Here is a 72,089-nt window from a genome sequence, read left to right as displayed (position 1 = left end):
GAAATGTTAAGCTAATTCAGTCTATTTAATATATTAAATTATATAGGAAGCATTGTCAAGTAACAAATGATGCTTAACCTTCTTTAAGTTACATTTTTATAAACATGTTACTAATACAAGTGTTTCATAAATTGTATAAAGTTCCTAGAAATTTGTTAATATCTTTACTATTCATATGTCCTTGTATAATGGTATCAGTCATAATTTCAGTTATTATAAATTGTTGTATGTCATAAATATCAAAAATAGATCTGACTATTCAGAAACTTAGGGCTTATAAAGAAGCAAGGGGTGTGGCTCTGATTTGGGCTGTGACAGTAAAACTATTACAATAATTAGATAGCTACGATTTGAGTAAATACGTGGTCTTGATATTGAAATTGGAATTTCGGATAACAGGAAAGATCTGTATAACTAGAAACATCAAAACCGTTCTTTCTCAGAGAAACTACAAGGACTAATCTCTCCTTTAGAGACTGTTTTCTTTACCCATCGGCCCACCTGGGATGACTGTCAACAGCTTCTCCAGGTCCTTTTTGCCTCGGAGGAACAAGAATGGATTCTCTGAGAGGCTGTCAAGATGGTGCATGACCCAAATGGGCAGCCTACTACAGACCCAGCTAGTATTCAACATGTGTTCCCAAATACCCGTCTGCCTTAGGACCCCAACACCGAACAAGGTAAGGAGGCTCTTGATCGGCAGCTTCTGATAAAACCTTGCTCTTGTCAGTTGGTTAGCCCCAGATATTAAGAAAAAAAGTAACAAAGGATAGAAAGGTTTAAAGACAAGAATTTGACTGAGCTAGTTGAGGTAGCCCTGTTCATCTTCAGCAACCGGGATAAAGTTAATATCACCCAGACTTTAAGATGATGGAAGAGACTCGTTGCATATCTCTCCAAAAGACTGGACTATGTTGCAGCAGGGTGGCCTAATCGCTTGCGGGCCATTGCGGCCATGGCCATCCTCACCAAAAAGCACTGAAACTGACTTTAGGACAGACTCTCCAGATTATAGCCCCCCATGTGGTGGAAACCATGCTCCGCAGCCCCCCTGATCATTGGATTTCCAATGCACAAATCACCTAATATCAGGTTCTTCTCCTTAACCCCACGCAAGTACAATTCATGAAAACTTCTGCTCTTAACCAAGCCACCCTTTTGCCTGATGATGACCCTCCACAGCCATTACATGATTGTCTCAAGTTCTTGGATAGCATCACCAGCCTCAGACCAGACCTGACTGACGTCCCGTGGCCACAACTGGATGCCACACTGTACACCGATGGGAGCAGCTTCTTCTCAGAGAGAGTCAGGTATGCTGTGGTGGCAGTAGTTACCAGAGGAACTGTCATCTGAGCTCAGGCCCTGAGCCACAGAACATCAGCTCAGCGAGCCGAACTCATTGCTGTGATCCAAGCGCTCCGATGGGGTAAGGAAAAGATGCTCAACATCTATACAGATAGCAGGTATGCCTTTGCTATTGCACCCATTCATGGGACATTATGTAAAGAGAAAAGATTACTCACCTCGTGGGGAAAGGAAATTAGGAGCAGAAAAGAGATCCTAGTTCTTCTTGAAGCTATCTGGCTGCCTGAGAAAGTAGCCACCATACACTGCACAGGTCACCAGAAAACCGAGTCTGAGATAGCCCGGGGCAACTCCTTTGCCGACTGGACAGCAAAGAAAGCCACCCGAAAACCAGTGAGGCCACTTGACATTCTGCCTGCCTTACTGCCCAGGGTGTTAGCAGACACCCCTATCTTCTACACTCCAGGAGAAGTTAAACTATGCAACAAGCTGAGAAAGAAAAAAAGAAGAATCTGCTGGGTGGGTTAGGCTCCAGGATGGTTACATTGTAGTACCTGAGGCCTTGAGCTGAGACCTCATAACCCAAGTTCACCATAGCACCCACTTGGAAGAGACCAAGTTGATTAAACTGTTGGAAAGAGACTATTACATTCCGGGGCTGCAACGAATTGTCAAGCAGGTAGCAGCCCAGTGGCACATCTGTGCACAAGTGAATCCAGGACCCTCAAAGGGAGTACAACACGGGACAAGACTTTGTGGACAGGCACCGGGAGAACATTAGGAGTTAGATTTCACTGAGGTCAGCCCAGGTACCTTTGGATTCAAGTACTTGCTTGTGTTCATTAAAACCTCTTCGGGATAGACTGAAGCCTTCCCCACCAAGCAGGAAATAGCTCAGGTAGTAGCAAAGAAATTAGTCTCAGAAATAGTACCTTGATTTGGCCTGCCCATAACACCAGGGTCCAACAATGACCCTGTGTTCATCACCCAGACTAGTCAATCTTTAGCCAGGGTTCCAAGAATTAATTAAAAGTTACATTGCATTTACAAGGCTCAGAGGTCAGGACAGGTAGAGAGGGTAAATAAGACCCTGAAAGAAACTTCAATCGAGTTCAAATTAGAAACTGGCAAAAACTGGGTAAGCCTCTTTCCCTCCCCTCTGTTAAGGGCATGATGCACCTTTTACTGTAAAGAGATGACACCTTATAAAATCATGTTTCACAGAATCCATAACTTCTCCCTTCTTAAGTCCTTACAGGCTCTCCACCTAGTACGGTGAAAAACTCATCAGTTAGTCTCCACAACCAGCGTCCCAACTCAGCCTCACCCAGCCACAACCTGCCTCACCTGAGTCCCACTGAGAAAGACCCTTCCAAGTTTTAAATGTCTTTTTTAAATGTAAATATTTAGATAAAGTTTTTGTTTGTTTTGATATATTCATTTACTGCATCAACCGTAGTTTGAGAATTTACCTTTTGAACAGCTTAGTTTCAGAATCTATAAAATGAAATAAGAATCTTGTATATTAATTCACACATGTAAGACTAATGTGTTCATAAAACATAGATCTTGCTTGCATTGTATAGCTTTAGGTAAAACCTGCTGTTCTTATGCTAACCATTCAGACATTACTAGAGGCTTTAGTCAGACAATGGCTCAGTGACAGAGAAGAACAGCACCGGAGGACAGGATCTTGGTATGAGAACTTGTTTAACTGGTCCCCGTGGTTGACTACTCTACTTTCTTCTATTGCAGGACTCCTAATATTAGCATTTCTGGGGTTATTATTTGGACCTTGTATAATTAATTGGTTAACTACGTATGTCAAAAAAAAAAAAAAAAAGGTTGCAGGCAGTGAAACTCATGGTTCTCAAAGCTCACTGCCCACCACTCCAGGTTGATGATTCAATGATTTGAATTCCCTTTGAAAATCAGTGGGGTTTCAAATGTCTATGATTGCTTGTTTTGTAAGAGTGAAAAATTCTCCAGTAAATTAGTCACTAAGGCAAGACAGGGAGTAGTGATATCTTTAAGAGTCAGCTCACCGCCCCTCCCCCACCCCCGCCCCACCCCCTAAAGCAAACAACATCACCACCAGGATGCAGATAACAGAACTGGCTACCAGGCCCTGTTTGCTATAAGATTTAAGAGTCCCCCAGAAACAACATTTTTGCACCAGACGATAACAGCCAACTTCTGCTTCTATAATCTGCTTAATGTATAACTAGGGTGTAGTTCTAGGAGATGTCCTGTGCAAAGACATACTAATTTCTAACTTCTGCTTCTGTAAACCTGCTTCCTTTTTTGATGTGGTTTTAGGCTTTATAAGCTACCTCCTCTGAAAGCTTGGGGCTGATTCTCTAGTGGGAGAGTCAGTCACTGGCTGGCTAATAAAGGCTCATAATTAATCTCGATTGGCTCCATGGGTCTCAGATTTGAACACACCACAACAGTTTATTTCATTATTTCATTCTGTTGTTTTGTAGTCAGTAAGAGAAAGAAGTAAACTTGAACCACAGATTATTCACTCTGTATTTTGCAGCTTCCTGACTTTCTTCTCTGAGGAAGTCAGAGGCCAGCAGAACCAGAGTGAGTGAAGAAAACCATCTCATTTTCTAGGAAAAGCAAAAAGAGCAGTTGAGGAAAGATGTGCATTTTCTCAAAGACAGACGATTTTTAAGAGAGAAGGACCAAGTTGAGTATGTGAGTGACATAAGCGGCATGAAATTTGGCTGGCTGAATCAAGTCCATATTTGTTGACAGGTCTGCTCCATGACAGGCCTAGAGCAATTAGAAGATGGAGTCTCTGAGAAACATTCCAGAACAGATATTTGGAATGCTAGGGCATCTGGGTACTTTAAACATTCTGCGATGTGACGGCTTGTGTATCAGGAATGAGTTCATGACTAAAGATATTTTGAGTAATTGCCAAGTTGATGGAATTGTCAGAGAGCCAGGAATTAACATTCTTTGAATCATAAGACCCAGCACTTGCGTTTGCTCAGATCAAAAGGCTATGTTTTTCTCTGACTTTTTAAAATGTTAAATGTAAAATCTAGGAATATATAAGAATGTATTTAAAATTCCTGCAGTCATGGCAAAATCACTAAAAAAAAGTGAATTGATTTGGTATCTTAGAATTAAGACACCCATGAGAAAAACTGAGCTCTATATGGGATCTGGCATCAATCAATAAATATGTATTGATTATCTATAATGTTTCCAGCGATCACTAAAATGAGCATTGGAAATAATATTTACATAGAAGACATGATCTCTAAACTCAAGCAGCATAAACTCTAGGTAGGGAGGCAAGACTCACACGTTTGAATCATGACCAGATTGATAAAATAGAACAATATTTTAATGTTAAATTGTGTAGTATAAATTGTCAATTTCATAGACATTCAAAGAAGGGGATGCTCAATGCGTTAGGTCCTGATTCAGGGCCTTTGGACTACTTCAGAGTGACTAGAGATGGGAAATTATTCCAAGTGGAGAAAAGGAATATTAAGAAAGGCTTGGAGAATGAGAATGATCTAGATGAGTAGAAATGAGATACAGGTTGAAATTTTGGTCTTTAAGTATTTTTAGTCCTAAAAGAAAACTAAACAAGAATGTGATGACCAGCGAAACTCAAAATCTGCATTTGATGAGTTCTATTGACACTCATTGGAGAGTTTGCATGCTTCTGCAGTAGGGAATCTCTAGAAGCATGACAAAGAAATTCAGCCTAATTAGGCAGGAAGGAACAAGAGTTTGAAATAAATATTTAGGAAAAGCTGATCTGTGTAATCCTGTGAAGTGTGTACTAGAAAAGGGAGGCTGGGGTCAAAGAAACCACAAGAAATCAGTATCAGTATGGGTTGCCTAGTGTGGACTGTGAAGGAGCAATGCAAGGGCAGAAAGAAGAAGTGAAGGGCACTAAGCCTTGTGAAAAAAGCAGAATCTGATTACTTGCTAGTCCCAGGGGATCCAGAGGCAGAGTAAGGCAAGGCTAATTTAAAGTTTTTAAAATTAAGGACAAACGTTTTTGTTAATAGGAAGTTGCAGGGCAGGAAGATGGTGAATATGGCCTTATGTATTTAAGGAAATTCATTTTAAAAGACATAGTAAGTCATTGAACATGTTGAATTATAGCTTGGGTAGCAGTTCAAAGTGGTCCAGGTTTGCCATTACCTGCTTGCAAATATAGAAAAAGAAATAGAACTCTTCTCTTGAGACTGAAGTCCTTTATTTTGCATAAAGTCCTTACTATGTCTATTTTCCAGCACATGCCCAAATACATCTATCACCTACTTTTCTTCCGGAATTGAACCTTAAAAAAACGTATTAACGATTAGATAAGTAGAGAAGATAGAACAGGATATATCAAGCACAATGGCTGACATTAATAAAGATCTAAAAGTCACAAAATAAGGAGGATAAATGTAGAATAAGAATAGAAAAAGACTAGAAATCCAGCTCAATATTATTATTTCCTCTCATGACGTCTTCTCTGACCATCTCAGTTTAAGAAGTTGGCTTATTGTTGCTCTGAGCTATTTCACTCAAATGGCATTTATGACTTATTTCTTAATTTTTTATGTGTAAACATTTAATTTCTATTTTTAGATAATGTTTTAGTCAACAAGAGTAAGTCTAAACCATTCTTGTGCTTCAAAGAAATGTATGCTAATAAAATATTTCTTGGTTTGGTTTAAAATATTTTAATGGTTTGGTTTTCTCATTTTTATTTTGTGAAGTGACATTAAAAATGTGAATAGGAAGCAATCCTACTTCTTTCATGAACCCATTAACATGCAAAGAAAGGCTTAGGGTGTGCAGTGGATATTTGTCATTATTTTGGCTCTCCATCTTATGTTTGAGAGATTCCTGTTTTATGAAGCTGAACTTACCACCTGCCATAGAAAGTGCAGAGGCAGAATTACCATTTCTCATTCTACCTTGCAATTAGGATATGAGTATGCAATTGGACACCTATGCAGTCTTTTAGTTCTGGATCTACTAACTGGAGCAACATTGTAGAAATTGGTGGCAGCAGCCACTTTCAATTTCCAGGAGCAAAAGTGGTGTGTGAGGTCTGTCTGTGATCAAGGTAGAAGACAGTGCAAACTGCAGCTTTCTATGTTTAGAGAAAGCAACAACAGGAGACCCTAGACTGTCTCGATGGTCAACTTTGGCTCTGATCCCAGCCCCTAGCTGTCCTTTTAGTGGCCAGTTTTTGAATGTGTTCTGTTTTTCCAGTGTTTCCGGGAACCACATAATATTCTTTCAGTAAAATTTTCCAGTCAGTTTCCCCATGAAACTAAGAATTAGGAATTCTCCATTTACAAGTATTTTCTGCAAGGTATATTCTTATCCTCCATTTGGGATCCATCAGACTTCACTCTCTCCAACAAGAGAAGTATAGCTGAATTTGTGATCTAGGCACATGCTCACACTGGTCAAGCTTTTGACCTGCATCCACTTCCCTTTAAGAAGACATAAATCAATCCTGCTTTCTCTCACCCTTGGGAATGGAGCAAGCTACCACAGTCCTTTGTAACAACAACAAGCTTAATGCCAAGGTGGTCATGACATCCTAGGTTTGCTCAGGGCAGATTTAACTGCAAACCCATTACCAGGACAGGATCACAATGAAACACCCACCATATGACACAGAAATGAGGAGAGCTGTGTGTAAAAAGGGAGGAGGGCTTCCCTCTGCCCCTAAAGAACATTTGATTATTCACTTGTTTGTTCTTTCTTTTGATAAATATTTGTTGGATACTTGCCTACAAGGGAAAGAGACAGACACGTTCCTGGATTTAATGAGTATGTGGCTTGACTAGGAAGATTGGGGAGCAGTCAAATGAGTACCATACAATAGGATCATTGATGTCATGCACCTAAGAACAAAGTGAAGTCGAAAGGGACAGAGGACCAGAGTTTATCTATAGAGTTAATCCATGCTTCCAAATAAGAGGCTACTGCTTTGTCTTGTAGGATGAACATTCTGGCCATTGGGAAAAGTATGTAGAATGATGCTGAAGTATGAGGTGAGTACATGTGTCAATGATTCACTGTGGTCAGAATGTAGGTCATCTTGGAGGAAGAGGTAGTAGATGAGAATTTGGATTTTATCCTGGAGATTAAGGAAGCACACCACATTTAGTAGATCTTATGTTATTTATAATAAGGACACATGAGTTGCAGAGCTGTTCTAAGTTTTCTTGTAGCCCAATCACATTTTCAGAAAAGCCAAACCTTTGTCCCTCTTATTGGTGTTTGTTTTTCCTGTAGACATGCTTATACTTATCCATCCATCCTATAAAACCTCCCTTGGGCTCAGCGTCATTGGGATATCCGTTGACTGTCTCATTGGGGTTGATAAAAATGTAGTTACCAAGTTGTCACTACATTTTTCATAAGTCCTGCATTCACGGAAGACATTCAAGGCTTGCAGATCACTGATTTCATTGTGAAGAACTGGGACTCTTTCTTTTCATGTATTGGGAGGATGGGTGAGAAACTGTGTGGTGGTGGTGACTGAGTGGGCAAAGGAAGATAAGAAAATATGGCAGAGGTAGGGAAGGTACAGAGGCATTTGCTAAAAATAGGGATATTGTGCAAGTGAACGTAATATTTTTAAAGGGCATTTTTCATGACAATCCAGGGGAAGAAAGTCTCTAAAGTTTATTTGGAAAAAGTGAAACAGCTAAATTTACTTACAAACCTAGTACATCTTCCAGCTAAGACTGGACAGTGATGAAGGAAGTACAGAGTAAGAAAGTATAGCAAAGGAAGACAGAAACGGAAAGGGGAGAGAGAAAATGACACAGAGATAGGAAAAGACATATATGTTTACTGAATGATCAATATTTTTTAAACTAAGTGACTCCCTATACCTTATTATCATGTAACTCTCACTCGACCTTCTTTACAAACTTGCTTCAATGATACTGTTAGTTGTCCCTAAGCATAATCAGACTTTAAAAGCACCAGAGGACCAGAAAACCTATTTTACTTATGGAAAGATAAACAAGAAAGCTTTTAAGAAAAAAGAAAACTACTTCACATAAATAAATATACATTTGCATAAATATATATTCATTTAGTCCCTCTACCCCTAAAATTTAAAGGTTATTCCAGACCTTAGAATATCACATTCAAAGTCATAAATGGGAGAAAGACCATGAAAGAACAGGAAGAAGTACCAGCCAGCTCTTCATGGCTGAAGCACAAGGTAGTGGCAAGGTGTGTCTTATTGTCTCAAACCTAATACTCTGCAGGAAAATCCTATTTGGTCAGAGGTCAGGTCTTCCTGAAGGGATCAAAGCAGCTAGGTCACATGATAAAATTTCTATTTTAGAATGATCATCCCATCAAGGGAGCTGAGCATGCTGGAGGAAATTGATCATGAAGATACAGAGGTCATTTATGGGTGATAGATAATTGGGCCTTAATGAAGGTAACAATAATGGAGTAGATTTAGGTGTAGTGACCAAAAAGAGGTCAGGTGGGGAGAGTAAGAGTGATGGGAGGGGTGGTGACTAAAAAAGAAAAGTTGTCCAGGGTGCTTACCAGGATAACTAGGCAAACTATACCACCAATTATCAAAATGGGAAAGATATAGCGACGTAAAGCTTGGCAGGAGAAGAAATGATAAATTTCTTCCTGGACAGAAAAATTTTAAGTATCCTATGTCACCTAGGTAGCATACATTTTGAAACCAAACATATTTGGGTAACAGTTGAAATCTTGTATATTTAATTAAGCCACACAGAGAGAACCTAGGAGGATTCAAGACTAAAAGTATAATTCTATTAGATGCTATACTTTAGATCCATTAAGGAAAGAAGAATCTATGCAAGATCCTAAAAAGAAGAAGTTAAGAGAGCTAATAAGAGAATCCAAGGAGAGAGAAAGACATCCCATACATAAAATAGGAAAACATTTCATGAATGAAGTGGTGAGATGGGTCAGTTGCTGTGAGAAGTCAAGTAAGATAAGGACCATAAAAATATCCTTTAGATGTGACAGATACTCTTTAGTAAACACAAATTACTCTGATAAATACAGAAGTGAATGGTAGAGAGTCTGTTAGTGGAAAGATAAAAGGGAGATAGCAAGAGCAATCTGTTCTATCAAGAAGAAGAGAGAGTGCCTGCAAGAGGGAGACAAAGTGAACTTTTCACATGTAGGAGAGACCAGCCCATGTTTATTAGCTGATAATAAACTAAGAGGAAGGACTGATAGAAGATTGGTCAGATTTAAGATATGAGAGGAAAATATATTGAAATAACTAATAGGTTAAGGCAGTAGAAGAGATAGGACAGATAAAGGGAGAGTTTGATTGAGAAGTAGAGTAATTTCTTCCTTGAGGCAGTGAGAAGTGTTGAAAGAGGAAATTGATTTGCCTAGAATTTGTGGGGTCATAATACTGAGGGTGTCCATGTCCTAGAAACAGGTTGGATATTTGAGGACACTGGAAAGGTGATGTAGGGATGAAAGAGGAAGCTGGTCATGAAAGAGGATTGCTGAGAAGGACTGCAGACCCTACTGTTGGGTAGTCCTGAAGCAGCAGTAACATCAATCTGCGTGGGGCTGTGAATTCCTAAGGCAACAGCTTCCTTATGAGAGCAGTGAAGCCAGGTATTTGGGCTCTTCCAGGTTGGGAGAAATTCTTTCTGTATCCAAGAACTCTGAAATTAGGGCATCTGGTACAGTTACTTATACAAACATAGTGAGAGCTCACTATCTATTTGTAGGGAGGAGATTTAAATGCATGGAAAAAACATGAGGTACGAGTGCATAACCTGGAAGTAGACACTGACGTAGTGTTTAGAATGCTTTTTCCCTGTGTTAGCCCCCATAGCCAAATTTACACTTGAGAGACAGACAGAGACAGAGAGAAAGAGAGGACAGAAAAAGAGAGAGAATTAGGTCCCCAAACAACCCACTAAATAATTTTAACAGAGGGTCTTGTTTTTCGATTTCATTGCCTTTCTTAAAGTAAACAGATCACTTTAAGGATGTGTTAGATAGACAACTAAGGAGGTGGACAACTGTCATCTCAATTATCTTGAGGGACAGGGTTCTGGAAAACTGATGATTCATACTTGGCTTAGTAAATCAGTGAGCTTGGGAGCCTGGCAGTAAAGTCTCAGGGCAGTGATGTGTCTTTGTGTGTGTGGGCACATGCATGTAAAACAGCCAGCAAGTAAGTTTCTCTGAGACATATCCCTTTCATCGGCTTAAGAGATTCTTCAGGAATCAATTAAGCACTGTATATTTTCTGCCGGAGATGAAAATCTGGCAAGTTATGCTTTCTAAGTTTCTTTAAGGAAAAAAAAAGTCTAGACCTAGTATTCCATTTGTTGGTTTTCATTCACATAAGATTTTCCTTTTGAGGTAAACACCCTCTGTATTGGGTATTGGGCATAATGAGCCCACCCTCCCCCCCTCCGCTCCAATATTTTTCATTGTCAGCATGGCTTTAGCAAGTCTGAAGAAGTTCCTGGCCATAAATATCCACAAGAATGTAGGGTCAACTTAGTGATTAGTAGTGGCTGTTTTTTTCTCTTAAGGACAATCTCTTATAGAATTCTGATATGGCCCATGACTAGGTTTCTTAAAGTTGTATTAAAGTTTTACAGATATCCTGCTTATTTATAAGTTATACACCTTCTCATTAGACTCTCTCATTACCGGCCTTAAAATATGACAGCAAAACCTGATTCCATCACATCTGAGTTTGAGAAATGGAAGAATTCTTTGTGGTCTCTCAGACTTACAATCAGGAGGGAAAATGGAACTTTGAAATCTCCTAGACTAATGACTCTCCATCATAGTGACAATACTCACTGTTGAGTCAGACTGAAAGAGCAAACCAAGAATCCATTTTTAAAAGATAAACATAGTTAAATATAAATAAATTTAAATGGTGCAAAAGGAATCATAAACAAAGTTAAAATACAAACTATAAACTATAAACTATTTTCAACACATATGGCAGATAATTTATGCCTATAATATACAAATAACTCATACAAACAAAGCAAGAGTGGGCAAAAAATTATGAATAGACTCTTTATAAATAGCAAATCCAAAGACCAGTAAGTGTATGAAAGATACTTCACTTCATTGAGGGTCAGAAAAATGGAAATTAGAATAACAATAAAATATCATTTCTTACCTAGAAAATTGGCAAATATGAAAAAGAGTGGGAACTCATTCTACACTGGGGTGTGGGTGGAGAAAGGAGTCCATTCACACATTGCTGGTGGATAGGAGGACAATTTGGAAATAGCATGTATTATTTGACCCAATAATATCAACCTTGGGAATTTAGTCCATAGAAACTAAAGTAGATATTAAAAATATTAGTACAAAGACATTAATTGTCTGTAGCATTATTGGTAGTGCAAAAAACTGCTAAAGAGTGCTCAAAAACAGGAGAATAGATAAATAATTTTGGAAGTATTCATATCATAGGACATTTTCAAGACATTAAATAGAGTGAATCAGTAAATACAAATTGATTTGGCAGCTTTCCCTGCATTAAGTGGGGGGAAAAAATGAGAAGCCAGGAAGTGTGCATAATACAAACCCAATTTGAAAAATAAATACAAAACCATTATTTATATATGTATATACAATGCATGTCCTTTTGTATATAATTACATAAAAATAGAGATAGATTTATAAAAGTGTGTATGAGGTTTATAACACAGATTTCACTCAGGTGGAATGAGGAGAAGTGAGAAATATTAATATCAATGATAGTAAAATCACTTTTCTGGTATGATTTAGTTTATGTAAAACTATTTATATGTGAGGGATATATGTGTAGCAATGTATGAAAGGGTGGCTACTGAATGTTAATGGGATATAGGTGAGATTTCAGGCCATTTTCATTTCCTTATTTTTTTTCATACTTTCTATATTTTATTTTAATAAATATCATGGGAAAATGCATCTTCCTGGGCCCATGCCAGCCCAATGAGGCAGAGTGTCTGAAGGTGAGGCCCAGTTATTCAAGTTCTCTGAAGGATTCTTATGTACCTTAAAATAATTTGGTAGCCAAAAAGTCAACACAAGCTTTTAACCATCATGGAGCATCCTTCAATGCATCCCTGGCAGACTGTCTTTTAGCCTTCTGCTTAAACATTTTCAGGGGTGAGATACTCACTACCTCTAAGGGTAGCCTTTTTTTCAAATCAGGTCTTATTATAGAACTTTTTCCTCGTGATGAGCTGAAATGTTTCTCATGACCCTCTGAAGTGATACTATCATAGTAGTCAGGTGTTTGGGACAGCTATCATTGTTAGCTTACATTGTCTTCCACTAGTGATAATCTTATCCAAAACATGAAGATTTGAAGATTTGGGGGGAAAATAAATGTGATGAGTAACCATATTATTTTTTATCCAGACTTAGATACATATGAGAGTGTATGGGACACTGGGACCAACAGATAGATATAAAGGCAAACTGAGAGGTCTGGTCACTTGATGACAAGTTGAGTTTGCTCTGTGTGTACTATACAGGTATATGTCTGGTCATGTGTCTATCATGTTCCCTGCTTCTAGCAGCTGCCTGTGGGTACCTACAAAATGCCATCCCACTGAAGAGTATAACAATCAAAGAAGGAGAAATTAGTCACTTTAACATTAACACTTTAAATGTTCAGTAAATTCAGTTGTACTAAGTTGCCCTTGATGTTTCTTCAAGTGGTTATGATCTTCCAGGATACTACCACTTTGAAAAATATTTCCATTACTGTCATCTTTTTTTATATTTGCATTACTTTCTATTTTAAGGTCAAGGGCTATTTTTCTAATGACCTATGAGAATTAGTTACAACCTCAGGCATCTGTAACATAGGCTCCATTGTCAGTGATAATAAGTCTGGAGCAGAGAACTCCAGAAAATAAACCACAACCACAAGTTTATGAGTATATTGGCAGCTCTGGAAAACTTTGTGAGATCATGGTACACAAAGTAAGGATTATTTATGTAAAGCCTTTACCAAAGTTTGAGTTTTACATCATAGTAGGGAGTTGAGAAACACACATATACCAAATATTTAATTTATTCTTTATCAGTTAGGGTGCAAATGCCTCTGAACTCTATCTCACTTGTTATCTCAGGAATCAAGCTATACATCATTATATAGTGAGAACCAAGTGATGAGTGACAATAAGATTAAAAAAGATGTTTAGAACCTATTGGGACATTGACATCATTGCTTGGTTGTTTCCATTTTAAAATTTAGTCAGATTCTAAAAGACAGCCAGTCACCAGCAACAAACAAGGTTTTTGTTTATACTTGCAAGAAGCTTCTGAGCAGAGGAGTGCCATTTATAGTCTCTGGATGTCCATTTTATGATATAAATTAATGGTATTCTTTGGCTGAGAGCAGTGAATTCCTCTCCACAGAGTCACTTTTCCATAGTGATACAGTCATATTCAACACATCTTCAATCCTAGGCTGGCAAGAAATTAAGCAAAGAACATAAAAATTCAGAGACTCAAATAACCTCCTTCAGAGCCTCAGCCCCACTACTCACAATGAGATGTGATAAATATGGCAAATGTGAAACTAGTATTGCTTTTGCAGACATACTTCTTTGAGGATAATTAATGCCAGGCGATGAATGTGACAAAATGACTTTGGGGCTTGCAAGGTTGTCTCTTTCCTTTTCATGTCTCTGGAGTCTTAGTTTGGGTTTACTGTGACCGCTGTCTTGCATTCTCTGGTATAATACTCAAAGTCAGTGATTGGACAGTCATGTTCCAATATGCTGGTCCCTCCCTTTTAATTTCAGCTTTACCTACTAGTATCATATTTTCCTAATAATAGCCTCTCCCAATGTGTGCACCCAGCCCTGGAACTCCAGTATCCCTCCCCTTCACCATGGCATTCTCAACTGAAGCATCCAAGAAGAATTTTATATCAGATACAACTGGTGCTGCAGTATTGTGAGTATAACCACAATGTTGAAGCAAATTTCTGCTCATTCTCCTTTGGTCTTTTACGGTAACTTTCAGGCATCTTCTAGCCATTTGTGTGGAGGACTTAGAATGTACATGAGTATTGTTCTTTCCTATCCATCAGTCTTTTTTTCTTTCTCTACCATACCCCATATATTACTCTCTTAATTTTAATTACAACTTTTAAAAGTTGGTTGACTAAGGAATCTAAACTTTGACTTGTTTCAGATCATATGTTTGACAACAATTTGCTACAGAGAATTGGATTGTATAGGAAAAAGTGAACTGAATTCTTTGAACTTTGGAATTACTTAACTAAAGATATTTGTTTGGAATCCTACTATATATTTCAAAAGGCATGCCTACCTCCAGCCTGTTTTTTTTGACACCCAATATACTTTCAGTGTGCGAGGAATACAGACTAATTATAATAGGGGAGCAAATCAATAGAATAACCAGTAATACATTCTAAATCAAAAAAAAGTGATTTTTTTTTAAAAGTGATTTAAAAAATAAATTAGCTATTTAGGTATTCACACCAGTAGTCTTTTCTGTTGCTGAAAAATTGAGAATTAACTCTGACTGGTAAATCTTTACCCACTATAATAAATATTTTTACCCTGTTTAACTGGCAACCAAATGAACTTGACTAAATATAAGTGACTGTGACCCTGGGACATTTAGCATCATGGTTAATGTATCTGACATGTGTTTAATGTGGACAGGAATCTCTGTTTGAAAGTCTTCATACTGAAAAACTCTGTCTTAAATTCTTAGAGACATTTATCTCTAATTCTCCATTTACCTTTTAATTTTAGCAATACTTGGTCAAATTTTCAATTATACTCAGTGAAAAAAGGTTCTGGGACTTTTCCAAAAAGGGGGAGAGGAGAAACTATTAATTTAATCATTCATTTTCTTATTTATTCAGGATAAATTTATTGAGTAGTTATCATGTTTCAGAATCTTAGGTGCTTAAGACACATAAATACAAGAACTGGTCCTTGTCCTGGAAAAGCTCACCATAGTTTGCCTCATGTTCTCAAATTCTCTTTTATGAACCCAAACAGGAAAAGACCCACCACTTTTGATAGTTCTTTTCCCCTGTATTAAAAGGAAGCTTTGTCTTTAAATCTTGTCCATGACAGGTAAGTGTGGGAAAATTACAGGTTTGTGGTGATATGTCAAGTTCAAGAGTAAAGCAATGGCTTATAAATATGCTCATCTGCTCTATGTATCCATGGTTCCTTGAACCTCTTTCTCCCTCACTTTCTCCATGGGTATTTCAAAACTTTCTGTCTGATAGAACTCTTTTAACATGTTGCCCAAACTAAAATCCACCAAAGTCTGTTTCAGACTCTATTTCTTTCCTTCTCTGTTCGATGGGGCTCTCCTTTGTCTTAGCCAATGCCATTTATTCCACCTGAATGCTATCAATAACTTTTATTCTGTCCTGTATACTCAGCTGTTCTTCCTAACTGATTATTTATATTGGCATGAAACATGCTCATAATTTCCCCATACTAACTATTTAATTAATTAATTCTCCCTTATCTATAAATGAGGGTAACATTTCCTCATCATCAACTCATTCCACAACTCATTGTAATATGGCTTTAGCCATTTTATTTATTTAGTCAATTTATTTATTTAAAAATTTTTTCAAAGTAATTTCTGACTCCACTTTAAATGTCAAGTTACACTATAAAGCACTACCTATTCCTTTAGAATTTATAAGGCATCGATTTAATGACTTCTAGTTTGCGCTGTGACTGCTGACAAGTCTGACATCATTCTGATCTCTGATTATTTGTGTGTGGCCTGATTTTTCTTATCTTTTTCATTTTTTCCCCTTGCACTGGAAAGTTTAAGTACTTCCCTTAATCCCCAGTATTTGAACTTTCCCAAAAGGTCTTAGTGTGGTTCTGTTTTCAATCATTTTGGGGGGGCACATTCTGGTTTTCTAAATTTAGAAACTCATATTTGGTTTCCAGGAATTTTTCTTATGTTATTTTTTAACAATTTTTTCTCTATTTTTCTATATTCTCTTTTTGAACTCTTATTATTCACATGATGTAACTATGACCTCTGTATTAATCAGCATTCTCCAGAGAATCAAAACAAATAAAATAATAGGATATATATGTATATGTACACACACACACACACATATGCGCGCACACGCACACACACACACACACAATAGGGAATTGGCTTAAATGATTATGGAAGCTGAGAAATCCTAAGATTTGCAGTTGGCAAGCTAGAGACCCCAGAGAGCTGATAGTGTAGTTCTAGTCTAAGTCCAAAGGCCTCAGAACCAAGAAAGCAGATAGTGTAAGTTCTATTCCAAAAGCCAACAGGCTCAAGATCCAAGAGCCAATGCTTCAGTTGGAATACGAAGGCAAGAAAATCCCAATGTCCCAGCTCAAGGTAGTCAGGCAGGAGGCGTTCCCTCTTGACTCAGCGTTTTTTGTTCTCTTTAGGTCTTTAATTGGTTGAATGAAGCTCAATAGAGACTGACTTGCTTTACTTAGGACTACAGATTCAAATATTAATTTCATCCAGAAACACCCTCACAGTCACATCCAAAATGACATTTGACCAAATGTCTGGGCATCTGTGGCCCAGTCAACTTGAAACATAAAGTTAATCATCACAGACTATATTTTCCCCTTACAATCCTACTTCCTATCTCTATCTTTTTGTTTTACTTTCTCAAATATTTTTTCAATTTTATCTTCTATACTTCCTCTAAATGCTTTGATGTCTGTCATCATATTTTGAAGTTTGAAGAGCTATTTCTTGTTTTATGAAACTTTTTCTCCTTTAAAAAAGAAAAAAAACAATAGAAAAGGTTTTCTTGTTCCATAGATCCAATATCTTCTGTGATATTATTTTATTTCAAAGTTTTCTTTTATTACTTGTCAACAAATTCTACTCATTTACCTCCTGCTACCTTATAAAGCTATGCATAAGTTCTCTCTATCTCCACTGCAAACACCCTAGTCCAAGCCACCATTTTCCCATTTTCTATCATAAGGACCCCTGTGACTGATTACCACCTTATTGACCTTTTGAACAGCAAGCAGAGTGATCTGTCGCAGTGTGAATATGATCATCTCATAGTCCTGCTTCAAATCCCCAGATTCCTCTTAAGGCCATACGATGCTTCTCCAGCACCTTCTTATACCACTGTCTATACCTGCACTGACCTATCCATATATAAAAATAATTGTTTCTTAGATTTCTCCATGTAAGAAATTTTTTTACGTACTCCTTTTTTTTCTGGAAATTTCTTTCCACACACATATACATATACTTCATATACTTTGCCAGATATTTAAATTTTACTAGTCTTTTAGATTTTGACTTATTTGTTCTTCCATAGAAACATTTTTTAACGCTCCATTCTAAATGAGGTTCCTTTTTTATACATACTCATAGGACCATATTTTTTCTCTGAGACATTTATTTCAGTTTATTATTCTGAATTAATTAACATGCTTAGTTTTCCCCAGGAGGTATAAGCCTTTTGAAGACAGGGGTCATGTCCATTTTAGCTTACTATTATATCCCCACACTCAATAAATGAATGAATAGGTCTCTCATAGACTCTCTTACTCAGTATCTATTGTCACATTTTTTTAGTAACAGAAACTCAGTTTTATTTGGATAGGCAATGTGGCCAGATATATGAAAACTTTCCAGAGTCTGTTGCAGCTAGAGTGCCCACATAACACAGGTTTGACCAATGAGATATAAGCTAGAGTCTAATAAAAGTCCTGGGAAAGTTTTTGCTCTTTTGAAAAAGGTTACTCATTTCTTCTTTGTTTACTCTTTTTTTCTACTGTAGCACAGATATAAAGCTGGATGTAGAGTTGTTATTGTATAAACATGGGGCAACAAGCATAAGGATGATAATTGCATGCTAAGGAGGAGGTAGAAAAATGATAGAAGAATTGAAAATCTTGATAACATCACAGAGTCACAGAACCAGCTCTGGAAGGCCAACGCCAGACTTCTTATTATGTAAGGAAACTAGCACCTATTTTGTCAAATCACTCTCATTAAGTTTCTATGCCACAGAGCTGAACCTAATCTCTATCTAGAAAGATATCAGAGTTTATGGTATGTCATACTCATATTTAAATTCATTTATGAAGTTTCTTGTAAATATGTAAACTTTTACTATTTTGAAAAATATTAGAGAGTAAGGACCTGAATCATATCGGAATTGGCTAAATACTAAGTAAATGTTAGTGCAAGTGGGGGTGGTTCAGTTGCTGGGGTCAACACTGGCTCTTCTGTCAGGAGGCCTTTGCTACTGACTACGGTATGCATAATGGTTTGGAGCAACCTTGCCTGGCATTAGAGTTCCCATCCCTGTAACACTGACCTCATTATTCCATCAAAACGTTTGTTTAAATAATCACCCATACTTATTCCCTCGGGGGATATTTATTGGACAGTAGCTATGTGACAGTCACACTGCTAAAATCACAGTTGTGATTATGGAAATCATATCTCTGCTCTTCAGATTCTTTGCATCCATCCTTAGTCATCAATGTTAAAATTAATTTACCAGTTTGCTGGAAGGGCTGTTAATATTTATTAAAACTGTAATTTAAACAAAATCTGCCTGTTTTTCATAGAGTGTCTCCATAAAAAAATATGGTACCCAAAGGCAGGCTAGATTCTTCATATTAGTCAGGATACAATAACTGCTATAATGACTTAATAACTTCAAATATAAATGTTTAACTCAATAAAAGGTTTAGTTTTTGCTCAAATCATATCCAATTGTTTGTTCAAAGATTGACCTTTTACATGGTCATTTAGAGCCCCAAGTGACTTCCATTGCATAGTTCCATGATCTCAGTAGTACTCAGATTCCTTATCTAGATACTCCGCATCTGATTGGTCAGTGATGATGAACTCAAGAGTGTGGAAGATTATATAAAATAACATATAATGAGACTTGGAAGTCTTGTACATCACTTTGCCAGTACTCCAGTTTATTCCACTTTGATGCAAGGTGGACTAAGGAATGAAGTGCACCTGTGAGAGCAAGAGAAAAAGAAAACAGTTTGGCAAAAATGTAGGGAAGACCTAGCCATTTAGGTTATTGATTCATAATTGAATTATCAGCAACATTCTATGTACAAGAATTCATGAGACTTATCGACATTTAAATTCATTTCAACATATCTTTTTGAGGTAATATTGTATCTAGTATTGTGGGAAGTTCTATGCAGATATAAAGATCAATAAATTTCTCTCAAAGCACTCTTTTTCTCTTTCAATATTAGTTGTTCAGTCATAGGCATTTAATTGTCTTTGTTATGCCCATAAACTGTGCTAGCTTCTGGGGATATAAAAATAAACAGCATAAGTCATGCTCTCGAGTAAATCACAGCCTGTTTGGAGGTAGGTGGCTTATCAATTAGCTAACAAAAGTGTAAGATAAGCTCAAAGACAGAGCCTAGAGAAAAGTATCACAGGAGGAGAGAGGTACAGAAAAAAGAAATACCGGGAAAGGAAGAATAGGCAATAGGGAAAAGCTCCTAGAGGAAATGATCAGTGACCTATTGTCATGATTAGATGGATGGATTCTAAATTCATTCACTGGGGTTTGAACTATGGTTCCACAATTTACTAATCATGTCATCTTAGGCAAATTAATTAACTTTGTGCTAAATTTTCTTTCAACAAAATCCTAATAATAATAGTTTTTAGCTCAAAGATTGTGAAGTTTAAATAAGATGTGTATAGAACACTAATCGGCACCCAGTAAGCATTCCTTAAATGTTCCTTCTCCTTCTCTTTGTTGTTTTTGTTGTTGCTGTTGTTGTTGTTCTCCTCCTCCTCCTCATCATCATCATCTTCATCATCATTTCATCACTGGTTATTGAAATGAACCTGGGGAAACATAGTAGAAAATCCCATTCCAGCTTTAAGAAACAGCACGAGAGAAAGCAGGATAATATGAGAGCACTCTAAAGAAACTGCAGGTTTGAAGGTTTGGAGTGTGTGATGAGGTTAGTAGAATGGTCAGCTAGGACAAGAATGCATGAAAAAAGACCCCAGGAACCTAAGGAATTCAACAGCCTACAGTGGCCTCTATTTTAACAAGGATATGACATGATTAGATTTCCATTTAGAAAGGTAATTTTGCTGGAAATGTAAAGATGGATTAAGGGGTGAGAAAAAAGACAGGGATAACAACTGGAAGATTGTTTTAAATATATAATTGCCAAGTAATAAGATATTAATGCTAGCAAAAGAGGCTGACTTAAGAATTGTTACAAAAATAGAATCAAGAAGTCTTGAGATTCACTGGCTGTGGAAATGAAAGGCTCCAGATTTGGGTCATAAGGTCACAGGGTGAAGGTCATCATTGACTAATGGTTAGGAACGTATCTTTGTGTGTGTGTGTGTGTGTGTGTGTGTGTGTGTGTGTTTAAATTGTGTTTATTTTTATTGTTTTGAGAGGCAATTAGATCAGTTTGGGTTATTTTAAATTTCAATATCTTGTGCAACATTGATTTGGTGATACCACATAGGGAGGTGAACCTATAACCCTAGAAAGAAATGAGAGAGAGAGAGAGAGAGAGAGAGAGAGAGAGAGAGAGAGAGAGAGAGAGAGAGAGAGAGAGAGCAGAGAAAGAAAGAGAAAAATGAGTTGGAAATAAAGATTGGGGAGACGTGAGTGGGTAGATAGGAGTTGAAGTCATGGGTGAGCATGAAGGAGGTACTTCCAAGAGAACAGTAGACCAAAGATGAAACTTTAAGGGATTCAGTTTTCAGAGTTTGTCAGAGTGTGGCCCTCAGCATCAAAATGTGGTGACTATCATGAAAATCAACTGAAGTGCTTTTTTGAAAAGCACGGTCCTGGGTAAACTTCCAAAATGGTGGTGATGTGTGTACTTTTTCTAGTTATAACTCTGATTATATATATAATGCTTAGGTTCAGATCTATCCAGTAAGAGTCTGAGGGAGATAGGGGGAATACTTGTGTTTTACAAGTATTCAGCTGATTCTGAAGTGCACAAATGATTGAAACCCCTTAAGAAGAGGATTTAAATCTACAGAGGAGTTTAGGAAAAGGTGGCTTGAAGGATGATGGGAAAACTAGAAGAGTAAGTCACTTAACAAGACCTTTATCAAGGGAGTGGTTAGAAGAATGACATGTCACGATAATGATGACCAAGGCTAAGAATGAAAACGTTTCCTTGGAGTTAGCAAGCAGAAGATTCACAATGGCATTAGCAATGCAGAGTCAGCTGAGTAGAGGAAGCTTAGTGGGTGAGGGAGCAGAGAAAACATTTAATGTTCTGACAATTTTAAGAAGCATGGTGGACAGAACAGGGAAAGATAAGATAAGAAAGCAAGATAGCTAGAGAGAATAAAAGGATTGAGATCAACGATGTTTGTTATTCTTCAATGAAAAAAGGCGAAGAATGAAGAATTTAAGGACTGTCCCCAAGAAGTTTTAAGCTTTAGAATGATGAGCATGCCAATGGAGGATTAGGTTGCATGGAAAGAGCAGCTTTTTTCATGAAGACAAGAAAAGTGGGAAGGATGATTGTCTATAAAAAATTGCGGGAGGTGATGGGGCAAGAAAACGAGTAATTTCCTCTAGTCTTCTGAAACCTATATAGAAAGTGGTTAGTGTCAGGGACTTGAAGAAGAAAAGAAATTGAAAATGTGCAGCAATTATTGTTAATCGTTTATATTTAAAGACATCATTTATATTCCTTGTTGCTCAGACAGCAAGCTAGAAGACCTGAGTAGTGTCTATGGAGGAAAAGAAAAAGGTTGCATATGACTCATTCCTACAATCATGTCTTTCTTATTGATAAGTCTCCATTTTTATTAGTGACTTGTGGTCCAAAGTGAAATGGGAAATGATAGAGAGCTATATTAAAAGCCTTCATTGGTGGTAGCCACTGAAATGCCATGATGCTAGCTATTTTTTTATTTATCTCTGGACCCTGAATTGGTTAACAGAGCTTCCAAAAGTGCCCTGCTTTTAACTTGGGAATAGTTTTTAACTCTAGGCAACTCTGAAGTGAGGCTAAGTTCATGGAACATGTTGATTTTCATACCACTTCAAATGAAACCTAAATCAGCTGTCAGATATTTACAGGCAATTTTCCTCATTACACAGAACTCTCTGAGTTTATTATACTTGGGCGATTCTTACATTTATTTGCACATAAGCATGTTAGTATGGGGGGAAGGCTCCCTGAGCTATGCCAGGGATATGTCAAGTCACTCCAATATTACTCAAGATTAGATGGGATAAAAAGTTGGGTTCTTCCCCAGAGCTTGTCATCACTCTTGCTCAGGTGCCTCAGCTTACTATTTCCCCCACACACTTCCCTTTAGATATCCCATACCAAAAAGACAGAATTCTGCCTGTGCTATTTAAAAACCTCCCTGAGGTCAAGACTGACTGATGAAGCATTTTTCAAGGGACTCTGAAAATTTCTGTGTTCAGGTAATAGGAATGCAAAATGAAATGAACCAAAAAAAAAGACATTTCTCTATCCAAACATGGGTGGCCAGTGATACCAGACAGATGACTAACAATCACAGAGAGAATGGGTCCTTTAAAGAACTGTGCAAGTCCTTCTGAAGGTCTTGAGAAATGAGTTAAATGAAAACAAAAGATGAAAATGTTTGCAACAGCTCATCTTTTATTTTATGAATTGTGAAATCAGTTAGCAAAAGGGAGGGTATGTTTACAAACCCATTTTGGCTTGAATTCATGCCTTTCAAGAGCAAAATTAATACATTCGAAGACAATTTGAGTACAGGATACAAGAAAACATGATGCAGTGAAAAATATTTCCCAGTTTTACAGCCAGAGAGATGAGGGTTAATTTTTTGGCTCCGGCACCCACTAGCTACATGACTTTGAACAAGTTTTTGACATAAATCTCAGCCTCTTTTATTTATTAGAAATTCACATAATCAACTCACAGATAAGTGTAAAGATTACTAGAAAATATAAGCATCATGAGTAAAAATGGACTAGTACTGTGGCTGGCTTAATATAGTCAACTCAACAAGTGACATGAGAATGGCAGTCACACATATTATAGTGGATAAGAACGCAGGCTCTGGGCTTACTCAGCCTGTTCCCAAAGGCCAGTGTGGCCAGCTTTCTGGTCTTTAAAGCTGGACAAGTGAAAACACTTTTGTAAGGATTCAATGAGGTGATGATTATAAAGTACTTAGTTCAGTATCTTAAACATGGTTAGAATTCAACCTGGTATTATTATTACCAGGAAATATCGTCCTTTATCATTTCTTTTATACTATGGTTATCAGCATCTCCTTCCATCTCACTAGCCCCTGGCACACTGAGGCATCATCTCATTCACTGATTTTTTTTTTTTATGACCTATCACAGTGCCTACCACCCTGGGATATAATGGATCCTTATTAAAATCTTGTTGAATATTTGAATTAATAAATATATAAAGAGCTTGTCATTTAAGAGATGGTAACATAAGTGCTTTTTTCTTTCTGACATCAGCTTTTCTTTCACTGATTTGAATGGCAGAAAATACCATCTCAACTTGTCATACGGTATATTTTTGGAAAAAAGAAAAATGAGCCACTTCCATGAACAGCAAAAGGGTTTAGTGAAATAATTTAAAACCAACAATCTGGTCGATTCTGAAGGTATAAATTAAACTAGTTAAGCAGCCTTAACCCAGGATATTGGCAAGGTAACTATCAGACTCTGGCAGTTTAATTTATTCATTTTTCTCTAAGGTTAGGGCATAAAATTTTAACCCTAGGCAATAGAGGTTTAAAAATAACCCATGACAACAAAATAATTCTAAATAGTTAAGTGTGAATTTGTACCCAAGAACAGGGCAATGACTGTCAGTCACATCTAGGTCCTATACTGCTAACAGATGGTGAACATTTATATGGACTTGGTCCTACTTTAGATCAGAGTGAGAATCTCTCCTTCCCTGTCACAAGAAGCTCTAATTGGTAGATAGGACATTAGATCATGTTAAAATTTCAGGCTAACATTTCATCTGTTAGTTTCATACTGAACTCATGCCTTAGGGTAACTGAATTTGCTTATTGAAACACACACACACACACACACACACACACACACACACACACACACACACACACACACTAGAAGAATAACTTTGATCTATGGGGATCAAAATAAAGATTTTTCAAAGTCCTCTAGAAAAGGGCTCTAAAGACTTATTGAATATCAAATAGCTCCTTCAAAATAACATTTTGATGAGTTAAGTGCAAATGAATCAGAAACATATGATTTAAGTTTCTCTTGAAATGCACAGGGGCTTAAAAATCAAAGAGGAAACAGGGCCTGGCCCAGGGTCTTGCAGGTTGTGCCAAACCCAACACATTTGAGCAGTAGTTCAAGATATTTGAGGGATCCAAGGATGGGGCTGGCCTGACCCACACCTAGTTCTTACCATATTAAAATAGAGAACATAAGTCATGCCATTTATATTGCATTATTACTAAAAATTCCTCCTTCCTTGTGGTTTGAAAATTAACCAAACCTAGACTTACAAAAGAAAACCCTATAAATGGTGACTGCAGCTCTCCAAACGCTAGAAAAGTAAATTTAAAATGTTCTCAGATAGTGTAGCTACTATTGTCTGACAATGCAATAAAAGCTGGACATCGGCATAGCATCACATAACGGTGTAACTTTAGATTTGCAACTCAGAAGTTCTACACAATATTGCCAGAAAGGCAATTATTTCTGAAAATAAGTCATACATTAATCAACATTTCCAATCACTCCTCCTATTTGCTATAGATAGTGGATTTTAAAAACTTCTAATTGGTTAATCAGTAAATTGCCAATGTAGAAAACTTACATTTGAATCTCATCACAGGAGACACGTGCTGCAAATAGACTTAATCAGTTAAACACATAAATGCTAACTAAGTCAATTTTAATTTAGGGAGCTTTTATAATTAGCCTACTTTTATCACTTGTGACAAATAATTAAATCTTAGTATACCCCACTTTGAAGATTTACTAATCTGGTGCTGACCAACCACATAACTAAATCCAGAAATCACCAAGATGATAAAGATTTATGGATCTACCACTTATGTTTCTTTTTTTGTGATTTATTTTTACATGGCTTATGTTTGTTTTTCCACTGGTATATTTACTTCTCACTGATATGAAGGTGTCTTTTATATTTTAAGATATTAAATCTTTTGTCTCATAGGTTGCAATATTGTTTGTGGCATTTAGAGGTATTCATTTTTTATTTAATTCCATCTATCCATCTTTTCATTATGTATTCTGATTTTGGTGCTCATTTTTTATGACCTCCCTAAACCTGAAATAATATAAACATTTTATTATTTTTTATCAAATTTTTTGAATGATTTTCATGTTTAACTGTTAAGTCATTTGTTTTGGTGAATAGTACATCAAAGATATTTTTAATTAATTAATTAATTCAAAAGAAACATTCATGTGTTTGACATTTAGGTACTGCTTATGTAACAATAACCCTTGAAGTGTACTAGGTGCGGCGGACAGACTCTTAAGTGGTTCCTATGATCTCCACCTCCTAGGTTTGATAACTTTGTGTAATTCTGTCCCCCGTGACTTGCTATTAACCAATAGAATATCTCAAAGGTGATAGGATGTCATTCCATGATTACCTTACATTGTATAAGACTCTGTCATGCTCTCAACTCACTCTAAAGACTTCGCTGGATTGATGAAGTAAGCAGCCATTCTGGGAAAGCTCACATGGCAGGAGATTATGGATAGCCTCTAGTAGCCGTGGTGGCCTGGCCTCCAGTGGATAGCTAGCAAGAAGCTGGGTTCCTACATTGCATAGCTACAAGGAAATGAATTTTGTCAACAAGTTGAGACTCTTGGAAGAGGATTCTTCCCCAGTGCAGCCACCAAAATCTTGATGTCCACTTCATGAGACATTGACAGAGGGCCCAGGTGACATGTGCCCAGACTCATAATCCATGGAAACCGAATGATAATAAATGTGTCTTGTTTTAAGCTGCCAAGTTGTGGTACTTTGTTATACAGCAATAAAAAATTAATACACCAGGTGTTGGTTATTAAAAATACGTTCTTCCTCTCTCAATTTTAAATACCACTTTTGTCATAAATAAATGCATAAATTGGGAGATAATTTATCTGGGTCTCTAGACTCCAGAAATGTTTAAACAGTCAAACTGTCCTAAAGTGATTAATTATCAAATAATTATTTATTTTAAAATTATTCCATTTTAATATTTGAAGAGTAAATTTATACACCACCTGTGTGATGATGACGTTAACCATTAAACTATGCAGGACAGTTGCTGCTACAGTGGTCCTTTGGCATACATTGATAAAGTGTGCTAGTCCTAAGGAGACACCACTCAAAAGCCTAATGGATGAAGATCTTTGAGTACTAAGTAAAAGTATCTCCAAATGTCTCATTAAAACACAGGAAGTAAAACAAAATCATAGCAAGATAAAGCACTATCACTTGTTTCTCCTTAAAAGGGTTTGTGTTCACCCTCCTCATGGTCTACATTCAGAAGTATTGAGTAATTAAAGACTTTGTATGTAAATTGTAGTGCTTTTATTCTTTTCCATTTCTAAACAGACTTTAGTTTTTAGAATAATTTTAGGTTCACAGAAAATCTGAGCAGAAGGTACAGAAATTTCTCCTATAGCCCCTGCCCCACACATCTACCACTATCAAAATCCTCCATCAGAGTGTCTTTAAGTGTCTAGTTTATCAAATTCGTGGGCACAGAGTCATTGATAATGTTCCTTTATGTTATTTTAATGTTCATTGGCTCTATAGTAATGTCTTATCTTTCATGTCTGATGTTAGAAATCTGTGTCTTCTCTCTTTTTTCCCTTCATTTGCATGGCTAATGATTTATTGATTTTACTGATCTTTTCAAACAACTAGCTTTGGGTTTTATTGATTCTCTCTACTAATTTACTATTTTCAATTACATTGATTGCTACTTTAATATTTATTATTTATTTTTTTCTTCTTTGTTTTTAATTTGCTCTTCTTTTCCTAATTTCCTAAGGTGAACATTTAAATTAATGATTTTAAATTCTTCTTTTCTAAAATATGCATTCAATGCTATAATTTTCCTCTAATCACTGCTTTTGCTGCTTCCCCCAAATGTTGATAAGTTGTATTTTAATTTTTATTTAGTTCAAAATATTTTAAAATTTTCCTTGAGATTTCTTCTTTAACCCATTTGTTATTTAAAAGTTTTTGTTTAATCTCCAAGTACTTTGGGATTTTCTACTTATCTTTCTATTGTCGATATCTAGTTTAATTTCCTTTTCATCTGAGAAGAGATATAATACGATTTATATTCTTTTACATTTATTAAGGTGTGTTATGGTCTATCTTGATGAATGTCAAGTGTGAGGTTAAAAAGAATGTGTATTCTCCTGTTCTGGGATGAAGTAGTCAATAGATGTTAATTATATCCTGTTGATTGATGGCACTGTTCAACTAGATTCTTTCTGGCTTTCTGCCTGCTCATTCTGTCCACTTCTGATTGAGGGGTATCGAAGACTTCAAATTTATTTTTGAAGTTTTCTTGCAGTTTTATCAGTTTTTACCTAATGTGTTTTGATGTTTTGTTAGATACATAGTCACTATAGATTATCCTGTCTTCTTAGAAATTAACCCCTTTATTACGATATAATGCCCTTCTGTATCTCTGATAACTTTCATTGCCCTGAAATCTTCTCGTTCTGAAAATGAGTTACTTCTGCTTTCTTTAGATTAGTGTTAGCATGATATACCTTTCTTCATTCTTTTACTTTTAACCTATGAGTGCTGTTGTATACAAAGTGGAGTTCTTATAGACAACATATGGTTGGGTCTTGATTTTTGATTCACTCTGACAATCTCTGTCTTGTAATTGATACATTTAGACCACTGAAGTTTGAAGTAATCATTGGTACACTGGATTAATATCTACCTATTTGTTACTGTTTTCTATTTGTTGCTTTTGTTCTTTGTTTCCATTTTTGTCTTTCATTATTTTTTCTGCCTTTTGTGGTAAATTGAGCATTTTATATGATTCAATTTTCTATCTATCCTTAGCATATCAGTTATACGTTTTTTTTGCCCTAAAGTATAAAAAAGAAATTTATAACAAATCAAAGTCCACTTTCAAATAATACTGTATTACTTCACAGGTAGTGCAGGTACCCATTATAACAGAATAGTCCACAGAATAATCCTATTTCCTCCCTCCTGTCCCTTATATCATAACTGTCATACATTTCACTATATGTAAATATTTGTAAATATATATGAAATACATTGTTGCCATTATTGCCTTAAACTAATTTGTTCAATAAATTAAAATAAGAAAAATAAAATTTTTATTTTACTTCCACTTATCTCTTCTCTGATTCCCTTTCTTTTTTTATGTAGATTATAGTTTCTGACCTATATAATTTTCTTTCTTTTTGAAGGAATTCTTCTAGCATTTCTTGCAAAGCAAGTATACTGGAAACAAATTCCCTCAATTTTTGTTTGTTTGAGAAAGGCTTTTTTTCCCTTTCATTTCTCATGAATGATTTCTCAGTATACAGAATTCTAGGTTGGTGTCTTTTTTTCCTTTCAACAGTGTAGCCATTTCATTCTTTTCTCTTCTTGCTTGTGTGACTTCTGAGAAGAACTTGAATGTCATTCTTATCATTGCTCCTATATAGACAAGGTATACTTTCATCTGATTCTTGATAAAAAATTTTTTTTATCTTTGATTTTCTGTGGTTTTAATATGATGTCCTTGAAGTAGTTTTTTGTTTGTTTGTTTGTTTTTGTTTTATTTGTTTTTGGTATTTATCCTGTTTGTGTTCTCTGAGCTTTGTGAATCTGTAGTTTAGTGTCTGACATTAATTTGAGGAAATCTTCAGTCATTATTTTTTCAACTATTGCTTTAGTTCCTTTTTGTTTCTTTTCTCCTAGTATTATTATTAAGCATGTGTCATAGTTGTTTCGCAGTTCTTGGATATTTGGTTCTGCTTTTTCAGCCTTTTTTTTCTCTTTGCATTTTTGTTTTGGAAGTTTCTATTGACATATCCTCAAGTTCAGATATTCTTTCTTCAGCTATGTTCACTTTCTACTAATGAGCCTATCAAAAGGTACTCTTCATTTCTGTTGCAGTGTTTTTGATCTCTAGAATTTTTTTTTATTCTTTCTTAGAATTTCCATCTCTCTGATTACATTGCCCATCTGTACTTACATGCTGTCTACTCTATTCATTAGAGCCTTTAGCAAGTTAATCATAGTTTTTAAAGATTTTCGGACTGATAATTTCAACATCTTGTCATGTTCGAGACTAGTTCAGATGTCTGTTCTGTCTCTTCCAAATGTGTACTTTACCTCTTATTATGTCTTGCAATTTTTTCTTAATACCTGGACATGATGTACTGTGTTATAGAAATTGCAGTAAAGTAATGTGATATTAGGTTATGAGAGAGAGGAAGTGTTCTGTAATCCTGTGATTAGGTCTCAGTCTTTTGGTAAGCCTTTGCCTCTGAATCGTGTACTTCACAAATACTTCTCAGTCCTCCTCCCACTTAGATGGGACAGAATGGCTGGAGAGGGCTAGAGTTGGGTATTTCTCTTCTCCCATGTGGAGAGCTAGAATCAGCTGGAATTTGGTATTTCCTTTTTCCTAGGTCAGTTAAGTTCTGATAAGATCTCATTCGTGCAGGCTCTGGTAAATAGTTTTTCTAGAGAGCAGGCCTCATTAAGAAGATAGAATGCTCTGGAATATATCAAAATTGTTCCTTTTCTTCTTTTCCTACCATAAACCTGAGAGGAATTCTCTTTGATATTCACTGTGAGAACTGGTGGAGGTCCTGGAGGTAAAACTCACTAAATTATTAGGACCCTTTTTTTATCTTTCAGACTTGTCCACACTGAACCTTTAGCAATTTATCAATTTCAGTTAGCATTTCTTACCCTGGCACCGTCTCTATGGAGTTTTGCTCATGGGTTTCTGTTTTAGTATATTTTAACAATCTGCATTTCCTTTCTGTTTCTCTAATTTGGGGAGCAGCCACTCTTTTTAATTCTCTGTTGGATCTAAGAAGTGTTGTTGATTTTTCAACTTATTCATCTTTTTACTTATTAGGATGGGATGACAATTTCCAAAGTTCTTACATGCCAGACCTGAAATGGAAGTTCTCTTCTACCATCTTTTTAAGAAACGAGAATATATTGTAGATTCTATGTTCAGTGAGAAGACTGATAAGTAGGATTCTAATTTGCTTAAGTCAGTAAATATTTAGAATTTTACATAATTAAATATTTAGCCAAACATTGACTATGATTAGTATAATCTTCAATTGACAGACAAAAATAAAATAAAGCAAAAGTTTTCAAAACTATATATACATTAATGTAGTACATTTTTTTCATACTATATTTCAGTGGTTCTCAAAGTGTAGTCTAAGGACATTAAAACTAGTCTTATAATAATATTAAAGTATTATTTTCCTTATTTGCCTCATTCTATCATGAGTTCATATTTGATATTACAAAAGATGAAATATAGAAGCAGTTATGAAGAGTCAGCTGTCTTTTTTTAAAGAGGTTTGTAAAAATATTTAAAAATTTGCTTTTCTTCTTAAATTTATTTGCAAAATATAATTAGTCCTCACAAAATATTGTTAACATGTAAGGGGCTTATTTTTTATTATTTTAAAATTAATTAATAACTAAGTTTTTAAAATTCTCAATTGTAATTTCTAACATGTTAAATAAAATACATATAATACACCTAAACGAAATATCTCTGAGGTTCTCAAGAGTTTCAGTTTCAGAAATATTATTAATTTGGAACAGATAAAGTCCTAAATATTTTAGGAAAAGAGTTTTGATGTCTACATATGTAGCATAGCTATGTAAGTATATATAAAAATACAGAATATATCCAGAGAAAGGAAGTTCGGTTTGTAAATTTTTAATTCTCTTCCACTGCTTTCTTGTAGATCCAATACTATGTAGTTATAATAATTGCAGTGCTATATATATATTTTATTATATTTCATAGGATAAGTTGTATCCACTCTACCAACACTCAGTTCTGCTTCTTTTAAATGAATTTCTTGGCTACTTTAGCGTATTTATTTTTCCAGTTCTACTTCATATCTTTTTGTTAAGACCCACTCTGCCCCAAACATCTCTTTGGGATTTTCACTTCAGTTTCATTAAATTTATCAAGTAACTTGGGAAGAACTGATATCTTTATAAAACTAAGCCTTTCCTCAAGGAGTGTGGTTTGTTTTTCTAGTTCTTCATACTTTTTGTTTCTCATTAAAATTCTGTAAATGTGCTATGGGTAATGCATGTTTCTTGAAAAATTCCTATACTTGCTTTTTCTTTACAGTTGCCAAGAGGGTCTTATATACACTGTTATATAAAGATATGCAAACACACATTCATACATGTAAATGCATTATTGTTTCTGGTATATAAGAAAGCTATTAATTTTCTCACATTTATTTGTTATGAGAAGCTACAATAAACACTCTTATTAGTTCTCATTGAGTTTTAAAATAACCGGTGGCTGTGTATTAGTAAAATAATTATATACAAATATTCATATCTCTATTTATTCTAGTCTTTTATCTTATTCTTGTTTTTCCTAACTTACTAAATTGACTCAAATTCTTAGATAATAAAAAAAACCCAAAGTATCAATGAAGGTCATATTTTTGATATTTTAAATTTTAGTATGGGTATATCTTTTTTACCAAATCATATAATGTTGGTTCCTGGGCTGGGATGAGATACACATTATATATCATGTTTAGGAAGTATTACCTTCATCAAGATTTTCTCCCTTGAAATCATGTATAGATTCTGAATTGCATCAAATATTTTTTGAAACATAATGATATGAATGATAATTATAATGGTTATGCTTCACTGTGGGAAGGCAACTTCCTTTCTTCTTCTCCTTTCTTTTTTTGCATGTGGCACACTGGCCTAAGACCATGTGGCCAAGGTATGGACAACACAAAGCATCGGGAACAAGAGCTGTGAAGACAAACTCTAACATATTGGGCCTTCATAGGAGTTTAGCAGGAACGTGTACAATGACTGGCAAATACGAGTAAACTAACAGAAGAAGAATTTTCTATTGTTATTCCAGGATTTACTGGATTCTTCTTCTTTACTTCCATTTTCTTCTTTCATCTCCAATTGATAATTTGATAAGATAGAGAATTTATTTGTCTATATTTATTAGATGGAGGAGGTAATATATCTGTGTGTTGGAGCGTGGATGAGTAGTTATGTAGTCACTATTCATTAAAAAAGTCAAACAAGTCTCTTTTTACTTGTTGGTTTCTGATGCTTAGGTTGGTCAATTGATTGAATGATCATCTCTGTCTTTCAGACTTTCAGTCTGTATCTATCCCACCATACCTTTTTTCCACATGTCTTTCTCTCAGCAATGAGAAGTGGTCACACTTTTACAGTGGGAGGAAACCAGTATTTGAGTTCCCATTTTATAAGATCTTCATTTTTTCACTTGATTAAGGTGGTGTCTTTTAGGCTTCTCCACTGTGCAGTTGCACTTTTTCCATTAGTAATTAAAAAGTTTCATGAGGAAATATTTTGGAATTATGTAAATATTCTATTTTTAACCCAAATTTAATTAATTAGTTAATTAATTAATATTTCATGAACTCATAGTTTTAAAAATTTTATTCAATGAGTTATAATCTATTACTACTATAATTTATTTTAATGCAAAAATTCCTCTCCCCACTCTGCCAATTTGGTAGTAGGAATTCCTTTAAGCTGACACCTGTATCCTTTGATATAGCTCCATAATTTTTGGCACAATAAAAAGTTCCAGACTTATCTTGTACTTTCCTTGCCCACTCCTACCGGAATCAGCCATTTCTCCACAGAGACTTTTCGGTGGAGAATGTATTTAAAAGCCAAGATCTGAATGCTAGTTGTGCTCATTATTGTTGGATATTGCTGCTCCCAAGCCCTCTTATTGGACAGAGCTATGAAATAGATGTACATAAACACACACACACAGACACACACACACACACACATGCATGTACACACATTTTTAATCTGTAGGATCTGACGATGACAGTGCCAGGATCTGATAGCTACCCACTGCACGGAACAGAACTTTAGCAGATTTTTTTTTGGCAGTGGATGAGGAAAGAGAGAAACCAGAAATTTTTCCAGTAATAATGGGAATCATGACTTAGGAATGAGCTAGATAGACTTGGAGAACTTTTCTGGGAGGTTTGAGACCTTACCTGGTGATTCTACTGGAAGCCCTTTTGAGTATCAATATAATTGAAAAATATAATCAGTGATGAGGACCAAGTTGAAAAACAAAACACTGAGGAAAAGAATAATAATCAGAGAAGAGTTGATAATTTAAAAGAATAGAAACAGAGATCTCATTGGGAAAAATATCAGAAAAAAAATGGGACAGAAATAATAGAGAGGGACCAAAAAACCACTCTCCTGTCCTAGAGAAGAAACTGAATTTGGGTACTTAAAAAATCCACTAATTATCAATAAAAGAGAGAACACAGACCAAAGCCTAGTAATTGAAGTAAAAATCTTCAACTACTATTACTACTGCTAATTGCACACATTTATATTTCTAAGTATTTGTATCAGAATCTTGTCTTAAAACTAGGAAGCATTCCTGGAGTTCACAATCTCTTTTGCTGGCTTCTGAAGAAGCCACATTATTTCCTTTGCTTTCTGAGGAAGTGTTTCATATCAGCCATGGGTATCCTTTCAAAAGTTAATTCCATCTGTAAGACATCTAGTAGAAATTCTTGGTATTTTTCATCATTTGGGGGGTACTCTTCCCTAACTTATAATACTGAGGCAAGTTTTATGATAATGATGATGCTCTTACTTTTCCCTCATTGTGAAAGTTCTTTAAGAAATGATTTATTTTTAAATTGAGAACGAAAGGGTTAAATATCTCCTCGCACATCATTCAATTTTGTGGACATCTATATGATTTTTATACAATATTTTCTTTTAATACCTCTGATATTGTAAAGAAAATATCATGGCCAAGACATTCAAAAGTAGATTAGTTCTAAGTTTGCTCTTCTTATACTACCTTTTTAAGAACATATTGGCACCAGTCATCACCCATTTGTAAAGAATTACTTCATGATGACAAGCAGTCACTGGTTATTTGATTTAAGTTTCACCAAAGGTAAGCCCTAAACAATATGCTGAACTTACAAATAAGAACCCTTTGTTTTTCATTGATCCATTTAGGATAGTGGATTTCACATATTCCCAAGGTGTCAATGACAGTTTCACTTTACACAATATTTCCATCCTTCTTTTAAAAACTGCAAAGTTTTGCTTTGTTTGTTTTAGTGACACCAGTATGGTTAATAGAATATTGTTAGGAATTAAAAGCAGGACTTGATTTCAAGGCCAAAAGCTGAAATTTCAATGGTAAAAGTCCACCAGAATACTGTATCTATTACAAATTGTGATGCATTTTTGTGAAAATTCAGATTCCAGAAAGTTTCAAAAATATCTGACCTTCAAAAGAGAGAATGTACACTGAAGATATTATTTTCTATGTGAAAAAATTAAACTTCAGTTTAAAGAGAAATATATGAAAAAGAATTCTAGATTTTTCAGCTGTTACTACAGAATTGACTAGAAAATTTACCACACCAAAGGTCCAAAACCAGTATTGAGGCTCATATTAATAAATTATTATTTATGTGAAATTTTATAAAATATATATTTTATGTTTCAATTTACTCATCTGAACAACAAAATTATATTATCTTTCTGCTTTCTTCACAAGATTGATTTGAAAATCAGACATAATGTAAATTAAGAACCTTCATAAATTAAAAAAAAAACACTACATAAATGAGTGGTCTTACTAGTTTCTATTACTATTGTAGCATCTTCCTAAGATTTATGCTGTAATAGATAACAAATTTCAGCTTGTATACTTAGAACTCAATTTTACAATTTTTGAATTGACACTTTACTCCAAAGTATTTGCTTCAATTTCAGAAAGTTTTTTTTTTTAAGTCTTAATGTTAGTTGAGAAATGATGAGATTAGAGTTGGTCATGCAACACAAAATCATAGAAATCTAATAATTAAGCCAGATTTGAGAAGTGAATTAGACCAATGGTTTAAACATTTAGCAGTGTAAAATTTATACAAATGAGATTCACTCAAAGGCCCACTATGTGAAAGGGATTGTGTCAGTGGTTCTGCCAAAGGAACAGGCCCAGACAGCCCTTCTTGGTTTCTTTAACATATGTGAAAGAGCTTAATTTGGAAACCACTGATCTTCAAAGTGCTTTATATAGCTATGGAATTCTTGCTCAAATGTGCCTTTTTATAGGATCATAATATCAACAACATACAAAAGAGTCATTGCTCTGTGGAAGCAGTTGGGGTTCTGGAGTCTGTTTCACCTGTGCCTCTGCTTTTCAGTAGCCCTGGGTGGAGGCATTCTGTGGAGCACAGTTTTCAAGTTTTTGATCTAGTTCACTCTTTTACCTAATCCAAGAATCACTTCTATGGCATATTTGACTATCTACATTATCTATTGTCTTCTCTTCCACTTCCTCTCACTTCTTAAAAAGGCAATATAGTCTGATGTTTAACAGTCTTGTTGTTTGAAAATGAATCCTTAGGGGCTGAAAACTCAGTCCTTGCAGTGTAGACTTACTATTTCTAGTTCTGTCATCTGGAACAACTTACACCCACCTCTTGTCCATGGATGCTTCTCCCCACGTGTGGACAGCTGTCATGACCCCTCTGCAACTCCTCTCAAGCACAAACATTTCTAGTTTCCTCAACTTTTTACAACCGCTTCATTATCCTAGCTATCTTCCAGGGATTAACAGTTATTTGCCAATATATTTCTTAAAATTTGGGACTCAGCCTTGAATTTAATACTTCAGATTTTATCTCCTCAGTACATATTCAGTAGAAGGATTGCCGCCCACAAACTGAACCTTATATATCTTATACTGCAGCAACTGACTATAGTTAAGTCAGTTTTTAACCTAGAAGTGGTTCAATAAACAATAAACTGAGCTATGATTTGTTACTAAGTATGGGGAGTGAAATATTATTATTATAGCATGTTACCAGGAGAAAATGCTATAATGTTTTTTACCTGTTCATTTTGCTTTTTTTTTTCTAGGTTTTATTTACCCTTTTGACTCTTTCTATTTTAATTGTTACCGAACTTCCTATTTGTTTCTCTCATGGTTATCGAGGTGGCCCATTAACCTTACTAGATGTTGGCAATCATCACCCTTGGTAATCAGAAAGGAACTACATTTTATCACTTTTTTTTTTTTACTGACCTAGTGGGCTCACTTTAATATAAATCAAGATAGCATTGTGGAAAAGCCTGGAACCTGTTCAAAGACATTTTATTATCTTCACAGTTATGAACTCCATCAAAAATAAATAAATCAGTATATTTTAGAATTTTTAAAGTAGGAATTTTTGCCTTTTAGCACCTCAGATGGGGATATTTTGAATTAATCAAACACTGGAATTACATTAAACAGTTTAGAATAGTCTATGAGTATAGTAGCAGTTAATGGGTATTGTTTTTTTAAAAGGTCCACATGTGTAAAAATATTTACACTAATTTTAAGCATTCTTTCTTGAGTCTCTGTGGAATTTGTAAGCTTTGAGAAACAAAGGAAGGAAAAAAGAAGTAAACAGTTTGTACAGCATGTCTAAAGATGGTTATTCTGAAACTATCTTTCCCCCTAGGGTGACAATTAAAGTCTTTTACTGAGAACCTGTAGTCAGTTGAATAGCATTTAAATCATCTCACTTTTGCAATTACCTCTTATTTCCCAGATCACACCATGTAGTAATTCTAAAACCTCTGAATGGAAATTGCTGCCATCATTTGAGGTCAATCTGTTATCTTCCTCTAAGTCATTAGTAATACTTTCAGCTTCTCATCTTTCCATAATTCTAAATCAACAATTACATGAGTGGTAGAGCTAGATGACATATCCACCATTAATAAAATGCAAGAAGGAAATGCTCATCTATAAGCTTGGCTAATGCTAAGGTCTTGTTGACCCGGACAGCCATCCCTCCATCTTGCCCTATTCCTGCGAGTCTAGGAACTATCCCATTGAAGTGAAAGTTACTTTGTGACCATGAGACACAATGTTTTATCTATAATAAGTCACATAGCATGAACATTTAGGATATACATGTAGTTTTCAGTATAGCAAATCTAAAACTTTCCCCCATAGTATTACAATAAATCAGAAGGAACAAAATCAGTGAAAAATAAATTTAAGGGGATAAAATATTAAAAACATTTTCTGAAGATATGTTGAAATATTTTTTACTTGGTTGGTTATTAAGAGATGGCTGCATGTGTTGAGTAACTTAGTCAAAGCCAAACTGCACTTGTATAAAATATTACTATGTCCTGTGTTTGTTTCCAACATAGGTAACCCTGAATTCTGCTTGCTAGTTTTGCTTTTCATAAAATGAATTCTGTCATTTCATCCTCATATTTCCTTCTTTGAGAGCCAACACAAGTGGCCCCCCTTCTGAGTGGACTCGGGGGAAAAAAGAAATAAAAAATGCTTTGGTAGAAGAGATTCGTACACAGAAGAGCTCAGGGACTCAAACTTTTAAAGAGAAAAAGAAGTGTGGAGAAGAAGGCACCACTTTCTCTCTGCTCAGCTTACTTAATCCTTACATTTCATGAACAAACCTGAAGCAGGGCAACTAACCACCCTGATCCTAGAAGATAGCTGTGAACCACATAACTTCCCTGGCTAAGAATGAACTACTGTGTTAAATAAATATATGAAACGCTAACATTGATGAAGTGATTATTATGTTGCAGGCTCTGGTTTAAGTTTGTACATGCATCAGCTTTTCTAATGCTCTCATAACTCTATGAAGCACATGATGTTAGTATTGAAAAGCAACATAGTATAGTAGATAAGCTCACAGTTCTAGAGCAGGATTGCTACTAACCAGCTAAGTGACCTCAGGGTATTACTTCGCCCCTCAAAGACAACAGATTCTTCCTCTTTGTCAGTGCTCAATATTTACATAAATTTACAGAAAAGGTAACAGAAGTTGAAGACTTCACTCATAGTCATATGAAGAGTAAGTAGGAAGACTGGAGCTCAGGCAGCCAAAATCTCCTCACTGGACTTCACTCTACCCTGACTCTGGCAGCTATGTTTAAAAGTGTTCTTTTCTTTTTTAAAATTTTCTCCTTGTAAATGGTATTGACAACTGTTTCTACAACTAAAATATAACCAGATGGTTCAAGCAGAAAGCAGCATCTGTTCATACATTTAGGTTGATGGTTCCCAAAGATTTCCGGACCTTAAGATTCCTCCCAGAATAGGCCCCCAACAAAGAAGTACTGGGTGTGAAATATGTGAAAGACATGTTGATCAGACCTGGGATGCTATATTTGTTGGCCAATGAAGCATAATAAATTAGATCCAAACTTGGTGATCTAAAACAATAATGAGTATTATTCCCTTACATGATATTTGGGCATCAGAAATCTATAAGGAGCTTAGTTGGGTCGTTCTGGCTCAGGGTCTCTCATGAGGTTTCACTTAGAATGTTGGCTGGGGCTGCACTCACTTGAAGTCTTGACTGAGGCTAGAGCATCCACTTCCAAGATGGCTCACTAATGTGGCTATTGTCAGGAGGACACAAATCTTTGCCAGGTGTACCTCTGTATAAACTGTAAGGGTATTTCAAGACATGGCAGCTGGCTTTTCCCAGAAAGTGATGAAAGAGTGAGAGACAGAGAGATAGAGAAGGAGAAAAAGAAAAGAAGAAGCTTTCATGTCACATACTATTACTTCTGCTATATCCTACTGGTCCCACAGACCAATCCTGATCATGAAGTAGCTGTGGGGGGAACTACATCAGGAACTACAAGGAGGCAGAGAATATCAGAGATCATCTTGGAAGCTGGCTGCCACAGCCGCTGTTTTATCCTTAAGGAACTAGTCATCCTATTGCAGGTGACAATTAGCTTATATCACCACACTTAAGGTACATACTCAGTCAGTTTTATACCCATTAATGAGAGTATATAACTTAGACAGGTGTCTTCTCTTCAGTTTGCCTCATAGACACTCTCTTCCTCAGACTGAAAAGAGCAAGGAAAAAGGAAACCTGAACTGAATCTTAGGTAATTTTTTTTAAGGAAGGCAAAAGAGATAAAGGAGAGCATGAGGAAGTGAAATAGCACATACAATTTAAGGAACAAGAAAGAATGAATGCTTGGAGTAGTCCTTTCTCATAGAAGACTAATTTATAAGTTAGGGAATGGGGAGAAAAATTGGAAAAATGTAATCCAGGGTCCAATCATGGAGGATTTTGTATGTCACACTGCAGAGTTTTGTCTTGCAGGCAATGAGAGGCTGGAGAATTTCAAGTAAGTTAATGACACTACAACAATTTTGTTGTAAGAATATCCTTATGGCCATGGTGGAAGATAGCCTTAGGAAGGTAAGGTCAGTGATCCAGACCAATTAGAAGGTCACTGCAACTGTGTAGGTGGATGTGGGGCTTCCAACATAGGTAGAGCTACCAGTGATGGTGAATATGGGATTGTCATTTTTTTTTTTTTTTTACAAAATAATTAGGAGGAAGGATAAACAGAATTTGGTGGTTTGGTAGGTTAGGAGTATGGAAAAGAGTGTGAACATGGAGAAAACCTCAAAATTCTGGTTTCTTCAATAGGAAAATGGTATTTAATATGTTTTAGTGTTCTTATAAAAAATAGAGAGTATGTGTGAGATTCCTAGCACATTGTCTAGCATGGCCAAGGCACAATGAACTATAGGTATAAGTAAATAAAAAGAAACAAACCAAACAGTTAATAAAACTTATTAGAAAGGACACTCTGTGTGTATATGTGTGAGTGTACCAATGAAAAATAGCACAAATAAAGAATTCTGCTTCAAAACTATAGAAGATTTATTTTAAAAATAACGATATTATTTCTTGACTATATGGAAGGATTTTTCTTCCTCCCAGAAAAGCATCATGCTTGACAAAGTCGCAACTGCCAAGGAGGAGGTCTAATAGAAAATACAAAATTAGAATAAAATAATGAAAATTGCATGAAATTTACAAGATGTCCATACAGCATGGAAAGGTAGATGGATATGCATAATGTTGTCAAGGACGTATTCAATTTGTGAAAAAAAATGTTTCCAGATTTATGGATCCCTTCCATGTACATGTGTGTGTGTGTATATGTGTGTGTGTGTGTGTATATATGTGTGTGCATGTTTATAAATATACATATACATATCAAATTAAATAAAATTTTTAGAAGGAATTGACTCTTGAACAAGCAAGCTATGTTAGTGGTAAAATGTTGCAATAGACAATCTTCAAAAATCTACTCTTCATTTTTCAGAAAACCCCTCTGAATTGACATGAAAATTGGCTGGGGAAGATTCTCCTTCACGATTTTTCACGATTTTTTGTTATTCAGTCTGCACATTATTTCAAGTTTTGGAACTAGCCTCCAATGTCTGAAATTTAATGTGTTTAAGACATGTATTCTCTGTTTCATTTTTGCTTGTCTTGGAAAAATGGGTAGCACATAAAGTGAGTTCTGTCTCTTTGACCTTTTCAAAAATTATCTCTGTACTCGAGTACCCATTTTACTGCCTTTCAACTTCTCTGCACAAGTTGAGAGGGTGGAGTTTTCCCTGCTTTCTTTTCCCTGTTCTAAGTCCTCCATCTGCTCACGTGTCCACTGTAGGGGGGCTGTACTCAGTGTTTTTTGTTTGTTTGTTTGTTTGTTTTTGGTTGAAGAGACTGGACTATATTATGTGGAGAGCACATGAATATAAAACTGTTAGACCACAAACTGCCAGGGAAAAACACTGGTGGTGGAGGATTGACATATTACATTTTAAAGAGAAATGCTCTGGTCTCTTGCTGCCCATGGTCTTAATGCTATATTGTAGGAATCTTAAGGACAATATTCTAGCAGATCCTAGCAAAAGTTACTAATTCTTTAAGAAGCAAGGCTTCCTGAACTTATCATCCTGGGGTTGTAAACCTTGTTTTCATAATATTTCTGCTTCATACCCTCCCCTCATTTAACAATGAATCATCGAGAATATAAAATGTAACCAGCTATTTGGCATGTGAGAACATGGATTATTTTAATAAATTCCAAAACGCAGGGAGGCAAATTGTAGGTATGTAGTTTCATTTCAGATATGGGTTCTTTAGGCCTTTCTTTCTTTCGTTCGTTCGTTCATTTCCTAATACTAACTCAGTTATTTTCCAGATTTAAATTAAATTCTTTTCTTTCTAGCTCCTGTTTACCTCTAAGGAAGCGTGTCTGTTTTTCTTAGTCTGTGGTTTTTATTTCTATTTCAGGTCTACTCTTAGAAGCTTCTGCACATCTTGGACAACAAGGCCTTATGGTTTTTCTGGACCAGAAATTTTCCTAAATACTTCTATAAGGAGGCTGACTTGTTCTCATAGGACAATTCCAAATAATGTGTGTTGTCCTGCAGTGAATATTAAGAGTAGTCCCTTTTAGTCTCAAAAATATTCTGGTTTGGGAGATAAATTATATGATTACTTTATTCATAAGGCATCATTCTTATCAGTTTTAAACCTTAGTGAGGAGGGAGTAGTGGGAGTTACTTATTGAGATTCCATTTCTTGGCAAAATAGAATATGATTTCATACACAATTCCTCATATAAAATTTTTATCTGTCTGTGCTTTGGGCTTAACATCATCTCCACTTTTCTAGTGAGGGAACGAATGCTCAGAGAGGTAAAGTAACTTACCTAAGATTGCCTTGGCAGGTTAACTAGAACCAAGTCTTCCTTACTTCACAGCCTGTTCCTTCAACAGTTCTGCAGCTCCACTGGCATCCAGGTCATGATGGACTCGCAGTCAGACTTGTCCTGGTTCTGTGGCATCCTACTTTTTCCTTTTGTTCTCTTCTGTTGTCCCTTCGACACCCTGAGACAACCTTGGAAGTACTCTATTTCTTCCCTTCTGTGGTATGCAGAATACAGTGATACTTACAGTATCTTGTCTGCCTGCAAATATCTAGGGAAGGTACTCAGAGAAATCCTAATTGGAAACAAGGTTAATGCCCACTCCCTTGCAGACGTTTTGCTCTGCAGAACTAAGCAAGGATTATAAAGGCAATTTGGAAATCAGAACCCTCAGCAATCTCAACCACAGGAATTTGAAACAGAGGTGGCCAAGGACCTGTAACAGATAAGGTACCACGTTGAACAGTGAGAAAATAACTTAAATCACTTTTCCTTTACTTCCTCATTGGGTAACCAGGAGTAAAAATTTTGGTAGTGACAGAGCTGTAACTTACACAGTATGACCAACACAGTGTCTGGTACATAGAGAGCAATCATTAAATGCAATCATGCCTCTATTTCCATCTTCCTTGAGTTGTAGAATTTGCAAATAAAATTAGACAAAATATTTTTTCCGTTAAATAAAATAACCTTGGCACAAATATGTGCTGCAAGACCAATATTCTGTCATGTCAAGCCCTGAAAATTTATGTCTATTCAAGTATAAAGATAGCTTTCTTATGGAATACAGAAGAAGGTCCCTGGATGCTGTTCCCATCAGGTGAGGCCTACTTTAATGCAGTGAAAAAGGTCTATTATATTTTATATCATAACAGCCAATGACCATGCTCTAAGTTGGGTAGTCTGACTTGGTCTGACCACATTGACACAGTCCTAGCCCCCAGAAGAAACACACTTTTCACTGAGCCTGTGGACGTAATGGAAAGTGATGCCATCTTCCCTAGATCAGAGCTGGTGAGAAATCATCTTCTTTTCTGAAGGTTGCACAAAGGCTCAGGAGAAACTATATATTGGGTTGAATTTCTCCATCCCAGAGCCAGGAGTAGACAATGTAGGTGATGGAGCAGAAGTACAAAACAGAGCCTGCGTAGAAGTTTGAAATATGAGGGAGGCAGCCACTGTTAGACCAAAGGAGGAGTGCCGCCTTCAGTGCCTTCTCCAGTTCTATCAGCTCTTCTAGTCAGGTGGCCTCTGCAGTGCCTTAAAAGGCCCCCGAAGCTGTAAACAACAGCTAAACCTTAGAGATGGAGAGAACTTAATTTGTTGGAATTCCTCTAAGAAGACATTATCTTGTTAAGAGAAAATTCTTTAATGAGAATTTGTGGTAGAAGGTTGGATCTGGGGCCTGGGTGTGTGTTGGAGACACTTTTGAGAGGATTAAATAAGATAATATGTGTAAAATGCTTAGAACAGTGCTGGGCACCACAGTGAGTGTTTTGTAATCATTTGCTATTTATCGTTGCTTTTTTTATGTTAATGCGCTTAGCCATTGACTGGTGTGCCTAGTTTTCTGTTTCCTCTTCTAACTTTTCTATCACTAATATGAAAATACCTTCTCCTCTTCTGCTCTCCTTTTTTTTAAGCTTTATTGAGATATGTATGACATATAATGTGAAAATTTAAAGTATACAATGTAATAATTTGATACATGTATATATTGTGACATCATTACCACCATAAAGTTAGTTAACACATCTATCACCTCATATAGTTACCTTTTGTGTGTGTGTCCTGAGAGCATTCAAGATCTACCCTCTTAGTAACTTTCAAGTATATAATATGGTATTGTTAACTATAGTCACCATGCTGTGTATTCTTAGATCTCCATGACTTATTAATCTTTTAAATGGAAGTTTATTTCTCTTGACCAACATCTTCTTATTTCCCCCACCCCTAGTACCTGGCACAACCATTCTACTCTCTGTTTCTATGAGTTCAGCTTTTTTTAGATTCTATGTATAAGTGAGTTCATACAGTCTTTGCCTTTCTCTGTATGAATTATTTCACTCACTTCCTATTTTTTTTAAAACTAATCCAAATTTTACAAAGTTCATGAACAATGTTCTTATATATTTTTTTAAATATTGTAGATAAGAAGCCCTTACTGCCCAAAGTCTTGTATTTCTCCTTTCTCCACAGAAGTAACCATGATTTTCAACTTATTTGTATATTTACAGAAAATATACTCAGAATACTCATAGGAACATATCTATATTTCTATAAATAAATAAAGGAATATATGTGTATATATTTCCAGGCTTTGTTCTTAATCTCTATGTGTCTCTCTGTCTCATTCTCTGTCTCTCTATCTCTGTCTCTGTATAAATACATATATACAAGTGATAATACTGTACATTTTCTATAGTATTGTCACTTGTATATATGTATTTTTCATAAACAGTAAGTATTGAGCTCTCATTCTGCCTTTCCAAGCAACAATAAATTTTGGTATGTTTCTTTATTAATAAAAACAGATCCATTTCATTTCTTTTAGTTACTACAGAGCTGACCACAGAATGGATATCATGTAATTTAATTAGATGCTCCAGTGCTGAAGGAATTTATGTTGTTTCAGCTCTTCTTACTGTTCACAGGTTACATTGCCAATAAACAAATATCCTTGCTCACATAAATGGGAGCTTCTTTAGAGAATTTCTGTACAATACCAGAACACCTTGAACTAAGATGGAATACAAATGAGCAGAAGGAAGAAAATCTTTGCATCATATAAAACAAGCTGTAAAATATATCATAGTCTGAAGTATAATCCAGAATTATATAAAGAACTCCTCCAGATCAATAAGGAAAAGGCAAAAAGGATGGGAATAAAAATTTAGAAATGAGCAGAGAATATAAACAGGTAATTCAAATAAAATGAAATCAAATGGTCAATAAATAAATAGAAAAATATTCTTGCTTTTTCAGCAAACAGGGAAGTACTATGCCAAACAATAAAAGAATACCTTTCCTATGCTAATTTGACAGAGATAAAAACACTTGATGATGTCAAGTGCAGGTGGGAAGAAGTTGGTTTTCTCAAACCTTACTAGTGGGAGCACAACTGGACTATCCAGTACAGTTTAGAACAGGACACCCAGGCCTAGCAAGCCCACTGTGGCCACTATCAAGCCCCCTGCCTACAGATTCAGGGGTCCTTTCAATGTCTCTTTGCCAGGCTGGTGCATTGTACTGTAGGAGAGGCATGTAGGGGTGAACCTAGATAATCCTGGAAGCAAATGCCAAATAACAACTGGAATGATTGCTCTCCCAACTCAGGCCCTGTGGTGTATCTGACCATAGTTAATCATCCCTCATTCTTTCCTCCTCGGACACAGACTCACTCTCCAGATTACTTCAGGATTCGATTATAATTTAACTTCTGTCAACCTCTCTTAGTCTCCACCCCTTTCCTGAAGTGTTCAGGAGGGTAAGGCAGGAGCTGTCAACTCCCCAACTGCCCCAGTTCAAGTCCTACCTTGTGGACACACATTATCTACTTACCTACCATGGGGATATTCAGAGTACCTGCCTCACAGGGTGGTGGTGATTGCATGGTAGATGCACCATTAAAGCCTTTGAAGAAAGACTGGAAGGAGTAAGGATGCAAAAAGTTATAAATTATTAATTTTCTGAAGTTTATCTGTGGACAAAGTTTAAATTATTTTCAAGGAAACTCCTAATCTGCCTCTTCTCAGATTGAAAGTCTTTCCTAAAGCTCTTGTCTATAGAATGCTACTAACAACTTCTGGTTTGGTGTTGTCCAATTCAAATCGGTTTCTAAAAAACAAAACAAATTAACAAAAAAAAAAAAACCTTAAAACTTTTAATATTCTTCCATTTATCTTTTAACAGTTCTGGTGTCAGAAGGCAGATCTAAAGGAGACAATAACAGCCCCTGGGAGCAAGAAGTAATGAGTAAGCATAGGTACCGGCTAAGCTCAATGTGTTCACCTATTTTCACTATATGTGAAAATTCAGGGTACGTCCCTCTCAACTATGCAGCTCTGCAGTTTTTTCTTTATGAACTCTCAGACTGTATTTGTGTATTTCTTTTATCAGACTGTGTCTGGAGTTGGGCTGCTTCTGACCTAAATTGGACTGGATCTATTGTGTGGCTTCAGATAAATTTGTGTGTGTGTGTGTGTGTGTGTGTGTGTGTGTGTGTGTGTGTGTGTGTATGTGTGTATGTTTAAAGAAGGAAAATAGGTTCTTTCAAGTACAAAATGCCTGGAACTGTAGTTTACTATATGTATAAAAATTATGGGCCTAGATCTTTGTTTGTTTGAACATGTAGATTAAGTCTACCAAACATAATCTTGAATTACCGTTGCCACAGTGGGAAGCTTTTAACTAAGATAAACGTGTTTATTTATGAGGTGCCCTAGAGAAAAAGGAGTCTCAGTGAAAAACTCAGAAATGTAGAGGAAGAATTATTTTTCCACCCTTACAGTTTTTGGCAACTCGGATAGAACCCACTGGGATACCCCACTCACTCTGGAGCCTATAGATGAAATACTAAGAAAACTGGAAGAAACCAGTGAAGGGTGAGAATTCTTACAAGAGTCAGCTCTTCCCAATCTTAACCTATAGTGCCCTGTCAAAAGAGGAAGGTCAAATTTTACATTGTCCCTTCCTTTCCAAATTAAGTTTCCTATGAATTTAGTTTTGGGGTACCCATTGGTTAGAGATCCTTTTCCTCCAGGGACAGCTGTTGCTTTCTTGTTTGTCTCGTTTTGTGTCCTTAAAACTGGCTTGGCTTTCTGCCTGCCTGAGGTATGCAAGTTTTCAGTTCTGGCATGTGCAAGCAGTTTGACCGTCATGTTGAGGGGCCTGAGAATATGACCAGACAGAAATCTGGGTTGCACTTATTTTGAGCTAACATTTACTGACTCTTGGCAGCTCTCATAGGAATTGTCTTTCTTTCTTTCTTTTGGTTATCTTGGGAGTGGTTCTAGACCTTGGTGTTAGGTAGCTAGTTTCAATTTGTTTCTTCCAGAGTCCAGGCAATTCATCTGCAGATAGTTCTTCAAGGAAGCTATCACCCACTCCAGTCAACAGTTCTTATACTATACTGCGGTCCCCTAGATGGGCATAGACAGTCATTGCTCCCTGTTGACAGAGAGCAAGTATAAAGGACCCAATCTTCCACCTTTGTCACTTCTCAGCTTGAAGTAGCGAGAGGTCATTGCCCCCAAAACCCAATGATTTGGTTCTCTAATAATTGACAGGAGAAATGTTAGGTAGCTAGTCAGACATGAGTGATAGGAGAACAAAGGAATAGAGGCCCAACCTAGAGACCTCCCAAAATACACACTATTAGTAGTTAGAGAAACCCTCTTGCATCCCCAGAGACAAAGGACAAGGGGACAATAACCTATAGCTTGTTTAATCTGGCCACAGATGCGGAGTGCAGAAGGTACTACCTTAACCTGCCCACAATCTCAGATTTATTATATCGTCTTTATTATACCATGATTATTCTAGGAATTTCATGAATCTAATTTTAATAGTCTGAATTCTAGGTAAACGTGTGAGCACTGGGCAAAATGTTATATAGCAGCCAAGTGCTAAGCACGCCTTTGTAACCACCCATCACAGCCCTAATATAACGCAGACTTCTGGGATCACAACTCTCTATCTTCCCTGGCTATAACTCATTCTTCCCCTTCCTTTCCCCACTGCCCCCACCCCCCACACCTCCCAGGGTAAGTATCCTGATTTCCACATTGTTAGCCAGTTTAGGCTTGACCTGTCTTCTACCTCAAAACGTGCTCTTAATAAAGAATACTTCTCGTAATTGTCACTGGGTGAAAATTCATTTCTTTGTCAGTGATGAGGACCGAGACCTGTGTGTCACCAGAACTCTGACCACTGCTGGTAACACTGGCAGGTTTACATCTTTTAACCTTTCTTGGGGAATGTCTTGTGTCCTTGGTTAAGTCATAAAAGGCTTGCTGGTTTGGGTTTTGAGTCTTTTTATATGCAGTCCTTGATTTTAAAAAAAAATCACTATTGCCAGGAATATTTACTATTTGTCTAGACTAAAACCTGATAAAATATATGAATTTTTTTTTTTTAATGAGCCCTATAGTCCGAAGTTAGCAAAATTGGAAGTTGATATTCAGAGCCTGAAAGGAATTTCTTTTAGAATTTCTCCCCTAAGATAAAATGGATATAGGAATCTTGATTTCCATCTTAGCTGGAAATCTCCCTGATATAAAGAAGCAAATTGAAGATAATGTAGTTGGTTTAACTGATATCATTCTTGTTGCAACCCAGTTCTTAGAGGAATTAAAAATAGCTACAGTTGTCTTACAAATCTAGACTATACAAGAATAAGATGTGGCTCTAGAAGCAATTCAAAACCCATCTATCCTTATTATTAATCCCCAAACCTCCTCTATTCACTTCAAAATGCTTGCAGATATTGTAAAAGATCATGACATTGAAAACAAAACTTCTTGGAGAAAACTCACAACCTTTCTCTGTGCCTTTGAGATGTAAATGTTCTACTTGCCCTTCTCTAGAAAATCAGAGTGATCTTTTTGAAATGCAAACTTCAGAGAGAGAATTCATATCAAGATGGAAAAAAAGATGTTTGGAAACTAAGGGAATGAAAAATCTTAAAAGTATCTCCATAATTATTAGTAAATAGTTTAAGCCATCTGAGTAGGTTGACATATTCCATCTGTAAGAAACAAAATTTAGATATAACTGTTCTTTTATAATCTAGTAAATTCTGTACCATTACATCTGTCTCATTGCTAAATTTTTAAAGCAAAAACTACAAGATCTGTGTTTGCATCTGTCTGTATGTTTATATATGTCTATATATGTATAACATGTGACTTTTCTACCTCCAGATAGTATTGCCAAACTTAAGTTGTATAAAAGCTCTATTTAATTAGAAAAAGAAAAGAAAGAAAAATATGTGCTTATATAAATTAAGTATTCTCTAAGAAATATAAAAACTAACCCAGATATTTTTTCAAGTTTGCATGATTTAGGATAATCTTTGGTAATTAAAAGCAAGTTTAAGTTTTGTTGGTTTAATTAAAACAGGAATATCTTCAGAGTTATTAACATTAAATATAATGCAAACATACACATTTTATTCTACCTGGGTTTATTCAAGATCAAATAAGTTTATGTTATCTCCATTACAGAGTTTGTCAGCAAGAAAAAATAACTTAAGATGATGGTCAGTTGTTTAATGGATAGTAAAATGTTCTTGAGTTAGCTAAACATAATTGTTAAAGACAAGTAAATTAAATAGATGTAAGTATGATAAAAGATTATAAATGAACTTTTCAACAATAATAATATTTTATGCTATGGAACCTTAAAAATAGTTTGAAAATCTTTTTTTGGTCACTGGAAATATTAAAGTTATATTAAGTTAAATGATGACTGTTCACTTCCAAATACAATAAAATAGTAAAAAATTACCGAACATAGGTTTATCTATATTTGGCATCTTATTACAAAAGAACTAAAGATATTTGGGGTCTACTATTAAATATGACTTACAACACATTGAAAATTTTACTATGAGGAAGAATATACTTTTAGGAATTATAAAATATACTTAAAAATTTGCCAATCTAAAGAATGACAGTGTTGACAAAGAGTTCACAATTGTTTACTTCTTAGTTTTTACTAGAAATTAAGGTTTATAAGGGTTAAGAATTCTATTCAATGTATGTAATTGAAACTACTTAAAATGAAAATAATAAAACAAAACAACTGTGTATGAAAATTAGGTAAATATGATATAATTTTGTTTCATTTTTTGAATAAGGTATGAAGGACATGTTTTTGTCTAAAGAAAAAAAAAAGCAAGTAATTTTGTGTTAAAGTAGAATGACTGGCTATTCCAAAATGAGAAGTAGAAAAATTTAAGACAAAACCTGAATGGATATAAAACGTTGGAGAAGGTTTGTGGAAAAGAAATTCTGTGAAAGGAATTTGATGTGTGGTCAAGCTGGTTATGATTGTAATGGATTTTTTTTTCAGTTTTTTAAGGATTAGGAATAGTATCAAAGTACACTGGGACAAAATTAGAATTTTGTTTTCTCTTTGTTAAAGGAACAAAATTTTCTTGGCTTCCTGGTTTACTCTTGATAAGAGATTGTGAAAGTTGTTGTTTGTTCATGTGTTTGTTTATTTATTTTATTTACCCTTTGGATAATCCACTTGGAAAGCAAAGATTCTGTGTCTTACCAAAATAATTTCCTGTATTTCTTGTTGTCTTTATAAGGTCTCTCATTACTTGGGAGAACTGAATCTTTTCAATATTAAAAAAAGCTCAGTTTTCTTTACAACTGTATAATCTTCTTTATTTGTCTTTATAATCTTCTATTGTAACTTTGGTTAAATAGATAAATAATTATTATTTCACAATGATCTGTAATTCTATTTAATTAAACGTTTAAATCTTTTGACATTTTGACAACTTCCCCAAATGAAATTCTAGATGAAGATTTTTTAACCTCAAGCTAACTTTGAAATTTCCCAGAATGTCCCTGGAAAACCTCAAAGGATTTGTCTTTCTCCTTGTAAAGGAGATACTATAAACTAGGATTATCTGGCATGTTAAATACATGAGATGCATTATTAAGTAAGAAGTGATATGGATATAGTTACTAATATAGGTACTTCAGAAACCGAAGTTCAAGAAACTTGTCAATAACCTCAATGTCAATGATTATCTTAAATTATTCTATGCCACATAAATAATTAAATTTTCTTATCAAATAAACTCTCATCAAATCTTTAACCATAGTCATTTTTTAAGTCTTTTTGTCATTTACAGACAGTTCTTATTTTACTTTGATGCTTGCAAAGTGTTTTGTCTTCAGAGAGATTCATTGAAGGGACTCTGACAAGTACTCTAGAATACAGGTTTCTGATAACTTTAAGATCATACCATTGAACTGGGTAAGAATTTCCAGAACTCTAATGGAAAAATTAAATTCAAAAAGAACAATAAGTAATAACATGATATAGAATAAACTGATGAGGATAATGATAATTTTAAATAACTTTTTGTTTGAAACATTACTGGTTCTTTGTTTTGTTTTTCCACATTTAAGGAGATTTTTTTCTCTTAAGCTATCTATGACTTAGAGCAATTTGGTAAAGTATACCTTTGTGAACAGAATTAAAACATCTGCTTTTTCTCCCTACCTGATCCTTCCAGAATTCAGAAACTTATTGGGTATTCTCATAATCATGATAATATATTATTTACATAAATTGAATAAGAATCTGTTCTTATAACATGAAAATATTGGAAACATTGATTGTATTACCAAGGTTTTGACTGGAATGTCATCTTTGAGAATGATGTGCATAAAATCAGATATGACCAGACAGTTTTAAGGAACTAAGGTTGACTTTATGGAATCAACAAAACACCTTGGAAAAACTACCTGGTAACTTGCTTACAAGGTTCTAAGCCTTACCAGTTGAATAATAGAGATGGCTTCCTGGCAGCCCCAGGAACATTAGAAAAATTTGGGACCTCAGAAAAATAGAAATTCACCCAAATCTATAGTTATGCCAAGTGAAGTCTGATGGTGAGTCTTGGATTTAGCTACTTAGACTTGAGAGGACTTTTAAAAGTCCAATCTGGAATTTCTTATGAAAAATTCAAGCAAAATTAACTTTAAAAAGAACCTACAAAGCCAATTACCATTCTTGCTGCACTTATGTAAATAATCAGGCAAAGTGTGGTGAAACTAGAATGATTTTGAAAACAAATTAGTCTTACTTTAATTAACTTAGAAATGGGAGTAACTGTAGAAAAAAAATTATGTTTCAATAAAAAATGATAGCATACCCTTATAGGTATTAAATTCTAGTCCTATTCACTGTCTGTAAAGTTTTGTTATCTATTTGTAAACTAGACTGGATCCTGAATTCTAGTTTTCTTAAATATCTGGTTATATAACTCTCTAAACTAATATTTCCAATTTTCATCCACCCTTCTGAGTTGGAATTACTAAGAGCAAACATTGTCCTTTAACCTCATTGAAAGGGACTATATCAAGTTACTACCCAGATGACAGCCAAACTTTAGGGCCTTGAACTTGGGATCCACATCTCCCAAATTTTTAGGGCTCTTTCAATCTCTTAGAATTGCATATGAGCTGGAGATATAAAAATAAAACAGGCTAGGGAGGCGCCTCCCTAGAAGCAGATGACCCTCTGAGGTGGACAGCTCTCCCAAGATCACAGATCAAGATCTTCATCTCCAACATAAAACCTTTATTTCTTTTGTCTTCTTGCTACTTACTTTCTCTCTCTGTTAATTCATGGGAAGACAATACTCTGGCAACTATCACTGAATGAACCACTAAATCTGTAGCTGCACAAAATCCTAGGTTTTCTTGTTAAGGTGGTTTTAGGTACTAAAATTGCTTTAGATTTTATTAGTTGAACAAGGAGAAGTCTGTGGCACAGCAAATAATTCCTCCTGTACCTGGACCAACACTTTTGGTATTGTAGCGAATACAAGACTTAGCAAATAGTCCACTTGGCTAAAATGGATCGATGTGTCTTCAGCTACATCCTTTGATTTATTTAACACCAACTGGCCTAGTTCATGGGGGCTCTGACTAAGAAACATGCCTCAGTCTCTTAGCATTATCCTCCTGATAATTATGACTTTAGTCTTCCTGGTGTGCTGTGTTCTCTTAAGGGTCTCAAATACATGTTCATGGCCATCAGCAGTATATCAGATGGTCACACTTCACTTGGAGAAACAAATAAAATGAATAAGATGAACAGCAAAAACAAGTCTTTCATAGACCTGACATTATAATCTATAAGTTTTGCAATGAAACAAGAACAACTTAACCTTGTACCCAAAGAGGAAAATTGTTAAATTAAGTAAACAAGGAGGCCGTTAGACTGAGGTGGCTCTAATGCCTTAATGGCCTACCCAAGCAAACCAAAATTGAAGCTTGAAATGCCTCAAGATTAAGAAATCAAAACCAAAGGACAACCAATCATTAATAGACAGCCTACATAAGGTAATTGCTTAAACTATAGCCAATCAAATCATGTCCTCGCTTTGCCCTTGCCTCTTTAGTATAACTCTTTGCCCTAGCTCCTGTCAGTGGAGCACTCCTAACAACTTTCAGTTTAGTGCAGCCTGATTTGAATCACTTTTTGCTCAAATAAACTCTTAAATTTTTAATACAACACAGTTTTTCTCTTAAGATTCATCTCTGATTGATCCCAAACCCCATGTATGTCTTGCTGTACCTGTTTTCCAACTGCCTCATTTTGAAATCTTTTGTGAACTCCAGGTGGATGATTAGATAGTGGGATTGCATGTGAAGCTTAAGTATCAAAGAGTTAAGCTAAATTTCTGAAAACATGAGAAAAACACTTTTGTTCCGCAGTGATTATTAGATGGTTGATTTGGGTTACTTGGAGGGCAGAAACATTTGTGGTTATTGATGGAAGAGGAAAGTGGGCAACAGTTTAATAGAAAGAAGCTAAAGGGTAAGGAGAAAGTATGGAAATGCAAAATGCTCTAAGCAATTTCAAGCAAGTTGGAAGCAAAATCTAAAGAAAGCAAAGAAAATGAAAGGTATGAGGCAAAGAAAGTGATCAAGGTGTCAGAGAAGAATGTGAACAGGAAGTCAGGGATCTGACCTGGGGACAGCTCTAAATACCCACCTGATAACCTTACCCTTAATGATATAGCCCAAAGTTAATGTTCATTACTAAGAACAGAGAATCTGGATGACTTCATAGACACAATTGCATTGATAGAGGGTGTTATTTTAGTAGATTTATGCCATTGTTTTCCAAGACAACAGTACAGCACAGTGCTGAGAAATGGAATTTTCCAGAAGACTCTATTTTTCACCAGGACAGTTTTTCCTAATATTATAGTAGTCAAACAATGGAATCTGTTACTGTATTTACCTGGATGACAAATTGTGGCTACCTCAAAAGAAAAGATGCTCACAATGTGAAATGTGCATCTATTTCCTCACTTGAGCAGTTATCTCCTCTACCATTGATACTGTAGAGGGGAAATTACTAATCTCCACTGTCATTGTGAAATTGTCTTAACCTCCAAATTGGTTCTTTTTGCTCTTCTTGTTAAAACTCCACACAGTCAGTCACCTCGCAAAGTCCACATTGCTGGGAATTATTTGGAGGACAAAAGTTCCCAGGACAAAGTTTCATACTTTATGTAAACAAAACCTTATTTCTATTATCTTCCATTTAGCCATGCACAATTAAGCTAGAAACACAAAAGTGAAGTATATTTGTGATGACTTTGCATGTCCTCTGACATGAACCTCATTCCCTCTGGGAACAGCAGAACCCTAACTAATGTATACAGATATCTTTGTTGCATTTTTCCATGTTTGCATCATTAATTCATTGGATAGCTTATAAAATGCAAAGTTTGCTAGCATAAGACTAGAGTCTCAATCCTAAATTAACTTTTTATTTAAAACAAAATGAAATGATACTTGCCGATTTGAAGAATATTACCTGCTTTTCCATGTCAGATCCAATTTAGAGTTATTGCTGCACACATGAGTGAGAAAAGGTTTAGGGAAGGGCAAAGTTTTCTTTCCCAGTTCTTGCTCAAAAATGCCTTGTAGAGAACTGTGACTTTGTGCCACATGAGATTTGGAAGAAGGATATAAGGAAGTTGTCAAAAGGCTATGAGAAGAGAATGAAAGAGGCAAAAAAGTGTAGAAAGACTTCAGAAAGATTTGTTTTTATTGTCAGTACTTGAAGGTATCTACAAATATTTCTGCAATAACTTGGAAATACCTGGAATTAAACTGCCATCAGAAAAAATCAGAAAGGTTTAGGGATTATATAAATATCTTAAAGAAAGAGATGTTGCCTTGTCCTCATTCTCATTGACTCTTTACTCGACTCATATTGACATGACTAAAGAGAAAACATGTCCATCCTAAGGGGGTGATGAGGGAATTGATTAGCAAATAAAATATGAACTACTAGAAAATATGTCAATGCCTATTGGAAAGATGAGTGGCAGGATGGAAGGAATAACAACCAGAGGACTTGAATGATTCCAAACTCATTGGCAAGATCACCCTTCATGTGGGGATAGAGGCAGAGTAATGTTAACTAATGCAATTCGAGAATTGCTGTACTTTTGGCAAGTCCTGTGGTGAAATGGATTAGATTGATCTTTCCAAACACTCAATTTAAACTTACTCTTCTTTGTTTGGTTCCTTGTTCACCCCAAGTCTCCCTCTGGTTATGCCTTTTTCCCCTGTGAAGCTTACCCTATGGAGTAACTATGCACTGACCTATAGATTTTGAATATGGAAATTCTGTTAGAGTCATTTACATTATAAATCAGTATGTTTGCATTCTATTTGTATTGTTATGTTATTGCCATGAGATAAATAACACATGTATGGAGTCATAATAATTATAAGAATATCTCTCAATGATGTTCTGGTATATTCATCAGTCTTGTCAGCTTGTTTAAGGTGACTGCCCAGGAGAAGTGGATACATCATCAGAGTGTTTACAAAGTCAGGTGTCTCTGCTTAGAAGACTTGGGCTAGATCCAGGACCATGAGAAAGTCTCTGAGATAATAAATGCTTGCCTGCTAGATTTCTTAGGAAACAACCCGCTGATATCTCAAATGCTTAAAGAAGTTAAACTATGCCAACGAAAGTGCTGAAGCATGATGTCTTTTAACTCACTCAGGGGACTGGATTCCCATCAGTGGTGGATACCATAAAACTTCAGTCTTTAGACTCCATTCTTCTCCAATGTTATGACTAATTATATATGTTGGTAGCTTATATCTAAAAGTCATTTGTCATGTGCCAAACACTGCACAAAGGTCTTTATGTACATAGTTTTATTTATTTCTCATAACAGTATGAAAGGTTATGGCAGTGCCTCATTTTACAAATGAGAAAACCAAGACCCAGACAAGTTGAGAGCTTTCTTTAAGACAGGGGTCCCCAAACCCTGGGCTGCAGACAGGTACCAGTTTGAGGCCTGTTAGGAATGAGGCCACACAGCAGGAGATGAATGGTGGGCAAGTGAACAAAGCTTCATCTGTATTTGCAGCAGCTCCCCAGAGCTAGCATCACTGCCTCAGCTCTACCTCAGATGATCAGGTATTAGATTCTCATAGGAGCACTGGTCCCTGGTGCCAAAAAAGTTGAAAACCGGAGCTTAAGCCGAACAGTAGTATGGCCAGGACTTGAACACATCAGCCTGTCTTTCTCCAGAGTCCATGTGCTTACTGGCTCCCTTGTTTCAATGACTAATTTCTTTTCTTTTTAAGGAAGTGTTTGGTTATAGAATGGTACCATTGAAGCCAGTAGCTTGTGGTCAACCTAACTGGCTAAACCACACCACACCAGAGGGATGCTCTGCTCCCTGATTAGTGAGTATAACTGTGCTTCAGTTCCACAGTCCCTGCCAAGGCTTAGTGGGGCTGAGACTATGTTGCCTATAAAATAGAATGTGCCTTTCTTGATTTATACACACTTTTTATATGGGACAGAATGCAAAGAGCAATATCACTATATGTGAAGAATATAGATCTGTCTTTTTTTACCTTAATCATCCCTCATAATTTCATTGCCATCCAGAATTTCTTACCCCTACTTTGAATGTAACTATTTTCCTACAGAATTTCTGATTCTGCTGCTCTTTTTTTTTTAACAGAAGTTAAATATTTGTCTTCACTTAAAATTCTCTCAAACTCCACTGCCCTTATAGACACACTGCTTTCATTTCTATATGACTCAAAATTCTGCTACATTCTTTTTATAGATCCGTACTGGCCTGGACCTCTAATTTTATACTTTATTCTTCAAATACAATCCCAGGACCCCAATGTATTTATTTAATGCACCTCTGAATAAACAATGGGTAGGTTTCCAAAAATTGCATTGCTGTGATGCCATTCCAGGTCAGATATCTATCAGACAAATAACTAAGACCAGAGAGTCTGTCCCTTCTCAGAGACAGAAACTTGATAGTAGAAAAGGTTTATTAAGGTGAGCCCATTTATAAGTAAGAAAGAGGGCCGCAGAAGCCATTCGATTTGCTTCCATCATTAGCTGGTTAATAGCAGAGTACCTAGAAAGCACTCACTACATTATTTATTAAATAAATAAATTAATAAAAGAATGAATGATGCATTCTAAAATATAAACCAGGTAATAACTCTTCTTGCTCCTAATGGTTTCTGATTTTCTTGATATAAAATAGAAATGCTTAATCATGACTGAACTTTGTGATCCCTACCTGTCCTTCAGGCCCAACCTCATACCTTTGCCTTCTTAAATCATTCTACTTCAACTCTACTGTTATTCTTCAAAGAGGCCAAGGGCATTCCCATTTTAGGATTTTGTGGATATCAGTCCTGTGCCTGGAATGATTTTCCCTCAGAGTTTCATGAGAACCACTATTTTTCTTCATTAGATCTCTCCTCCTGATGGTCTTTACACAGGCATTATTTCTGTCTGTCTCCTCTACTTGAACCAAAGGCTCTTGATATGACAATGCATAACCATATCTCCAGCTCCTGTACATGTACCCAGTATTTGGAACACAGTGACTGCTCAATCAATACATGTTGAATAAATTAATGATATCACATTGCCTCCACAAATTAAATACTACATGATTTTCTGAGACAATGAACATGTCAATTTATACATAAATATAAAGCATTAATACAATACAAAGTTAGTTCACCAGATACCAAACATGAAATATGGCCTCTTGTAACCTATGTTTTTGGTGAGAAATCACTTCAATTTGAAAATATCACAAGATTCAAAACTTGAAAATGCATATTTTTCTATAATTATTTATATTGTGGTGTGTAATACCATGCATTACATACAGAGAATGATGACCACTAAATTTTTCACCTAGATGCCTTGTTTTAAAAAAATTGTGGTAAGAACACTTAAAATGAGATTTACTCTCTTTTAATAGATGTACAATAGAGTACGGCTAGATGGCTTTGGCCCTGGTACATTCAGGAACATCTGCTTATAATGAATTAACTTAACTGATGTTAGACATTCTGCTATTCACTCAAGGGTTGTACAGTGGGGAAGGCATAATCCCTACCCTACGCAAGGGTCCACATGCAAGAAAGAACAAGGCTGGGAGCAAAGTGGAATGAGGAGCAGCATACACACAGTATGAGGAGTTTTCTTTTGTTGTTCCAAGCCTCTTGTTTCATCATAATGCATTGAACTTGCAATCCCATGCCTGAGAATTGGCTCACAGGACAATGTTCTTTAGAAAATGAGCCTGACTGGAGCCAAACAGAGAAAAAGGCTGCGAAATTCTTCAGGAGGCTCGTAATTTTGTCTATTACTTATTTTAAGGCATTTCTCTTACCACTTCTCTCTGGAGACCAGGAAGGGCACCCAGCCTCTAAGATACCACATTCTGTTTGGGCTACTTCTGGTCAAGGCAGGTCTCCTTGTTGGGTGAGGAGTCCCCCTAACCCTACTGAGCTGCTGTGGAGTCTGATTGTTAGCCCAGCTCTGCCCTCTTCTGAGGGCCCCCGCAGCTGCAACTGGTTACTCCTTGGCCTGGAGCAGGGACCTACCCTGGGCATAGCTAGTGCCCTGCCTGAAGCCATGGAGATGCTCTGATCCCAGATTTGTTTTTCTTTTTCTTGTGGCTTTCCAGAAGAGAAAAACCTTAAGCTGACTTAGGCCTTCTTGGGGGAAAAATAAATATAGTGGGAAAAGATCAGTTTTTTATTCAAGATGTGTTTCCTCTCTTCCTGTCCAAAAATAAGTGGTCTTCTAGAGACTGACACATGACCATTTGTTCATTAATATTCTTTCTTACTGATTGCCTAGGTTGCATCTCAAGAGATAAATGGAAGGAGTAGCTCTCCAGTATGAAGTACCAAGTGCTTCTCAATGCCATCCCAGGAAGGAGGTGTGTGGGTTGTGTGGATGAGGAAGCAATTACTGTTTTTTTTGGTACAGTACTCAGATGGTGGCCACATCTATGTTCCTAGCCAGGCTCTGCTTTTCTAGCTGCCTAACTTTGGGTACATCACTTTCCTCTGGGATGCAATATTGGAATAATTCCTATCTCTCAGTCGTGCCTATAAAGTGCCTACATGCTGTGATGATTAATTATTAATATTATATGGTTTTTGGTATTCCTCTGGTTTCCAGAAACAAAACTCAGAAGGTTCAGTAGTTGACAAATCAGCATATCATTTACTTATCACATTCATTGCAAAAAGAAATCTTGGATTATCCTTTTTTAGATAAAAATAAATATATTGGAAAGAGATCAGTTTTTCATTCAAGATGTGTCTCTCCTACTTCTATCCAAAATTAAGTGGTCATCTAGAGACCAACACATGACCATTTGCTCATTAATCTCTTTTCTTACTGATATTTTACTGTACAATGGAATGGAAGATGGGAGGTTAAAAAAACACTCGAATATTTGGAATCGAGTCATCTCTACCCTAGGCAATTTTATTTGTGCTTTGAGAATTTCATGCTCATTTACTGACCACCAAAAAAAAAAAAACAGGAAGAAGAAGAAGAAGAAGAAGAAGGAGGAGGAGGAGGAGGAGGAGGAGGAGGAGGAGGAGGAGGAGGAGGAGGAGGAGGGGGAGGGAAGGAAGGAAGGAAGGAAGGAAGGAAGGAAGGAAGGAAGGAAGGAAGGAAGGAAGGAAGATCTTGAGCAAGCAACATTGCACAATAACCAGTATTTAGCTTAACTGGAATTCAAGGTCTAATTTATATCTCTCTTCAGTAAGTATTTTAGGATATAAAATATACAGAAAGGACAAAAATAATATAACAAATACTCATAACACTATATTCACAGTTAATAACTTAATATTTTGTCTATTTGCTTCTAACCATAAAACGTAATAAGACTAAATGTTATCCAGTGCCAGTCTCCTCTCACCCTTCAAATAGCTCTACATCCCCTGCATAAGTTTTAGATATGGATTTTAGGGGTCTGAAAATACCCCTAAAGCTTACATATACATGTATAAACATACATATCCATAAATAATTTACAGTGTTTTGCATGTATATTCAAAAGTTTTATTAATAATATTATATTGCATCTACAAGTGGGCAACATACCTTTTTCGGATGAACATCATGGGTCGATCTAGCCATGTTGACATAAATGGTTTAATTTTTGAAATTTATTTCTTCTAACTGCCTTATATTAGTCCATGTAAATATATTATGTTTTGTTTATTTTCATACACATAAACATTATTACAAATCACACTTCAATGAACATCATTTTTAATATTTTGTGCTTATAGCTGAGATTGTCATTAGATTATGTATTTAAGAGTCAAAATACCATAGATACCCATTTTTATTATATGACCACAAAATTTTCCCAAATCACCTATGCTGATTTAGATGAGATATATTGCAGATGGAATTGCAAAATAGAATGACTATTACAGATGGAGAATTGTCAATAGTTACAAAATCACAAAATGCACTTACTCTTTGACCTGGTGATCCTACTTATGAGAATCTGTCCTGTAGGTGTTCCTGTCCACATTTCATTGTATATGAACAAGATTCTTCACTGAAGCATTGACTCAGACATCAAAAGACTAGATGGGGGAATCTACCCAATTATCCACAAGCAGATAACTTGTTAAATTAATTACGGTATATTTACAAAGTTAAATACTATGCAGTTATAAAAACTGGAATATTCTTTATATATAACAGAAAAATACCTCTAGGATACATTAAAAAATACAGAACTACTCTATTATTTTGTGTAAAAATGGAAAATAAGAACATGGGATCATATTTGCTTGTTTATGCATAAAGAATTTTTTAAATAAGAACTAATAAAAGTAGTTACCTATAACGGGGAATGGGTAATGAAGTGGGTCAGATGTGGGAGCAAGATTTCTCAATTTTATTTTATGTTTTGATTTTTAAACCATGAAAGTACTACTTATTAATAAAAAAAGCTATATGAGTGTATATTTTCCCGCATCATCAACAAATTCACATTATTTAGTTTCCAAACTATTGTATTTTTTTACATTGCTTTGCATTAATTTCCCTTTCTAATTCTTTAGTAATAATACCACTGACAATAATAATAATAACAACAATAATAATAGTGATGATAATAAGAGTTTTCACTTAAACTGTACACACATGTGCCTAGCACTGCTGTAACCACTTTACATTTGTTGACTCACTTAATCCTCACAAAGCTTTGAGATAGTTTATTATGTCCATTTTACAGATGAAAAAACCAAGGAAGAAAGATGTCTGAAGTGATTTCCTCTGTATCTCAAGATTGTGTATATTTTTGTAATTTTAAGTTAGAATTTGTATTTTGAAATAAAAATTTATAACAACAAATTTTTACAAAATTGTCACACAGATACACATCTTAAGAAAGTTACTTAGAAAACATTATAGACATAGTCAAAACAAACAGCTATTATTTATAAATTCAAGTTTTTTCAAGCAAAAGAAAGCTCATGTGAAACGTCACACTGAAAACCAAGGGACAAATGATGCACCAATGGCTAATCACCTCCCTGAGTGAGGAGTCTTGGAGCCTGGCCTTCCAGGTTGGTGGCTGTGCTATTTCTCCTCTCTGGCCTTCAGTTTCTCCATGCACTAAGGGAAACCTGGGTGATTTCTAAAGTCCTGAGTGCATGGTCCTTTAATTTCAGAGAACAATATGTAATTATAACAGTATCATTTTCCCTTGATCATGAATTTCAACAGAAAATACCATGCTCAAAATTTTTACTAAAGAGTGCTATGGTTTTTATTGTATATTTTTGCTACAATTACTCTATTTTGAGATTTAAAAAAATTTTACCAATTATCCATTAACAAAAAACAATAGGGCTTATTTTAGTTCTGGAAAATTCTGAGCCATCGTTTATTTGAACACTGTCTCTTTGCCATTCTATGTATTCTTTCTGAATCTGATATTGTTGAAACTGCTTGATCTATCCTCTGTCTCTTGCCTTTCTCCCCATGTTTTCCAATAGTTCATCATGCTATAATGCTTTGTATGATATATTTCTAGTTTTGTCTTCAATTTTAAACATTTTGTCTTCATCTCTGTCCGTGATCAGTTTAACACAGTTAGTGACACTTCCAATTGTTTTTCTGGTATATACACTTGCCCTTATTTTTGTAACCTTCTGTCTCCTACTCACCATGGGTAGTATTTTATTTCTCATTTATTTGAAAATTTCATATTTATTTTATAAATGAAAATTGTTTACTGACATCTATTTTTAATGTAAATTTTTGTTTGATGGATCTGTTGATCCTTTTATGATGTTAGAGTTCCTCATTTACTTTGTAATTATTGTTTTAGAATTCATCTGCAGGAACTTTCTCCAGCTTGATGGCTTTAATTCTGCTTCTAGCTCAGCCCTGTAACATATGTTTCCCTAAACTGGAGGAGGATAGACTCTCCTTCCATAAGGATGACAAAAACTCATTCCTCTTATTATTTATGGTGGATCCTAACTTCCAGTGGCAAGTCTGCTTCTATTTCTTGATATGGGAACTACTTCAGTTCTTATTCATAAAAGGCAGCTTGGTCCCAGCTCCTGGCTTTATGTAGAGTCATTGCTACATGGAGTTGGGTCGTCAGCCCCTGTCCTCATCTGCCTGTAAGACTCTGGGACTAAGGGCAATACTCTGGTTTCAGTTCCTTCTGACCTTTAACCCCATTTCTGATGTTAGTTTCTTCTCTGGTCCTGGTCTAAAGTGTGTCTTTTAAAACATTAATCAATTATTAGTGTTTGTGTTGGAAGCTTTAATTTCCAATGAGTATTCTCTCTGCCATCTCCAGCCTTCTTTTCAATATATTCCCAATGCCTTCTAAGATAAAATATTTTAGATGAAGGATCATAATGAAAAGTATGTGATTAGAGTTGAGATTATGTTTGTCAGGGTGTTCATGAAAGATAGCTTAGAGAAAGAATGTGTAAAGCATCACTGTAATTCTTTCTCTGCTCTTATGCTTTTTGTCTGCATTTGTATAAATAAAACCCTCAAAATTCATCTTCTTGTTGGTGCAAGGGGATCATGTGTGTACCTATTCACTTCAGCCCACAGGGCTCGTTGCTATCCTGCTTACTTCGCAGTGAACAAATAATCTCTATAGCCTTGTCTTTAGCAAAAGTCAAAACGGGAAATCAAAACTGTCTCAAGAATACGTTTCAAAGAATGCAAGAGTAAATCTGTGTGGAAATAAAGGGAATATGTGTGTTCCACGTGCAGAGTCATGTTTTCCTATGTCAAAGAATCCTTTGCTTTGCTTATTGGCGGCATGTCTTTTCAGGATTCTGTATTTTCCATCCCCATTGCAGACTTTACTTTAGACACACAAAGCTGCCTATCAATCTTCAGAAACTCTGCTCCTCACAAGAGAGCCTCTGGAGATTGAAAAATGTTAGTTTTATTTATTTTTAATCATAACCTGAAAATGGGCTTTCATGTGAACATATGTAAATAGTTGATAGAGCTCAGTAATTAGCAGTCTTTGGTATATATTGTATTTGGGAATGGGATTAATTTTATCAATTTTTGTCTCTTTTTCATTAATATCCTGAATTTTTTTTCTTTGGGTTTAGTTAGTTCTAATTGAGATCAGTATATGGTAGGCATCCAGGAATTACTACTAAGCAGGGAGAGTGAGAAACAAAGATAATCAGATGAAGAAACATCCAAAGTAAATGAGTTCATTTACCTTTGTTTACACACCTTCAGTGTCCCTATTCAAAGAGATGTTGACTGATAATCACATGAACCCAATGGAAATTTTCTCTTGAAAATGGAGGATGAACTTTACTGGTGAGGCAGGTAAATTGAGGTCATGTGTTGGCTCTGTCTTCTCATAGCCATGTGAAGAGAGATTATTGTACCTCTTTAAACTCGTGTTCTTCTGGGTGTTCAATAACTATTCAATGAATAAATACATAACTTAATGAAACTTTTTAAAGTCCCAAGTATGCCATCGCTAGAATAGAAATGATAATTCTTTGTTTATAGAATTTTGATGGGAATGAAATGAGATGACCAGTAAAGTACCCAGGAAGAAACTGTTGTCATGATAGTTCCCTTTTACTTCAGCACTAGCAATCAGATCATGTAAAGCAGTGTGAGACAGCAAGAAGCCTCTCAGTGCAGTGGGTGGTATTACAGGAGGTAACAATAGCACACAGAACTAGTTAAATTTCAAGTTCCATATTCCCAACTAAGTGTGTGGACTTAACCCAAGTTACTCTCTGAGCTTCATTTCTGGTCTTAAATATGGAATTAATATTCATATAAAACTTTCAGTGGCACCTGGCAAATAAACGTGCTCCGTAGACATTCTTATCATTGTTATTATCTCTCACTTCAGAACCACCTGGTAGCAGAGTTCACACTTACTGATCTGCATGGCTTTTTTCCATTTTATATACCTGTTTCTCTATATTATCTTTTCTAACAATCTCTTTTTTTTACTCACTGATCTTTCCCCTATTTTCAATAGGGTAGAAGATGGGCTATCAGGCCATAACACTATGGCACTACTCCAGGGCTACATGAAGCTGTGTGAAATCCCAAGTTCTGTCATTTGTTGGCCAAAAATTTCAGACTTGTATGTAGGAATCATTATTGAGGCCAGTGTTTTTTTCTCTTCCAGACCCTAGAGGCTTCTGTGACTTATTTTAAAACAGCTTTTACATTTGAGACAGGAGCAAAAACTACAGAGGGGATCATTCGTGTTGGAATCTGTGAATTCTTTTAAGACTTTTCAGTTGAATCCAAAGTTCCTAGTGGGGCAAGGTGAGGTAGCCACATAATAAGTCTTGGTTCACTTGTCTCCCCTACACTATCCCCATTGCCTCCTTCTGTACATACACATGCACACACACATACATCCTTGATGACCCCTCTATTGATATCGGGCGGTTCTCTCTGTACTAATCTCGAAGGTCAAGAAGTACCATCATCAGCTTTTTAACTTGCCTCCCATCCCTATCATCTCAATTCAAGACCTCTGGAAGAGTATGTTTTAATTCAATAAAATTGGCATGGAATCTGAGCAATGCTATAAAAGTTTAGGGGCCTAGCAATCTCAATAAGTGCTGATTTAGTTTTAGTATGTTTTAGATTTATACATAAATCTTTGTATCAGGGAATTTTAAATTGGGGAATAAAAAGAAGAAAAAATATTTAATTTCATAAAATAACAAATAATTTTCAAGTAAATTATGATTACCTTCCTAACATTTACACTTTGGTTACTTTATTATTGTTATATTTCCATTCTTAACATGGTAAATATTTTTGACGCACTGTTTTCAAAACCTGTTTAACATGATACCTTCTTTTTGCACATTTTTGCATACTATATTCTTGTTAAAATTCCCTTAACGTGATTCCTGATATACAGATCTGAGAGAGTGCTAAAAGTTTGTGACAAGATTTGATAACTATAGTGGGATTTTAAATTTGTCTAGCCAGGGCTTAATATTAAAATTAAAAATCCCACTTTATAAACTCTGGTTAGTTCCTCATTCTTGTGTGCCTATTTTTAAAGAAAAAAAAAACAGATTTTGTTTGCTATAGTTTCAGTCATCACGGCTGTGCTTGAAGATCCACAGGCACTGTATTTGTTCTACTGACTGAACATTTCTGAAATAATACCACTATCAGGTAGATCAGATTGTTGGCAAAAATTTTGGCACCGAAGCGACTCAACAAATACATTTCATCACACTGACCCTGTAGTAACAGCAACTTGACGTGGATAACCTCATGGGAATGGAAGTTGAGAAAGAGCTATTTCAAGGCTGCCAGTGCCTTAATCTCTTCTCTGTTCAAAATGCAGACGTGCTGCTTTTTAGGCTCACAGCGATAAAACAAATCTAGGGGATTTTATAATTCTCCGCATGGGAAATTAGAGAGAAAAGTGAACAAGAGGAATCTCACAAAAATTATTTACAGTCACAATAGAGAGAAGAAAATGAACAAATACCATTTTAAAAAAAAGGAAATAAGCATTGGAAATGTATTCAGTCTCAATTATAGGAGGACAAAAAAATAGCTTTCATTTGAAGCAACAACACTCATTTCTTTGTTAAGAAAAACTAGAACAACACACTGCAGACCTGAAGGCTCCTAAGTTATCAGGGAACTATTTCCTGGGAATACGCTTACCCATTCATGCAGCCTGCTTAATAAAGGCAGAATGAGCAGTGCAAATAAGTTCTGAAAAACGGATGAATATTCCATGCTTTGTTCTAACAGCTATGATAGTAATGTAATGGAAATTTCAGGATATGTCTGATCAACTCTGCCGAGTTGGATGGCCTCCTGGGGTGAGGAGTGGGGTTTCTTGACTAGTTTTCCAAAGCATAGGGCTCTCCCAGCCCTCAAGGCCTCTGTGAGCTAACCAACCTGCTGGATGACAGCCTCCTGCAGAGACTTCTGGCCCATACTCCTCCTCTTCACAGAATGCAGAATAAGGATAGAGTGGTGTCCTAGAAGAAGGACAAAAGAACTGAGACTCATTTAGCTTGACACTGGTTCTCCAGAGGAGCAATAGGATGAATTTCATGGCCTTGGTCTTTTGGCCCTCTGCAGCACATCTCTGTCTATGATCCTGGCATCCTTCTGTCCCTTCTTGATCATCCTCCTGTTAGGGGAATTCAGAAGAGAATGGAACTCCAAGTAGTTTTCAGAACATTGGGAGAGAGGCCTTGAGTCCCCTTTCTCTGTTAGTCATTATCAAATCATTCTCAACAAGCAATCTAAACAATGTGGTAGCTTTGTTATGACTCTATAGAGTGATTCCAAACCTATTGAACAATTTTTATTGTGATTTGTGTTCTTTAATTGAAACAAAATGGGACAGCATTCTATAATAATGGCACCAAGCCCTACAGCTCATAATAATATGCAACGTGGCTTTTCTTTTTTTCTTTCATGGAGTCTGACTATTTAAGTCTATCCTAACTTATTTGTATGTTGGAGTGTGACATTCCAGATTGGATACAACCTAGAGAGCCCTGCAATGTTCATTTCTAAATCTAATTCTCACAGCCTTGTTATCTTTGTCAAAACAACCGAGTAACTCCTTCCTCGATGTTTTAATTTAGATTTCTGAGATACACAAGGAATTTAGATGTCATCTCTCCCACTATTGCCCCACCTTCAAAATGTGTCAGTGCTTCACTCTTTCTAGGACAAGCTAAAAATAAACAGATCAAGCAGCAGTGAAACCCTGAAATGTTATTCTAAGTAGTTTTCAGATTTCAGTCCTGTACAAGTAGTTAGGCCTCACTCCGGGATATTCTACTCAAGAAAACAGTCATGCATGCCATGGCCAAAGGATTATGATGATGCCTCTATAATAATAAACAGAAGGAAGCTAATTGTTTCAATTCTGTAGTTTTTGGGGGCTTGTAAATGAAAAAGAAAAATGAGGACAGCACCTGTGTCTTTTACTATAAGTCATGATTATAAACTTCTTTTCAAGGCCCTTGCACAGTACAATGCATCTTCGTAAATTTTTTTTGTAAAGCCTATACTGTATATGTTTAGGTTAAAGAATTATTTGAGTGGGATTTAAAGGACTGAGTCACCGTATGAGTGGAAGCTTGAAGCTTTCTTGATGAAGAAATATTAGTCCTTGTTTGCCTAGATTTCTATGGCAAAAAGTCACTATAGCAATTCCATCTGATTATGCTTGGACTCTAAAATAATCTTTGTAATTTTTTCCCATTTTGTTCTTGAGAAAGTGAGGTGTCCATATTTAGTGTATTTGGACACTAAACCAGATATCTAATCTGAATTTGGGAAAGACAAAGAACTATTGTGATAGGATAAATGCTTCCTTCTCAGGCAACATTTGCAATTTCACTCTCTTTGTTTTTCAATTCACTGCTTTGGTGAGGCCCCTAACAGCTGACAAACAGAGCCTAAAATTTAAGATAGTCTGAAAAGGTCAAGTCCACTTTCCTTACACTTTTTGTGAAAGAAGAGCCTAGGAGTCTTGCCTTGGAAAAGTAGCAAAAACAAAAGAGGCTTAAGTATTTATCTAGTGGAATTCTTTTATATCCTCAACAACATCCTCGTAATGGTACTTTTGTCACATTAGTGAGCTTCATTGTCAATAGAATCTTCCACAGTGTTTGGGATTCTGAGATCCCGAGATATGATAAAAGTAGTGTGCTTTAAATTTAAAGAAGAATAAGGAGAAGGAGAAAGTAGAAATCCAAATAAGAGAGGGTGCAGAGAGTGGGCTAACAAAAAGAAAAACATGATGCTTGCTTAGGAAGTCAACTTCTAAGGTATAGAGTGCTCCAAGTTAGTTTTAAAAATTAATTGCAAGTAAAACTGTTGTGATCATTGTAAGAAAAGTCAATAAAGTTAGAGTGCTTCACTATTAAGTGCTCTATGGTTGAAGCGATATCAGTTTGTTTGCTTTTGGATTAGTTTATGCCTTCAGAATTTTAGGTGCCCTATCAGTTTGTTTGCTTTTGGATTAGTTTATGCCTTCAGAATTTTAGGTGCCCTTTTTTGTTGTGACAAATTAGTTTTTTTCTTTTCCACTTAAATATAGCCATTTTTCTCAGTATTTAAGCAAAGGATATAGTTATAGTTTATACACATTTCTGCAGATAGAATTATCAGGGAAGAGACTACTCATTATTTTTCTTTAACTCTCTCCTCAGCCTGTAAGTGTATCCTTTCTATTTGCTCCCCAAAGTATTTCATGCTAGGACCACAACAACCTATCTTTTGTGTATGTGTGAGAGAGAGCTATGGATATTTCTTCAAGTAAGCTTTTATTCTACCTCTAACTTAAGTCTCATCACATAAGAAGAACATATTTACCTATGAGTTGCAGCTGGCACACCAATGTGGGGAAGGAAGGTGCTAGGTCAAAAATGCAGGGATCAAATACCATGATGCCAACAGAGGAAGAAGAAATCTAAAAATCAAGTCTTTATTTGGAGACAAGGTTGAGGATTATGGAGAAAGAAGGGAGTCCTTTTGTGAAGAATTTTCCTTTTCCTTTTCCTTCTGCTTATAAGACAAGGAAATATGCCAGATCCTTCTGCTTAGAGAACACATGTGGCTACATGTGCTGGCTGCTGAGAGAGGACAGCATACATGGCTTGTTGACATTCTTACTCCATACCAACATTATATTTGTCATTCCCTAGTGAGTTCTGAAATCACTGAAGAGGAAAAAAATAGAATTCTGTTTTTGTATATATCGCTTCTGTCATTTCCTATATAGAATATACTTTTAAGGTCTTCGGCTTTGTCCATGTGCCATACACCCCTCTAAAACTATCTCTAAAAATTATTATTATACATGCCCTGTACAGTAATTATATATGTGCCCTGTATGGCCACATAGAGAATAGAAAATAAATCATTTAGTGTATGAACTGGGTCGTGTTTGTTCAGATACTTAAATTAAGCACTTAGCACATGACAGAGTTTACTAGAAGCTGCAAATCACAGCCAGTGGTATCCACTTTCTAGCTCAATGTCACAAGCAACCAGGCACTAATTACAATGTTGGCGAATGAATGTCCAGGGTATGTAAAATAATTTTGATTTAAATTTCAACTCTTAGAAATGAAATGCCAATGCTTAAAGAAAAAGCAATATTCAAGTACATTTCAAATACATTACTTTTCTTCATTAAGTGGTTTTTGGTTCACCACTCTAGTGGAAATCTCTTGTCTACTTGCTCAATATCAATTACCCTTCTTTTGGTAACATCTTCCATTTTCCTTAGGGGCCTATCTACCCCTGCAATCTTCCCCACCACTCTCTCCACAGCCCCTTCCACCTCTAGCCACTATGTGATTTGAGGAAAACTGTTTCCACCTCTGGCCACCAAGATAGGCTTGTGACCCAAGACTGAGCAACAAGAGTGTTTGTCCCACTGGTCACAGTCATTGGTTTATGTATACATATGAAACCCAGTCAAAGCAAATGAAACTTAAAACAGGCTTCTATGGAAAAGACTAAGAGATGCTGTGAGTACTGACCATATTACAAGCTGTGAGGTTCCAGAAAGTCATCTTGGCATCAAGGAAGAACTGGGACTAAAATGAAGTAGAAAGTTTCAAAATGTTTTCTGGAGGTATAGTCAGCAAGATTTGACAAAATATACTTACGGCTTGGATGCAGGTTATAAAAGAAGGGAGGATTCTTGAATATGTCTTAAAATTTTGGCTGAAAAATTGGGTAGAGGGTGTCACCACTTACTAAACTAAGAAAATATTGAATTAGACATGATTGAGGGGAAAACTCGAGTATGTCAAATTAAGTTTGAAATGTCTTTTGTACATTCCCATGAAGATGCCACTTTGGAAATGTGAGGCAGAGGAAGGTTTGAATAGATAGATTGGGAGGCCGTCAGCAATTCATTGGTATTTTAAAGCACAGAGTTGGATGAGATAACTAGATTGAGCTCTTGGCATACCAACATCTGTGTCCAGTGAGAGAAGGAGGATCTGACAGACAAAGAAGTAGTTTCTGCTGAAATACTTCAATGGTTCCTTCTGGCTCTTAGAGCAATATCTAAGCTTCTTTACATGTTAAACAATGTATGATCTGTCCCTTGGTATCTTTCCAACCTTTTCTCTATTTCCTTACTGTAACTTGAATTCTGGATGGTTTAACTCCTTGCAAATCCTTGCCTAAACTGGCTCAGCTTTTCCCTAAGACTCTGAATTACCTGTCTTGTCTATTGGAAGTATCCTTCCATTCCACTCCAATGCATCTTTGATTTTCCACACCTCAAATTGAAGTCATACCTTTTCCTGACTCTCTACCCAAGTTTAGATTGGGTCCCACTTAGGTGTTCTTCTTGTCAGTGTGTTACTATTGTTGGTCTACTTGTCTGTCTCTTCCACTAGACTGTAAATTTGTTGGGCTCTAGGGCTCTTTTATTTGTTCACCTTTGTATCCCTTGACCCTTTAAGTGTAACTAGCTCCTAGCAAGTTCTTGAACAGTATGCACCAATATGGTGCACCAGTTTGGTGCATACCTGACCATTGAGTTACTTTGCCACAATGTTTTTTTTTTTCTCCCGAAGTAGTCCAGTGCTCTTAAGTGATTCACCTGGTACTATGGTTTCAAATATTAGCATGCATCAGAATTACCCAGAAGACTTGTTAAAATTCAGATGGGAGTTTCTGATTCAGTGGATCTTAGGTAGGGAGTCTGAGAATTTTTATTTTTAACAAGTTCTCAGGTCATATTGAAGCTGATGGTTCAAGGACTACACATTGAGAATTACTGCCCTAGAAATTTTCTGTAGTAAATCATTCTCATTGTCCATTCACTTCTACCTTATGCCTATTTGGTCAGTCCTAAAACTTGGAGATGTTTCAAATACGAACTAAATAAAGTTGTGCAAAGGTGACTTGATCTTATAGAGTGACACCAGATATCCATCCATATGGCCCGGTTTTTTTTATTTTTACCAAAGACCAGTTCTTAGTGTATAAATGGCCATGTATATAGTTTGGATGGCATTTAATCTGTATCAGATACCTCATGTATTCACTTTAAATCTTCTCAGCCCCACTTCTTAATCCAGTCATTGCTGCAGTGACCAGTTTTGTGCAGGCTTCAACCAGCTTTGTTCAGAAGCAATGTGACAAGTCCTGATTTTTCTTGTCCCAGAGCTTTGGTAAAGGGTGCCTGAGGGATCTTATTTTGTACTCATGACTATACAACTCTGAAGT

This window comes from Rousettus aegyptiacus, unplaced genomic scaffold (genome assembly GCF_014176215.1).
Source record: "Rousettus aegyptiacus isolate mRouAeg1 unplaced genomic scaffold, mRouAeg1.p scaffold_m13_p_13, whole genome shotgun sequence".
Classification (NCBI taxonomy): Eukaryota; Metazoa; Chordata; class Mammalia; order Chiroptera; family Pteropodidae; genus Rousettus; species Rousettus aegyptiacus.
Note: the sequence above shows the minus strand (reverse complement) of the source record.